The sequence below is a fragment of the Eschscholzia californica genome, unplaced genomic scaffold, assembly GCF_041429995.1.
Source record: "Eschscholzia californica isolate CP2 unplaced genomic scaffold, dmEscCali1.0.p SCAF_1, whole genome shotgun sequence".
Lineage (NCBI taxonomy): Eukaryota > Viridiplantae > Streptophyta > Magnoliopsida > Ranunculales > Papaveraceae > Eschscholzia > Eschscholzia californica.
The window spans coordinates 45,238,150-45,310,238 of NW_028238198.1; the positions used below are offsets into that span (position 1 = coordinate 45,238,150).

Below are 72,089 nucleotides of genomic sequence, written 5' to 3' on the forward strand. Positions count from 1 at the left end.
GATGAAAGGGGATAAAGATGATAGAAGAATATGGAAGAAAGAAGGAGAATACTATTAATGGAAGAAAGAATAGTGGTATAGAAAAAGTAGTAGTAGAGAAAGTTGGAAAAATAATGGAGAAGATAGATTTAGTAGTAGAAAAGAGAGAAAGAAATAGGTGAGAAGAGGGATAGGTTGAGTAGAGAAGAGGAATATTGAGAGGGTTTGCAAGTCTAGGTTTTAATGGAGGAGAAAGGGACTTATTTATAGGTGGGTTAGGGTTTTTGGTGGGTTAAATTGGTAAAAAGTGGAAAGTTGAGGGTCAAAATTGGAATTCTAGGGGTTAAAAGCACAATCTGGTCGGCGGCTAGGGTTTCCAATGAGTTTCGGTCGCTAAGATACTCCCGGATCTATAGAGTTAAGCTGCGGCGCGCACAGGAGCCGTCGGATCTTCAAGGCACGGATCTGGAGGGTTGGTAGAAAGACACGCGTCCGGGAGCACGGCAGCTATGCTGCTACGGGTGCACGGAATAAGCAATAAAAGACGGGATGCGCAGGAACCGTCCGATCTAAAAAAACGCGGAAGGCTACGGTCCAGATTATAAGGTGGGAGCGGGACTACTGGATCAAGATGCGACGCGCTACACTGAATCAGGCTTATAAGGGACATTTCGATGTCCAGCGGAAACACGGGATTTCGATGCTCCGACCTCCGAACTACGACACGTGTGTGCTGGTATACCGCGTGCCAGAATACATCCCGAAGATTGACCGAATGTTGACAAACTGTTGACCTGACTTTGACTTCACATAATTCTCTCGTCCGGACTCCGATTTGACTTCCGTTTTCTCCTACGGACTCGTCTCGACCTCTACTTTTCACCCATGTACTCGTATTGGCCAAATTACCAGAATGTTCTTGACTCCAAATGACCAAAATACCCTTCATGCATCTTTTTCCTCGTTTTTAATCGTTTTTCACACCTAACTCTCCAAAAGACACCTAATCAAGAAAACCAACCATTTTATTATAATAAAGACTCGAAACGAACTAACTCGACTAAATTAAACGACTCAGATGGGACATTTTCATGACCCATCACAAGCCTCTGCAAGGTGTTTGCAAGGCAGTGCAAGGTGTTTGCAAGGCAGTGCAAAGTGTTTGCAAGCTCATTAAAGCATTTTGTCGAGCAACTCTTGTGCATACTACCTAATTTCACCAAAACCTAATTTCATGCTGGTTAGACAAATGAATCTAACAAAAAAGTTGTAACAAAAACACCATATCACTGTATACTACCATCTTGGAAATCGAAACCCTAGCTTTAATCAAATACTCTTGAGATTGAAGAAGTCAAATACTATTGAGATTGAAGAAGTATACCTTGTAATTAGGTTGAAGAAGTTGTGGTAAACCCTAGCTTTAATCAAATTGTGAAACTGAAACGGTCATGAGGTTTGCGAGAGAGAGAAACTGTCGTGGGGTTAGAGAGAGAAGGAGGGAGAAAAAGTGTTGTGGGATTAGAGAGGAGGAAAGTGTGATTATTTAAACTAGGGTTAGGTTGGTCTTTTCACTATCATAGAAAATTACCTAATTGCCACCAGGGGGTGAAGCCTAAAAAAGTTTGATGAATCTTTTTTAACCAAAGTCCTAATTTCTTAGTGAGTTATGGCCAAATTCCCAAAAAACTTATTATATTTTCAGAATATTCTACTTTTCAGAAAAATGTAATCATTATGTGGTTGCTTTATAGACGAGTGGGCAAGAGTGACGGTTTTGCATCAAATGCTCGTTTTGTAGTAAAATCCAATCTTGTTAACAACGTGGATTATATTATACTTGCCAGAAAAAAAGTAGATTATATTAAGGTGAAGTAAAAGCTCAACCTATCTTGATAATGTTCCTGGTGAAACAAAACTTGTGCAAAAGGGGTGAGAGTGATTCAAACATGATATTATGTTGGAAAAAATGAACAATTTACTATGTAAAATTGATTTAATTTGATTGTTTTATTTTTTTAAAATAATATTTGAATTTTAAAATTAAGTCTACTAACTTTTGAATTTGAATTAGAAGTTTTATTTCAAATTAAAAAGAAATGTATCTACAAACTTTTAACTACTTTTATGAAAGGTTGCAAACTTTCATAAAAGTTGTTTCTTTACTTATAAATAAGAGAATTGGCAAGGCAAACAAAATCACTTACAAAATCAGAAAACTAGTTATCCATTCTATAATTATCTCTTAGCTAGAATAAACTTCCTTCCTACGCAACTTAGGCTTGCTTGTTCTGGGTAGAGAGGAGAGAAACCGTGAAACTCAAGTGGTTTTCGACTGGCTAACAATTCCGGCAAGGCCGGGGATCACGTCCAAGGTTTGATAACCATGGTTATTTTGATGGAAAACGGGGTTTACGACAAGGTTGTCCGATATCTCCATATCTGTTTGTTTTAATGATAGAGGTATTTGCGGTTCTTATTGATCGAGAGGAAAGGGCAGGTCGGTTTTTGCTACACCCTCAGTGTCTAGTCCCGAAGGTCACTCACCTTTGTTTTGCAGACGACCTCATGGTCTTCATTCGAGGAGACACGGGTTCGGCTCAATCTCTAAAAGGTATGTTAACTGCTTTTCATCGGGCGACGGGGTTGCAGGCCAACGTGCTTAAGAGTACTATTTTCTTTGCCGGTCTTCGGCTCAAGGTCAGAGTGATATCACCACCATCCTGGAATTTGGTACAGGTTCTCTGCCTCTTCGATACCTGGGATTGCCTCTCATATCTTCTCGTCTCACCTATAGTCACTGTATTCCGCTGATTGATAAAATCAAGGGACGAATCCAATCTTGGAAGAGTCGTTTTTTATCGTTTGCGGGGCGTGTTCTGCTTATAAAGGTGGGTTTGAACAGTATGTTATTATACTGGGCAACGGTGTTTGTTATCCCCAAAAGAGTTTTGAACGACATCAACTCCATCTTTAGTAAGTTCCTTTGGTCTGGTGCTGATATGGGGTGTAAGAAAGCTTCCATTAGCTGGGAAAACTTATGTTACCCAATTGACGAAGGAGGGCTTGGATTTCGCAATATCGAGGCGTTAAATCTTCGTCATATATGGGATTTGGTTAGTGTCAAGCCAACCCTATGGTTGGGTGAGAAGTAATCTCATCAAAGATCAGCACTTCTGGACCCTTTCAGCTCCGAGTACTAGTTCATGGTGTTGGTGCCAGATTCTAAGCAGCAGGCCAACGACTCGGCGGCTTATTGGTACTTCTCTGGGGGACGGTCGTGATACCAAATTCTGGACTGATTTGTGGCGTCCCCGCGGGCTTCTCTATGATGCATTTAAAGAGGGGTACAGATATAATTCTCATCTACATTTAGATGCACGGGTCTCTCAGTTTATTGGGCAGTCAGGTTGGGTTTTCCCAACTCGTACTGCAGCTACGTTAGGGAATATCGCGGTCGAGGCAAGAGATGTGGTGGTAGATAGTACCCTCAGAGATGAGGAGGTATGGACGCCCAACCAGAATGGAGAGTTTACTCTCAAAGAGACGTATGAAGCAATTCGACCTAGAGGAACTCGATTGATCTGGTCTTCCTTAGTATGGTCACCGGGAGGTATACCCAAACATTGCTTCATCACGTGGCTTGCTTTTCGAAGATGCCTCAAAACTAGATCGCTCTTGGCTAGTTGGGGTATGGTTATAGATACTACATGTGTATTATGTGGGGGAGATGAAGAAACGGATTTCCACTTACTCTTTGGATGTTCGGTCACAAAGATTATATGGGAATCACTATTACTTAAGATGGGATTTCAGAGAGTATGTGCTGCTGATTGGGAAGGGGAGCTACAGTGGTGTATTAATCACTTTGGTGGGATTTCTATTGCTGCCAGAGTGGGTCGTTTGCTTCTAAATGCCTATGTCTATCATATTTAGAAGGAGCAGAATAACAGGGTATTTAGAAGTTATATATTTCATGTCACCGGGGATAATTATACACACTATTTGTTATGAAGTGAGGATCAAGTTGAATACCGTTACCAAACGGTTTGAAGATACGGAGGAGAATCGGAGAACCATCGATTGCTAGAATCTTACTATCTCTCTCCAAAAGCCGGTTTAGTGTTTACACTCCATGTAGATGGAATCGGACGACGGCAGGGAGATATATGATTAACACGGATGGTGCACTAAACGAGGTGGACGCGGGGTATGGAGCCATTATTCGAGATTCGGAGGGGACGGTTGCGAGAGCAGCTACAGGCCAGGTTGATGAACAGACTATCTTCTTACATGAGCTACAGGGGTTGAGTTGGGATTAGAGCTAGCACTTAGCGCCGGATTGCAGGAAGTTGAACTTGGTCTTGACTCGATGAATATCAAGTTACTTCTTGCAAAACCACATCAGAAACTACCATGGAGGGCGAGACGTTTGTGGAAGAGAGTTCAGAGGCTTCAGAGCCAATTTCAGAGTTTTCGCGCTTTTCATGTCTATAGAGAAGCCAATCAGGCTGTTGATTTCTTGTCGAAGATGAAGCTCGGACCGGGGGTAACTCACTTGAATATTAGAAAACTTCCGGTGGAATTAGTCAATATTTTTAATGCGGTAACCATAGGAACAGTGGGAATGGGGAAAGGGTGGGGCTAATGATATGATATAATTTGATTGCTTTGCTGTTTTTTTTTCTTTGTATGCAGTTCGGGCTTCTCCCGCTTATCATAATAAAAAAAATTATCTCTTAGCCAAATCTTGATTGTTCTTGTGTTCCTTAAGTAAATCTTCACATACAACTTTGTGCAAATTTACATAAGGCTTGTCATATCTTGGGAGGCAATTTGCTCATAACCTATAAGTAATCTCAAGTTGGAGAGGGAGCAAATATTGTTTTAAAGAAAGTGTACTTAAATACATGTTTCAAGACTCTACAATCCCTATTTTAATTTGTTGTATTACTAATTTTTCTAAAAATCTTAAAGCAATGTTTTGATGGAGACCGAAACTACTATGACAACTATTAAATTGATGAATCAAGATTTGGTCAAATTAGATTTTTTGATGGTACAAATTTTACTCGTTGGCAAGACAAATTGAAATTTCTTTTAACTGCTCTGAAAGTGTTCTATATTCTTGATCCTACACTGAAATCCATTCCTAAACCAAGTGAGAAGATACTAATGAATTGAAGGATGAAAGAAAGAAGAGAGAAGAAGATGAACTTATTTGTAAAGGTCGTATTTTAAATGCTCTATCTGATCGACTGTATGATCTCTATACGGATACTCGTTCTGCAAAAGATATTTGGAATGCTCTTGAATTTATATATAAGGCTGAAGAAGAAGGTACGAAAAAATTTCTTATTTCTAAATATTTTGATTTTAAGATGTTTGATGATAAACCTATTTTCATGAATTACAAATTATTGTGACTAAAATGAGAGTTGACAAAATTGACATTTCTGAGTCTTTTCAAATTGGTGCAATTATAGCAAAATTACCACCAAGTTGGAAAAATTATAGGAATAGGATTCTTCACAAATCCGAAGATTTTACATTAGAGGAAATCCAAAAGCATCTTCGGATAGAAGAAGAATCAAGGTCAAGAGACAACAAGGTGGAGAATGATATTGGCATATCTAAAGCCAACATGGTGAAGCAATCAAATCATCCCAAGAAGAATAAAGAAAAAATTTCGGGTCCGAAGAGGGCTCAAGGAAAATTTAAAAAGACTTTCCAAGCCATGAAGAAAACTAAAGGTTGATTTGTGTGTGGAAAAGTGGGACATTATGCTCGAGATTGTAAATTTCGTAAGGAACAAACGCAAGAGGCAAATGCAATAAATGAAGAGATTGTTGCAGTTTTAAGCAAAATCAATGCAATTCATGGAAAAGTTCCAGGATGGTGGTATGATACATGTGCCACGGTTCATGTATCACATGATAGATAAAAATCAATAAATGATGGTCAAGAAATTCAAATGGGAAATGAAGTGTGTTCTAAAGTACTTGGTAAAGGTAATTTTGAACTTGTATTCACATTGGGAAAGAAAATTACTTTATCAAATGCACTTCATGTTCCTGATATGAATAGAAACCTAGTAAGTGGTGACTTATTGGGAAATCTGGAATAAAGTCGGTGTATGAATCGGGCAAATGAATTTTGTCTAAAAATGGTGTATTTGTTGGGAAAGGCTATTCTTGTGATAGAATGGTGAAACTATGTACTATGGAAAATAAAATTAATAATAATAATATTATATCTTCTACTTATATGCATGAATCTTTTAATTTATGACATAATAGATTACACATATTGGTGTGAGTACTATTAAAAGAATGGTTAAATGTGGTTTGTTATCAAGTAAATAAAAACTCTCCAACTATATCTCATCTTCTGTTTGCAGGCGATCTAATTCTTTTTGGTGCATCCACGTACGAGAACTTGAACTCCATAAAGGAATTGATGACACATTACTCCAACTTCTCAGGTCAATTGGTGAACTTTAACAAGTCTTCTCTTTACTTTAGCTCAGGAGTTCCTCATAACATTCAGGATCAATATATTAGATCATTAAATGCTCCTAGGATGACAAATCAAGCTAAGTACTTAGGAGCATTAATCTTAAAAGTAGGAAACAGAATTCATAGTCATCAATGGTTACTAGAGAAGTACCAAAAAACTCTATCAGGATGGAAACAAAAGCTTATCTCTCAAGCAGGAAGGACAATGCTACTTAAATCAGTTTTGAATGCATATTGTACTTATCCTTTTCGTTATCAGTTACTTCCCAAACACATTCATCAACAACTGGAGAAAATGGAACATAACTTTTAGTGGGGGCATGATGATGAGAAGAAAAAGATGCATTTCATTAAATGGGAAATTATCTGTAGTCCTAAACAGTATGGCGGACTTGGTATACGATCTCTATCAGAAGTCAATGAGGCCTTAATAGCCAAAATGACTTGGAGATTGATTACTAACAGTAGTTCAGTGTGGTGTAAACTCCTCAAAGCTAAATATGTTAAGGATGATGACTTCTGGAATTCACCTAAACCAAGTGCAGCTTCACCTTTCTGGCAATCAATTTTGAAAACAAAAACAACCATGCAAGCTAATGTCCTTTGGATAGTCGGAGATGGATCATCTATTAGGATCACTTCTGACCCCTGGATACCACTTATAGATGATCACAAACCTAGATTAAACTCAATTCTACCTAAAAATATTAAGTGGGTGGAGGACTTAATTCTACAACAGCCAAAGAGATGAAACATAACCCTTATTACTACCTTGTTCAACCCAGAGACATTAGCTTCAATTTTACAAATCCAACTCCAAGATGGAATGAATATGGACAGATTAATTTGGAAACCAGTCGAGAATGGGAAATTCAGCACAAAATCCTACTATAAACAAGTAAAGGAGCTCCCAATCTTATCTAACATAGCAGAAAATTTTCCATGGAAAAAGTTTTGGACAATTACACATATGAATCCAAAAACCCAAACTTTTATCTGGAAACTTATTCATGATGGATTACCAGTACTGTGCAACATAGCCAAAAGAGTAGAAGGTATACCTCTATATTGTAATCTCTGCAATCAAACAGAATTGGAAACCCCAATACACCTATTTGGAGAATGTCTGAAGCTTAAAGAGTTGTTCCAAATAGCCAATCAACAAGATATTCTACTCCTATCAGATAATCCAATCGATAATCTTAAACATCTACTCCAGAACAACAATAATGATAATAATACTTGGATGAAATATACTTACATGTTGTAGGAGTGGTGGAAACAAAGGAATGAGGTGGTTATCAACAACAATCGTCTGGACTTACAACGATGCTGGTCGAGACTCAAATCGAAGCTCAGGTATAATCATAACCCTACTATAAATTCTATTCATACTTCTAACTTGCAAGTAGACGACTGGATTCCACCTCCATAAGGTATTACAAAGATAAACGTGGATGGAGCCTTCAGACAAACTTAGGCAGGAGCAGCGGCCGTAGCAAGAAATTCTAGAGGAGAAATCTTTCTCACTAAAACAGAGGTTTTTCAACCAAGGTCGCCTCTCCATAGCGAGCTTATTGCCTTCAAAGTAGGGTTTCAAATGGGAGATGAAATGGGATTAACAGATTACATCATCGAGGGCGACTCTAGGGTTATCACCCAATTCTTATCCGACGATGGACAGCTACCCCCGTGGAGGTTACTGAGAGAATTCGAAGATCTACGTGCACGCATGAGAAGAGGCCACGTAACTATCCAATTCTGTAGGAGAAATTTTAACTTGGTTGCCCACACGCTGGCGGAAAACGCTTTAACCCCTTGATCTTTCTCAAGTGGGATGTCACCCCTTTGCCGTTAACTTATTACATTTATGATCTAATGTTGTAACTGTTGTATTTTCTTGGATCATTTTGTAAACTTTTAGCCGTTTTATAGAATGGTTTCAGCTCAAAAAAAAAAATACTACCTAAATATATTTGGCTAAGTAGGTTTTTAATAAAATTGTTCAAATAGGGGATTGTTATCTTAACAAAAAAAAAGTAGGGGATTGTTGAAAAAAATGAACAATTTATTATGTAAAGTTGATTTAACTTGAATGCTTTATTTTTTGAAAATAATATTTGAATTTTAAATTTAAGTCTACTAACTTTTGAATTTGAATTAGAAGTTTTAATCAAATTAAAAAAAAATGTCTCTACAAACTTTTAACTACTTTTATGAAAGGTTGCGAACTTTCATAAAAGTTGTTTCTTTGCTTATAAATAAGAGAATTGGCAAGACAAACAAAATCACTGAGAAAATTAGAAAACTAGCTAGTTATCTATTCTATAATTATCTCTTAGCAAAATCTTGATTGTTCTTGTGCTCCTTAAGTAAATCTTCACATATTACTTTGTGCAGATTTACATAAGGCTTGTCATATCTTGGGAGGCAATTTGCTCATAACCTATAAGTAATACCAAATTAGGGAGGGAGCAAATATTGTTTTAAGGAAAGTATATTTAAATACACGTTTCAACTCTCTACAATCCCTATTTTAATTTGTTGTATTACTAATTTTTCTAACTTATTAAAAGGTCCCAAACAAACAAGTTTACTAGTTGAGCAAACTACTTTTATGGAATGATACCAAGCACAAACAAAAGGCAGCGACTTTGGGGAATAAAGAAATTCTCCGGGGAATAAAGATTGTAGTCAATAAATATTGACTCAAGGGCATATTTTTTTAGTCCAAAAATTTGACTTGATTAAACATTGCCCTCTAATCTTCATCTTCTTACTCTCTATCTCTTTATCCCTCTCTCTCTTTTTCTCTCCCTCTCTACCATTCTCTCTCTCTCCCACTGTCTCGCACCATCTATCTATTTTTCTCTTATTTTTTTCCCTCTTCTTCTCTTGGTCTCTCTCTCTCGATTCCTCATTGTCTATCTCATATTATCTCTCTTTATTGCTCTGACTGTCTATGTATTTCGATGTTTCTCTCTCAATCTCTCATTGTTTCTCAATCGATCTTTCATTGTTTCTCAATCGATCTCTTATTATTTCTCTCCCTTTCTCACACAGACGCCGCTTCGACAAAGAGAAGTGTTCCCTTCGTCGGAACCTGACATCGAGGAGGGTTTCTGGTGAAACCCTCCTCGAGGATTTCGTGGCAAAACGTTTCGTGGCCACGAGCTATGTGATTTTCTGAGAGAGATCTATACAGACCAAGAAAGAAAGGAGAGAGACTACAAGAAAGATAGATAAAGACTGCGAGAGAGAGATATGTCTACAATGAGAGAAATAATGAGACTGATCTCCAATGAGTGACAAAGAGAGATAGGGTAACAGTGAGTTAGATAGGAGATCAGAGGAAAGATAAGAGGTGGGAATGGCGGTCGGCATGGTGGTGGCCGAAATGGTGGTGGTGGGAAGTTGTTGTGGTGAAGGTTGAAGGAGTTGAAGGAGATGTCCTTCGACCAAGGTGACAATGCGAACAATTTTTCGGATAGGACAATTGATGTGGAAGATCATCAAGTCCGATTGATTTAGGGATCGTAGAGTTGTAGCTAGAGACCAACTACGATCGTCGAATTGCGAAGTAATTCGCGGCTAACTTCGATCGGATCCTACAACGGGTTACACATAAGAGTGTCAAATTGATCTAGGATATGACTAGTGGGAGTGAGATATAATCATGGGAGTGTCCCATAAACATATCTCATAGGCCTAAAAAGGAATTAGGCAAAGATAGTACAAAAAGGCCAAAAAAGGGTTTTTGGGCCTTAGCCGATTCGGGCACTTCTAGGGCTCGGATTGGGATGATTTTTGGAGGGATGTTTCCTTATGTTATGAACATTAAATCTGCCAATTTTGGCTGGGTTTGGACGTCATCTCCTTAGGGAATTGAGAAAATACCAATAGTTGCTATTTTCGACTATTTCCCTAAATCTTATTCTAAAGGGTGTTTTGGGAAACCTAAAAGGAGGTGGATTCTTATTAGGGTTCTATATAAACACTCTTAGGGCAGAGAATAAGGTGTGAAATTTCTCTCTAAGCTTTCTTACTCTACCACATCAAGTAGAGAGGAGAAAGTGAGCTAATTCCCAAGCTATCTTCTAGTCAAGCAAGAAGAAGGTCTTCTTATTATCCAACCACCATTGGTGTGCTAGCTATACAACAAGGTGGGAGATCAAGTTGATTGCTCGTGTCCCAAGTAGAGGAGCTACGTTTGAAGCTCTTGGTCTTCTTTAATCAATTCAATTAGTTCGAGGGAAAAGCGATTAAGGTAATCTACTATCTCCATTAGTTTAATTACTAGTTTTGCATGATGATCTTGGGGATACTAGTGTTAGACATTAGATGTCGTTATCCGCTATAAACACTAGTATAAGGGTTTAAATCCCTACAAAGGTGATAATGAGCATGAAGATTAGGGGCAATGTTTGATCAAGTGAGTTTTTGGACTAAAATAAAATATTCCTCTGAGAATATACAGAAAAACACAGATTCCCTAGAGAATTTATGACCCGGAGATTATTTTTTATTCCCCAAAACCACGGCCAAACAAAATTAACCTATACATGGCAGCTCATAGTAATAGCTTTCTATGGAGGGAATCCCACTTTATGTCCTCCACAGGCCCCAATGTGGGTCCGCCCCTGATCACGTTTCTCGGTGTTTTTAAACTAGATCTGGCCCTCCAGATCACAACCACCCAAGATTAAGTGAAAAGTTGCACTTAGCTAACAAATGTGTCCCTAATAAAACTAACAGATGTGTGCTTGAATAATATATCTACTCAACCACTATAATTGGATCTAAATGAACTCTGAATTCATTCTGTTTTCTCTAGTGAATCCAAAATTAAGAGTTCTACATTCTAGTGTGTAGAATATCAACTCTACAGAGAAAGTAAGGAGCATTCTAGTATGTCAAGAACAACAAAAATATATTTTTTGTCGACAGAACTTTCGAAGAAATGTTCTGCATAAACCGCCTAGAGAACTCCCACCCGAGATCAAGTTTTCTCTGGCGAAGGGTCTTCCTTCGTCGGATCCCTCTCATGTTCAAAGCAGAAGTTTCCGATTTACTTTTATTTTACTTAGTTTGTCTATCTACATCTATCGTCTATTATTTAATTATGTTGGTGTTTGTTGGTTCATTTAGAACTTCCAATTCAGATTTGGCTAGAACAATGATGAAGAAAAAAGAAAGAGCACCAAAAAGAAGATTGGACAACATCTATTAGATCAGGAAGACAACAACTTATTAAAATCAAGAGGACAACATCTCAATCAAGCCCTCTATTTGGTTCATAATTCCTACATATATTTAAGTATACTAAAATTTAAGACCTTTAGGGTCTTCTAATCTGTGATCTTTAGGATCTTTTCATTTTGTTATAGTAATGTCGTACTTATTTAGCTTCATGTTGTACTTTATTTTATAAGTCTCATGTTGTAATTTACTTTTGTAAATCTCATGTCGTACTCAAATGAGTCCAAAGGCCATGTAACATATCGAATTGAAGTCCTACATGTGAATGAAAATTCTGGTTTAACTAAAAAAAAGAATAATACTTTTATTGGGAATGTCAGGAGGATTCTAGTTCTTCTAGAATATCAAGTCAGAAGCATTCTAGTTTACCTAGGACCCAAATCAAAGTAGGGAGCATTTTATTGTGTCCAGAAAACAAGTCAGAACCAAGAGCGTTTTAGTTTATCAAGAAACAAAGTTAGAGGTCAGGAGCATTCAAGTCAGAAGAAGTCAAAGAGTTCATGTTTCTTACAAATTAGGTTTGTCCACTTTCCAGACGGCAAAGTACCATCACAACCTAAAAGGAATTCTTTGAACCTTGGAAATATACACTCAACTGTTGATACTCTTAAAGTGTAAAACATCTTAAGGAAAGAGAATTTTTTCCGTCTTGACTAAACTATCTTTCTAATTATCTTGGTTAATTGTAAATGACGGGCTTACTGTTAGTCAATATTAACCTATCGTTTATCTATCTGTAAAGTATAGAAGGAGTGTCCTATTTTATTAAGATACGGAAGATATATTAGTTGTGGTAACTACTAATATAAAAGATATGGAAGATATCGGAAGATAAAAGATATGAGACGGATCGCGATGAAGAGATCCGACGACCAAGAAGAGTCCAAAATATATGAAGATCTAGAAATATTTAGTTTCATGTAATTAGGATCTCTTGTAATTATCTTTAGTTAAAGATTATATCCTTTCCTAGTTTAGTGAGGAGGAACTAGGAAACTGTAATCTCTAATTCCTCTATAAATAAGAGATGAATTCTAGGATTTAGATTATCGAGTTATGTAACCGATCAACCCACATACAATTGTATGTGGTGATTATTAATAATGAAGTTGTAATTATTTTATATTTATCTATCCGATTATATATATTAATCGTGACTTTGTCATATCTCCGATTGTTATATAATCGTGAATTTAACATGGTGTCAGAGCAAGTTAATGTTCTTGATTTAAGCTTCCTCAAAATTAATTTTCAACGTTTTTTTATTCGTTGTGACATAATTAATCGATCAATTACTTTGACGATTTGTTTTCTTCCCAAGTTATTCTTGTGAATACCATAATCCAATGATTTTTTTATATCATTGTGAATATCATAATCCAATGATATTTTTTATATCATTGTGATTAAATAATCGATAAGTTACTCGTCGATTTTTCTTTCCAAGATAATCTTGTGATTATTTCTCATCTTCGTCACTCTTCTAACACGGGGTTACAAAGAAAAATAGTTGAAGCATTCATGGTTGGTTGGTTATGCGAAAAAGGTACGTTATACATTAATTTTCAATTTTTTAAGACCTAAATTAGGTCTGAATTTGAAAACAAAAGAGTTCCGCAACCTGAATTAGGTCTGAATTTTTTTTGCCACAGTTTGTTGTTGTTGGAAAGTCTTTTTGCGATAGAATATTACTGTCACTTGTATCCAACTGTTTCCAGTTGTGACGCAATATTTATGTCACCTTTTATGTTTGATTTGTGATACTAAATAGATTAATTTCATCTATTTTGACTTTTCATTACGGATACCCGTAACATTTTACATAGCATACTTTGTTTATGATAACTTTTATTTCTTTCCAAGTTATATCTTTGGAAATTCCTTTCAACTAATAGAATATTTTTATTTAGACTTTAATTCCGAAAACATACCCGCGACTTTGATATTTTCACGACAAAAATCTTTTGTCAACAATTTTCACAACACCATCTTTTTTTGGTTGTTACTTTTTCAATATTTTTTGGCAATCCGACAATAATTTTCTTGTCGATTTTCAGCGCAACAATATTATTTTGTTGACACTTATTAGGCAATGTTTAACTTGTCAATTTTATGCACAACAATTTATTTTGTTGTCACTCATTCCGTCCATAACGTTTTTATACGACAAGATATTGATCATCACAATTTTTTTTGACACATTATTCATAAATTGACATCTTTCATACATGACAACAGTATCATTACTTCGTTGTCATTATTTCTAGTTCAAGCTTCCACAGTTTCCAACGTTTTCGTTGACTTAATCGTCTTTCACTCATCTTCACAAAGAATCCAAAATCCCAGAGTTGCAAGAAGAAGAATAAGAAGAGTCAACAGTTTTTTTTCTCTCCAAGTCGGACACTTCAAAATTTACGTGCTCCAACTTGCGGGGGTGTATTGAGATGCGGAAGATATATTAGTTGTGGTAACTACTAATATAAAAGGTATGGAAGATATCGGAAGATAAAAGATATGAGACGGATCGAGATGAAGAGATCCGACGACCAAGAAGAGTCCAAAATATATATATGAATTTAGAAATATTTAGTTTCATGTAATTAGGATCTCTTGTAATTATCTTTAGTTAAAGATTATATCCTTTCCTAGTTTAGTGAGGAGGAACTAGGAAACTGTAATCTCTAATTCCTCTATGAATAAGAGATGAATTCTAGGATTTAGATTATCGAGTTATGTAACCGATCAACCCACATACAATTGTATGTGGTGATTATTAATAATGAAGTAATTTCTCCGTGGATGTAGATCTTGAGTATCCGACCGAACCACGTTAAATATCGTGTCATTATTTTATGTTTATCTATCTAATTATATATTAATCGTGACTTTATCATATCTCCGATTATTATATAATCGTGAATTTAACATATTTGGGAAACAAATAGAGACTTTGTTATAAGAGAATAAAATAGAAAGTGTAAACTTGAATCGAACAACGGGAACCCAACAAATCTACACTCCCATTCTTAGGTTTCCTAAACAGCTTGGGGATTTTGGAGACATTATTAGACTTCTTTGAACTCCTGTTAATGTCTTCTAATTCCACAAATTACTTTTCAACATTAAAACGGCTTCTATCTTACTGTTTGATCCTAAACATCTCAAAGCAACAAATATGTAATTTCAAGGTTTTGGAATTATATGCACACCCTAGATTTTACTAAGCCCAAAACCAGCTAATGGCACCATAACCATAACAGATGGTTGACGGCAATCTCATACTTCTGCAACCCCAAATTTATTGAACAGTTTTTTTCTTCATGACTTCCGTCAGTTAATCATATTGGTAAAGTTTAGAGAGAAAAAAGATTCACCCATAAACCGTTTTCTTCTTCCTGTCTGGTCATTTCGGAATATTAGAATATTTCGTCAAATCCAAGAAACTTTGTAGTCATATGCATTTTGTCACGGACTCGATGTCGTAAAATATCTACCAATGTCTTGAAATTAATATCTGCAAATCTGTCTATAAAAGTCCATTCTAAGCATTTCCGATATGATGCCTATATTATCAGAAAACAATGTTCTCAAATTCTACGAAAAATTGGATGTGGACATTCAGTTATTTTTAATGACATTTTGATTTCGGATGCCTGCCGTGGCTAATAATGGAACTCATGAGTTAACCATGTTTAGCTCAAATATCCTCCTTTATAATTGTTGTTATGCTATGTATCCATCATTTGATAGGAACCATATTTCTTGACAACAATTTTTCTATCTTTGATACGATCTATGAGTCACCTTTTACTTTTATGTTTATATCTTTCTCTGATTATAAAGATTGTGCTCAAATTTTATTTCATATTAATAAATAAGTCATTACATTTATTCCAGAAAAATCTTTAATACCAAATTAGATGTAACCATTAAAGAGAAGGCGATTTAATGAGCCCGAGCTTATACGGTGACGCATGAGTTCGAGTTTGTGGCAGTTGATTTTGAGAGATCAACCCTCATCCAAAAATATACAATTACCTTTTTCGTTACATTAAGGGACGATTAAAATCAACAGAAAATGTGCCTTTTATTTACATTTAATTACAGTTGATGGGTAAAAGTCACACGGTTAGAGGGATCGTCAGGTGGGCACTGGCAACTAGGCTTCTGCCCTTTAAGTAGACGAGTAAACGGACAGAACATTGCTCCTGGTAGTCTGGTAGCTAGGTAGGCGAACATCTATGTAGAAAACGGGTATGGATAGACGAACGTCTAAGTAGGAAACAAGTACTGGTAGACAGACCTGCACAAGAGAAACAGACCCGTGAAGTCCAAGAACACCGGTAGAAAACAGATTACAAATGATATCAGCGTGGTTGTAGCGTCGGGGGTGTAACGTGGCTTGTAGAGTGTCAGAAACTCGGTTATACGTAGTAATGAGTCAGGGTAGATTCTGGCCTACTGATACTAAAAAAAAATATTTCTTTTAGGGACACACACTATTTACATGTGTCCTTAAAAAATCTACAACATGGACACTTTTTTCATATTTGTCCCCAATGGGTCTATATTAGGAACAAATACATTTGTATCGCGGGCGAAAAATCGTCCAAAAAAATTTGTGAATGGTTATTATTATTATTATTATTATTATTATAGAAAATTTATAGTCAATTAGGGACAAAAGAGTAGACTTTGACTTGCAGAAGAGTAGACTTTTGGTTGCGGAAGAGCATACTAGTAAGAGATAAGAGGAACAAAGAGACTCTAGCAAGAACCGATGTGATAAAGTAGACACTTCTAGCCAGAAGCTCCTCCTAGGCTAGCTAGATAAGATATAGTCGAAGTAAGTTACTTCCAACCAGAGCTTTCTGGTGAAGGTGGCTAGATAAGAGATGATCTGATTAAGTGACTTCTGGAGTGCTAAGTAGAACGTGAGGATAAGTGATCTCGAGTAAGAGATTTTGAATCTTTTGCATGAGAGAGGCTTTCTCTATTTACCAAAAGACGAGAGGAACAACTTATGAAGTGCGTGGCTTGTCAGATCTAAAATAGTAGGATCCTACTTGGACTTTTAGTAGATGTTGATCTCTCGGGGAGGGCAGCTCCACCCTACGATGCACGCCATCCCTGGTTTGCCTGTTCCCGGTAGAAATGGTCTACTCTCTTTTAAAGCAGCACAATACTTGATCTTCTACCATGACTTCAACGTGTAGCGAAATGCAAGGATTGGACTGGCTCAATCTCTAATGATCTATCCACGTGGGCGTGCAACTAGCTAGAGTGTGCAGTGGGCTGACTGTTGGGTTTTAGTCCATACTAATGTTTACAGCGGAATCTCATACATCTCATGTCTAATATTAGTCTCCCAGGATCACATGCATAAATTAATGATTAACTAAGTAATTAAGTAAAACTAGTTTGATGATTACCTTAATCGCTAGTTTTTCCTCGAACCTTTCCAATCGCTTTAGAAGACCAAGAGCTCCAATTGTTGCTCCTCTACTTGGGACACTGAATGGACTCCTTAATCTCCCACCTTGAAGGTCAGCTAGAACCCCAATGTTAGTTTGATACGATGAACACTTCTTCTTGACTAGTTGATAGCTTTTGGGAATTAACTCACTTTCTCCTCACTACTTGATGTGGTAGAGTAAGAAAGCTATATGAGAAATTCCACACCTTATTCTCTGCCCTAAGAGTCTTTATATAGAACCCTAATAAGAATCCACCTCTAATTTGGTTTCCTAAAAGACCATTTAGAATAAGATTAAGGAAATTGCCGAAAATAGCAACTAGTTGATATTTTCTCAATTCCTTGAGGAGGTGACGTCCAAACCCAGCCAAAATTGGCAGATTTGATGTTCCTTATTAGAGGAACCGACCCTAAAAAAATCAGCCCAATCCGAGCCCAAAAAGTCCCTTTTTGGCTCTAGACCCAAAACCCCTTTTTCGGGCCTTTTTGCTATCTTTTCCTAAACTTGTTTTAGGCCTATGAGATATATTTATTGGACACTCCCATTGTTATATATCTCACTCCCACTAGTCATATCATCCGATTAAATAGTCATTCTTATGTGTAACCCGTTGTAGGATCCGATCGAAGTTAGCCGCGAATTACATCGTAATTCGACAATCGTAGTTGGTTTGTAGCTAAACACTACGACCCCTAAATCAATCGGACTTGATGATCTTCTTCATCAATTGTCCTATCCGACAAATTGCTCGCATTGCAATCTTGGTTGAAGGACATCTCCTTTACTGACATGGCAGACTGGGGCTAGCATGCAAGAAGCGTGAGTTTGAGCAAGCACGCCAAGCTTTCTGGACTTAAAAGGCGCGCTGCACTTGCTAGCTTAAGGGCTTCCGATGGGTTTCCTTGTTAGGCGCTAGCTGGGCTTGTGGGCATGGAAGGAAAGTCCAGTACGATTTCCACTTGCGTTAAGCCCACATACTATGTTTAGCCAATACAATTACAAAATTGCCATTGCTTCACTCCTTAACACTACAAACAAAATGTTCACTTATTCTTTATACGTTTTCAACCAACCAAGTTTAACGAGGAACTCGTGTTTTTCGTGAATGAGTTCTCTCTCTATCTTCAAAATAAATTCTTCATTTTATTTTTGTAGGCAAATTTTTTCGTGTAATTTGGTTGGGGTTAGAATGAGTTTGTTTTTTTTATGATGAAATTTGTTTTGGGCGATTTTGATTTTGGATCTTTCTGGTTTTCTTATTTTGCTTTTTGATTCTTGCAGGGAGGTTCCTAATGGATTTGATCGAGTCGGATTTCTAAGGTTTTGTAAGTGCGAGCTGATTGTTTAGGGTATTGTACCTTTATTGGACTAGTAAGGAGGTAGATTTTGTATATGTGATGTGGTTCATTCAATTGATGGATAATTTAAGAGAGCGTATATAATTTGGCTTGATAAATCTCATCGCCTTCTAGATATTTGGTGCTTAGTTTTAATAGCCAAATTTGTTTCATGTCATGTTCGTTTAGTACTTCTACTACTGGTATTAGTAATTGTTTTCACGAAGAAATGTACCTTCTAATCAGATTTTCCTTTCCGAGATTTATCTTTGATCTACTGGAATTTTGGACGTTAGATTGTGTGGGATTAAGGAGCCAAATTGAAAAGGTATGTATTAATGATATCTGTTTGGAGAAGTTGAGTGGTCAAATTAGTGTCGTTTTTCGGCGATTCTTTTGCCGAAAACGGTTACAAAATGAATAGGAAGAAAGAGCGAGAGGGAAGAGAGGAGGAGAAGAGAGAGAATGAGAGAAAGAGAGAAAAGTAATGACGTTGATGGTGGTGGAAGAAAGAATCTAAAAAGCATTTAAGGTTGTCGGCAATGGTCTTTTTCCAGTGACCGTTGCCGGAGTGGATAAAAAATGGTGGTGGAGTTGTGTAGAATAAAAAAGAAAGCGAAGATATTTCACTCAAATGGTTTCCCTCTAACAATTAGAAAAAAAAAATCATAATGTTGTCCAACTTTTAACGAAGTCTTTGCACCTCGAATTTTTTTTTATTTTTGCAAAGCGCCAGCCTTTGGTATATATCTGTGAGAATCCTTTTTATGTAGATATAGAAATGAAAACCGATGATTTTGGATTTGACAATTAAAGACGGCGAAATGAAGTGAAGCATTGGCAATTTTATAATTAAATGTAATTTAATTGTCCCTTAATTTAAAGAGGAGCTAGTCTATACCTTTTTGTATGAGGGTTGATCTCTTGTAATCAACTGCCACAAGCTCGAACTCATACCTCTCTGTATGAGCTCGAGCTCATTAAATCACATCTCACAATCTTCTTACCCATAAAGCAAAAGAAGAACTCATCAAATGAGAAGAATTTTTTGATGAAAAGGCAAAAAACGAGCCCAAATAGGGAATTAGAGTGACAATAATTTTTTTTTTAACAAAAATCACTTTTTAAATATTACCTCAAATCAAATCCAAACGCGGTTTAATGTGTTGTTTTCCCATCTCAAGGCAGTCCTATTTTTTCCTAATCCTTTTTCTACCTTTTATTTCGCCCTGACTTGTTATATAAGTTGTTAACAAGATATATAATTATGTTGTTAACAAGACCGAGATCTTAACTGTTTTTACTGAAAATTTTTTATTCATGTAATTATAAATTGTTGAAATCACATATATTTGTTTTTGATGATTGTCAAAGCGAAAGAAAAAATGTAGAACCCATTTCTTTCTTCACAAGACAAATTACAAAACCAAAACATTGTTTGTCCGATAATGAGTTTGTTAAATACAAAAAGTAATATGCATAAGATTTTTTTTTTGTGCAGAAAACAAATAAAAATTTCATTAATCTAAATGTTTCTGCCGAATGCAAATAAAAAAAATGCGGAAATCATTTTTTTCTTCACAAGACTAATCGAAAAATACTCTAGCCAAAATGTTACTGTCAGACAACGTGTTTGTCAAATGTGAGTGTTAAGCAAAAACAGATTTCTTCAAAAAATTTTACAAAATTATTAAGAGCAAACTAAGATTTGTTCAGAAGTTTTCAAAAATATTTTTCACATTATTTAGGCGGGATACGTAGTATGGACAAATTCGACACTAAGTTTCATTTTGAGGGTAAAATTATACTTTTATAAAATAGATTTTTTTTTTCAAATATTACTCAGGATTAGGTCTTGTTTTCTATAACCCGCAAATTTTGAGTTTTTATATTACGGATCCAATGGTTTCCTATTACCCCCAAATTTTGAATTTTTAAGTTAGGGGCCCAAGAGAGTATGGAGATTAATTAATACCCAAAATATGTGTCTCTTTTGATTCTTAGGAAAATAATTAGAGCCCCCCACCCCCACCCCTTTATCCTACTTTATAAAGATTTAGTCAAATCTTGTGAAATTTAATACTCTGATTCTTTTTCATATCAAAAAGATTTTCTTCTGGCTGGTCGATCTAAATATAAATAACCTAAAACAAGGGAGCTTTCTCTCACAAACAATTTGAGACTTGAGCTAATACACTATCTGTATTCCTGTCTACTGATAAGCCACCTTCGAGGTACATCTTCTCCCCATTTTACAATTTAATCAAATTTAGTGGCACGAAATTTTAGTTTACCGATACTTTCGTTTAATGTCAATGGATTGATTGTTGTTAATTCAAATTCATCAAGTGATTAGGGTATTAAGTCAATAGATTTCCCTTTAATTTGCTAGAAGATTAGATTCGATCTCATGCGAATTTTCACATCAGTTGGGTGGTAATATATGTGTCAATCCTTCCCATATTAGAGTCTTATTGTTGTAAAAAGAATCTCTTCTTCTTAAAGAACCTCTCACAACAAGCAAATGCCGGTTTTTAAGTGATTTTGGTTCCAAACCTATACTTTCGATAAAATTATACCAACTCAAATTCCATTCTAGGCTTTCGGAGATTCAGTAATTACTAGACCGAGTAATTCACGTGAAGCTTATATATACATATAAAGTTATATATTTATCACAAATATATGATTAAAAAGGATAAATATCTATAGGCAAATATTTAATCCTCCTCTTGTCCACAAATATCCAACTCCACAAATTTAACCCATTTTCTCTCGGAGAATTTACATTCACGAACCCATGTCTTGGCAATTTTTCATCCCCTAACGATTTCTTGGGCCATTCTTGTACAATTTTTCACCCAAAGCACATGATGCGCCCCGTAGTAATGAAGGAAAAAAAAATGTTGAAGATGAGTAAAAAGTTTTCTTTTGAGCTGAGTATGAGAAAAAAGTTGATTGAGAAGTAAAAGTTGGGCCAAAATCTAAACAAAGAAATGATACAACTCTAAATACAAATATGTGTGGCCTAGCCACCTAGGAACCGAAAGTCTCTGTTAAGATTGCATATGAGAGGTCAATGGTTTGAAACTTCTTTCCGGCATCTTTAAATTGAACTTGTTTTACTTTTGCAAGGGAGCTTGCAAATTTAAAAAGAGAAAAGCTAAGACTCAAAACACAACCATAAGTGTTGTTGAGTTGGTCATACCCTAATTGAGCACCCAAGAGCTTTGGTAGTTTAAGTGACATCCTCAACATCCTATACCTTTGAATTCTCTATTTATTTTCTTTTTGTTCCAAACAAGACTCTCAATACACCCAAGAAAACCATAAACCTTACTACCCTAGTTGTTGATCTAGTCGGTCTTCTCAATTTAGCCAAAAGATTTACTATTAATTATGTTCCAAACAAGACTCTCAATATATCCAAGATAACTATAAACCCTAAAATTCTATTTTTTTTATTAACGGTACTTCAGACTATATTGCTTAGTCGGTACATCTTTTGAGTATCTTATTTACGGTTGACTGTTTTATTAAATGTTGCGATTTGAAATTAAAAATTTTAGTTTTTTAAAATGGGAAATGATAAAGTTACAAAAGAGTTTGACAAAAGAAAGTTTCCAGCGGGTGTGGTTTGAAACTTTGACCAAATCTAAACCGTTGAAAGATGAATATCACAACCGCCACATCAGCTGAGAACTTTCTTTTGTAAAAGTCTTTTGTAACTCTAGCATCTCTTTTAAAATTAATCATTAGCTTTTGAAGAAAGAAACAAAAATACATGTAGGACAATTAAATTAGTTAAGATAAGGTCTCTTTCAAACACTAGGTAGCTCCATGAATCGAGTTTTCTCTCGTAAAGTTTTAACTTTTTAGGTCAACATGTCTGATGAAAAATCCGTGTTCTGTCTATGATCATTAATAATATACTAATTATTATGGTCTCTTTCAAACCCTAACATACTATTATTATCGTATAAAATCGTAGTAATTTTTTATTAACACTATTACATATATGTAATATATTTAGGCCTTAGGTACGTGATTGGATATTTGTTACGGTACATCAGTCCTGTCTTTCTCAAATTGGATCTTCTTCTCGGAAAATTTGGAAGTTTGTTGCCATAAATAAAAGTATTCATGTCGCAAGTATGCTTTGATAAATTTACGCTATTAAGTTGAAGTATTTCAACTCTTATATGTCTTCTTTTATCAACTCAAATAGGCCAGCGTCGCCTTCTTCTATACGTGCGTCGTCTTCTTCTTTACATGTTTCTCTTATAAATTATAGTTACAATTCAGTGAAAATAAACTACCTTGATTTGTAGCCTTTGTACACTTTTTGTTTTCTCTCTAACATTTACCTTTTTTTTTCTCTCTAACGTTCTCTATATTCCTCTATAATTTCTATGGACTTCAACTAGTAGAGTCCGGGATAAAGCAGTAAATGCAAAACAACAACCCACCCAAAAACGAGATGCATTTGGAATATTTCTTTTGTTTTTTTTCAAAACTAACTTTATCCATTTTGATTAGAATCTTTGGGAAAATTAAATATTCCTATATATATATATATATGTATATAAGTAAAACTTATATATTAAATTTGTATATAGAAGGCATTACTCCGTGCAAAATATAAAGACGTTTTTTTTGTTCAATTACAATTGCTTCATATTTTTAATCAGAGACGGAACTCTGATTCTAAGTGAGCGAGGATTTGACCAAAATTACTAGAAATTTAACTTCCACCTAAATTACATGTAATATTTGCAAATTACAGTTTTGAGACAAAATTTGTTAACATAGTATCTTTTGCATAATGCATATATGTGTATCTTAATTTCGGGGGTTTGAATTCAAGATACGCATAAAATTGTAATTAAAAGCATAAAATTAAAGACGAGGTGATTTGAACCCTAATGTCCAGAGCTTAAACAACTCTAATAGAACCAAGAACCAATAAGCCACAACCATATTCTTGCCAAAGTCGTGGACTAAATCGGAACCATACCTAGGATGTCTTTCGTACAGATTAAACCTTACGCCTAGGAGGCCAAAAATCTAACTTCGGCAGCAACCAAGTTTAGCCTACTAGTAGGTTTGCCCATGCTTTTAATCATTTTATGGTAAAAGTTGTTCTATTTCTCCTGCTAGATATGCAAAAGATTTGAGCAGTGAAGAAATTTTTTTATTTTATTTCAAAATAAAATACAAATAAATAAGTTATTTTGTCTTACCAAGTAAATGAAACAAAATATGATACACCTACTAAGTTAGCCATCCACGAAGAGGAAAAGTCCGGCGAACAATCCCCTCCCGTTCGCCACACAACTAAGAGAATAAAGAGAAGTGAAGAAATATGAAGAGTATGATCTTGAACTCTTAAATATGTGAGAGAAAGATAAAGTGAAAGAGATAAAAAAGAAATAAAAATGTACACAACAAAAAAAATTAAAGTATACCACAACAACACACAAAATTGAAAAAAGAATAGGAGTCAAAAAGAAAATCCGGACACAATTGAATGTTGAAACAACAATTAGTTCAAAATTAATCAGGATTCATCAAAAATGGAGGTCCAAAAAACAAATTAATCCTTTTCAAGCGGAAAAACGTGGAAAATTGCACCTTCAGGGGGAACTAAGTAGGATAAAGTAAGAAGAAAACCAAATTACGACTCTAATAACTACAAAAAGTTGATTTAATTAAACCCTTAAGATTTTCTTGCAGATGTTTTTTAACCTAGGCTCACCAGGAATGAACAAAAGAGACGACCCATATTAAAGATGAATTCCATTCTTTACATTTGAGGTTTGGATGGTCGGTAGCCAAAACAATTTTGGTCATTTCTCCAACAATGAAAAGCGTAAAAATAATGTAGTTATAATCTAAGCTAGATAAACTTTATTTTATATTAGATAAAACCTAAATGACCATTATTGTTGGGAAATATACTTCTAATCTAATATGAGATCTCAAGGTCAATATTTTATGAAGTTATTGCGGGAAGTTAACAAATACATTACAAAAAATTGTAGCCACGTGACTTCCAAATATGTTGTATAACAATAGGTCCCGCTAGCATGTAAACAAGGTAGTTTTGGGATCCGGAATTACCTCTTTGCTTCCAAGTCATTAAATAGAGTCCTAAAATTTCGATGCTTCAACCAAGGGGTCTGGAAAACAAACAAAATCGACCAAATATCCCCCAATCCAATTCAACATTACATTAAGTGAACCCATGTCTGGCAGACAAACTATTGTGATGAATCGAGTTAGATTGAATTGATGGAAAATATATTATTTCTACTTTTACGAGTAAAGTTTGGCTGATAGAAAGTATTTAGTTTTTAAACATATTTCCATAGGCGGGCTTATCGTCGACCTTAAGTTCAAGATTGAATTTGTGTATGCCATAAAGGGCTCTGATTTTGTATTTCGCTTCGGTCATCAAAAAATCAAGGTTGGTCCTAACCATGAATCACCGGAAGTCGGAAAGGATTTCTGTCCAAAGTTTGTCCAGTTCATTTTTCTTATTTCTTAAAGAATCTCCAAAGCAACATTTAAATTGTAAAACTTAGACTGCCACCTAGGATATTCTAGTTTTTTGAATAAAAATCATCTCCAATACAAACTTGTTCTCTGAAATGAGATGACAATAGTTATTGTAGAGATCCTGTAGAGGATACTCTAAATTGGAGTGTCCTATTCAGGGGTGGCCCTGGGCCAAAGCGAACAAAGCGTCGCTTCGGGCCACCGGTTTTTAGGGGCCACCAAAACATTAATTTCTTTAAGAAATATAAAAGAAGTCCAACGCTCTAAGAAAATTATAAGGGCCCCATTTAACATTTGTTAAGTGAAAAGGGCCACCAAATTTGATGATCTTTAAATGAATGGTGGGCCCAACAGTTTGTTTGACTTATGAAACAAAAATGCTTTTTAAATATCCAAATCATGAAATTCCAATATCATTTCCTTTCTTCAAGCCAAAGTGCCAAACCAGACTGTTTATTCAATTTCTAGAAACAAAGTTTATTGTTCTTTGTTGCAAGTTGTTCAATTCCAGAAGTACAAAAAAATATTTTATTTTCTGTTTGAGTTAAAAAAAAAAAAGTTGAACTCCCAAGATGATGGTGATTTGAGAGATTCATGTGGTCACCTTGAAATCTTTTTCAAGCATAATGGGTCATATGACATAGACAGACTAGACTTATTTTCTGAACTGAAAGTGTTGAAGCGTCTTTTACCAAATGAGATCAAAAGACCAATTGAAGTGCCAGATTTTTTGACAAAATTGAAAGGTTGTTACCCGAACACATGGGTTTCTTATTGAATTATGTTAACGATACCAGTTACTGTTGCCTCTGCAGAAAGAAGTTTTTCTAAGTTGAAGTTGATTAAGTCTCATACTCGTTCTACAATGTCGCAAGAAAGGTTAAACGGGTTAGCTATATTATCTATTGAGAAGGATATGGCTGGCAGTCTTGATTATTCGACGATTATTAGTTACTTTGCATCGAAAAATTTAAGAAGAACAAAATTTCAGTGATTATAATTATCAAAAAAAACTATTTTGTTATATAAATATGATGAAAATATTTTGCGGTACTTACGATTTTCACGTAATACATTTATACGTTTTACAATTTGACAGAAGGGGCCACATTTTCAGACTTTGCTTCGGGCCATCGAAAAGTCAGGGCCGGCCCTGGTCCTATTGAGGATCTCTAAGTGTCAGATAAGAAAATCAAGTAGTTTTACAGTCAACATATAAGTATCCTAGTTTCTCTTTAGTGTTGAATTAGATAATGTTTTTTTAATAAAGTATTTCTAAATGACCAAATAAAAAACAGACGTGTAAGCTATTGTCCACTTAGAACTTCTAGAGATTTCCTTGGAGATTCCATCTGAAAAAAAAAATCCCCAAAAAAAATAAGTGGATAGAGAAAAGAACTCATCAGATGTTTGAACCCTTAGTTTTGCCTCGGATATGTCAGATAGCTAGATTACGATGAATCCAACGGTTTAGTAGAAGAATCTTGCAGACTTAAAGTGGTTGTAAGTATAGGGCGCGAAAAAGTCGTTTCGAGGGGTAGAGTGAGAAAATTATTTTCTTTCTTAGAGAGAGAGAAAAAAAAAGTGTACGTACAAATCAGACACCATTACCGTCTCGGATTTCAATTCCTTTACTAATAGTAGTCTCTTTCTTTCTCAGTTTATATTTCCTTTCTCGTTTTCTCTCTCTAAAAAAAATCAACTAACACTGATGCTAGGGTTTTACTTCAGTTCGTAGCTGAAGAAAAGAAGAAGAAGAAGAAGAAGAATCAATGATGAGGCGAGTCGTCGTTCCAGCTGCCATTAGGGATGAACAAAATCGAAATTTGGGTTTTCGCGGTGAAGATTGTACTGGGGGATTTCGTCCAGTAAGACGAACTATGCAAGGAAGAAATGATTTCCCCGCGAGATTTGGTCAATTAGGGCAAAATCAAAGTTCGAAACATCAGTACGGACGTCCGAATTTTATCCTCCAGTTAAGATCAAGTCGCAAGGGTTTATACAGTAAGAAAGAAATTGAGGGTTTACTTAAAGAATGTACGGCTTGTTATGAACGATCTTTTGTTCTTCCACAACCTGAAATTGTTCTTAGATTATTTTTCTTGCAGTGGAATGAAGCCCTAAATGCTTTATTGTTTTTCTGGAAGAAACGACTTGATGGTTTCCATAATCTTAATCCTTTTCTGATTTCAAACGTTGTAGTTCCTTCTGATAAAGATGAAATGAAGGAGAAACTTAAAGATCTGTTTGTTGATGGTGTTGAAAAGTTACTTACTGGTGAAATTGTTCAGAAATGGATGAAGAAAATGGATGGAGTTTCTGATGAGATTGCTAAAACTGAAGGTTTACTTCGAAGGAGAAATACCCGTCTTGTGACTTTTAATGAGCTTCAAGCTAAAAGAACAGGTTTAGTAGCAGAACGTAATTTAATCATGAAGAGATTGGAGGAGTTTAGGGACTCAATGAACTGTATTCTCACTTACCTTCAAGGGCTAAGCTTTCAGAGTAATGATGGTGACTATTCGAAAGTTAATGTTCTAAGCTTCAAAGGTACATTTGATTGGATTCAAATTCATAATTTTATGACTAGGGAGTGCAGGAGGCTTGAAGATTGTTTACCCATCTATAGTTTCCGGCGAAAAATTCTCGAGGATTTATATCACCAACAGGTAATGCTATTAATTGATTATTTGTTTCTATAGTTGTTAAATGAAGTTGGGTTGCTTGGTTTTGATTAGAGTTTGTGATTTTTGTACTTTGTTTTATCACTTATGTTGTTTGATGAAATTTCAATGATACTTGTGTTCTTGATAGGACCTAAAAACTAACACCAGAGATCGAAAATACATTTAATGAGAAGATTAGTGAATAACTTAAAACAATAACAGCTTATATAAGTGCATTTTATTTGACTCTTACGTAAGGAACTACAGTTGGGAAAATATGCTTTAATCCGTTTCTTGCTAGTTGATCTTAAATCATGATGAACCATAAGTCTAATTTTTTTCAAATTGAATTATAGCTCTAACTATTTTTTTAGTTGGACTAAGATTTAGAAGCTGTTCGACTTGACCTTGTGTCTTAGCTTATGTATCGAAGTAACATATCCCATTTGCGCTTCACTTGTTGATATAAATGTACGATTGGTTGCAACTAAAGGAAATCCATGTGGTTAAGCTTTGATGTTGGTTAGTGAAACTTCTATATGCTATATGGGGCATGTTTATCCTTCTCCTTATTAATACGAAGTCAATTTGTTCAAAGAAAACTCCTATACATCCTAGACAGTTAGGAGCTTAAGATTTTGATTTAACTGAACCTGAGAAGACCCCATAACATTATGTGTATATGTAACTTCGATATTCTTCTGCTTTGGTTCGTTTCTGTTAGCTGACCTTATCATTTGTTCACATGTGGAATCTACCACCCTCTTGCATTAGCTTGAGGCCACTACCAACTAAAACTTCTTAGGATACTATTCTTTTGAGTTGCAACTATTTTCAAGTTAAGAAAGTAGTAAGTGGGGTAAAAGTTATGCCCAGACTCCATTCTTCATTCTTCCTTTAACTATCGTGCATTTATTTTTCCTTAATCTTTTTTCTTTCCAATTTAAACTTTTAACTCTTAAATAATTTTTTTTTAATATTTAAGTTGTGAATTTCTGCAGCTTTGCTGTTTCAATCTAGTTTCTTCCTTACCCACTTCAATATTGTACAGGTGCTGGTCTTGGTTGGAGAGACTGGGTCTGGAAAGAGTACACAGTTGGTACAATTTCTTGCTGATTCTGGAATAACTAGTGATGGCGCGATAGTATGCACTCAGCCCAGGAAAATTGCTTCCCTTACCTTGGCAGAAAGGGTTGGTGAAGAATGTAATGGGTGTTACGAAGATCACTCCATCGCCTGCTATACTTCATACTCATCTAAGCAGTCATTCAATTCTAAGGTAGAGGAATGTGTTTGAGATAGTTTTATTTTAAGGCCGAAATGCCTGTTCTCAGAAAGGATCCACAAGTAAATTTTTATGCTTCAGCTCCCTATATAAGGTTTGTGTAGGATAAGGTTTTCACATAGTATGCAACTCCATGTGTATGTAGCTGGCACAGGCTTGCGCAGTTTACCTGGGTTTTGAATAGGAGACAAAACCTAATGTAATATTGACATATCCTTTTAACTAATACCAACATGAATTTAGTCTGTATGTTCAATTGTGAGACTTGGAACTTTTCGTTAACTTGTAGAGGAAAGGGAGAGTGAAGGAGACTACAATAGATCGGAAGTCTAATCCGTCTCCACTTTCATCCCATGTCGGTCTTAAAAATCATAGCCTGAGGCTTTTCAGCGCTATCCTGAACGGAATAAGCCCACCCCATAACCTCAAGCTTTAATAGTACGCTAAATACTGTAGCTATCTAGCTAATGCTAGACATCCAGCCTTGCTGTTCCTGTTAGGATATGTGTGTAATAGAACAAGGGACTGAAATCCCAAGAGCGCCAGGTATTTAGACAGTTTTAGCTCATGTGAAATGCATGTAGGAAAAGAATTAGTAAAACTTGAATTTCATTTTGCCTTTTGTTGGTTGTATTTGTTTGTTCATAAAGGCTTTTGTTCTCTGCTGTTATTACTTTATTTATTCTATTTCAATTGATACGCTATGGGCCTAATTTGTTCACAACAGGTGATATTTATGACAGACCACAACCTACTACAACACTACATGAATGACGAGAAATTGTCGAGGATTTCATGCATCATTATAGATGAGGCTCACGAAAGAAGCTTGAACACTGATCTACTCTTGGCATTGATTAAAGGATTATTGCTGAAGAGGCTTGATTTAAAGCTTATCGTAATGTCTGCAACAGCTGATGCGGACAAGCTCGCAGATTACTTCTTTGGCTGTGAAATAATTCATGTGGTTGGGCGAAGCTTCCCTATTGACATAAAATATGTTCCGTGTACATCTTTGGAGGCTTCCTCCGTTTTGAGACCCAATTTTGGTCACTCTGCTCCATATGTTTATGATGTTGTTAAAGTTGCAGCCGACATCCACAAAACAGAGAAGGAGGGTGATATTCTTGCTTTTTTAACTTCTGCTGTTGAAGTAGAATGGGCGTGTGAACATTTCCAAGCACCATTTGCTGTTCCTTTGCCTTTGCATGGAAAGCTATCTTGGGAAGAACAGAATCGAGTCTTCCAAAGTTACTCAGGTGAAAGAAAAATTATCTTTGCTACAAATCTAGCAGAGACATCTTTAACTATTCCTGGTGTTAAGTATGTGATCGACTCCGGAATGGTTAAAGAGAGTAGGTTTGAACAAAGCAGTGGGATGAATGTACTAAAAGTTTGCTGGACCAGCAAAAGTTCTGCCAATCAAAGAGCTGGTCGTGCTGGTCGAACTGAACCAGGGAAGTGTTACAGACTCTATTCAGAGGTTGACTATAACTCTATGCCATCACATCAAGAACCAGAGATTCGCAGAGTTCACCTTGGCATTGCAGTTTTAAACATTCTTGCCTTGGGTGTGAAAAATGTAGAAGAGTTTGATTTTGTTGATGCTCCTAGTTCCAAGGCAATTGATAGGGCCATCAGCAATCTGATCCAATTAGGTGCTATCTCAAAGACAAATGGAGTTTTTGAATTTACTGATGCTGGGAAGTATTTGGTAAAATTGGGTATCGAGCCACAGCTGGGAAAACTAATTCTTGATAGCTTTTATTATGGTGTTCGTAGAGAAGGTCTTGTTCTTGCTGCTGTTATGGCAAATGCCAGCAGTATATTTTGCAGAGTTGGCAATGAAGAAAACAAGTTAAAATCAGATTGTAAGAAGGTAAAATTCTGCCATCAAAATGGCGATCTCTTCACTTTGCTAACTGTGTACAAGGAGTGGGAGGATGTGCCTCAAGAGAAAAAAAATGATTGGTGTTGGAAGAACAGCATCAACGCGAAATCGATGCGAAGATGCAAAGATGTAGTATTAGAGTTGGAAAATTGTATTCAAAATGAACTCAAGGTAATCGTTCCGAGTTTCTGGTTGTGGAAACCAAGTGAACAAACTGAGCATGACAAGAATTTGAAGAAGGTTATACTTTCATCTCTCGCAGAAAATGTAGCCATGTATTCTGGTAATGACCGACTTGGTTATCAAGTGGCTCAAACTGGCGAACATATTCAACTTCATCCTTCATGTTCATTGCTGGTATTTGGGCAGAAGCCTAGCTGGGTAGTTTTTGGTGAAATACTTTCGGTATCAAATCAGTATTTGGTTTGTGTGACTGCTATCGATTATGACTGCTTGTCTGTCCTTAGTCCTCCTCTTCCATTTGATATCTCACGTATGGAGCAGCAGAAGCTTCAGGTGATGGTGATGAGTGGATTTGGTAATAACGTCTTGAGAAGGTTTTGTGGAAAGTTAAACAATTATCTTCTTCGTCTTGTTTCACATCTTCGAACAACTTTTGAGGATGAAAGGATCAATATTGAAGTTAATGCAGAAGAGGTTCAAATATTTGCATCTTCTGTATGTATCAACGAAGTTTATGATGCTGTAAATGACGCATTGGAGTATGAAAAGAAATGGTTAAGAAATGAATGCATGGAAAAATGCCTATATGTTGGAGGCCCTGGTGTTCTTTCGTCTGTGGCACTGTTTGGAGCTGGTGCTGAAATTAAGCATCTTGAATTGGAAAAGCGATACTTAAGCGTTGAAGTTCTGCACTCAAATGCATGTTCTCTTGATGACAAACAACTTGTAGTGATGTTTGAGAAACGTGCCTCAAGTATTTCTGGTTTCCACAAGTATGCCTACTTGGCACAAGAAGGTGAGAATTTAAAGAAGTGGGGCAAGATAACATATCTTACTCCAGAAGGTGCAGAGAAAGCTGTGAAGGAGCTGAATGAAGTTGAATTTAATGGCTCTATGTTAAATGTAATCCCTTCGCACACATCTGTTGGGTCTGAACATAGAATATTCTCATATCCAGCTATAAAAGCCAGGATTTCTTGGCCACGGAGGCGGAGCAAGTGTTTTGCCATTGTCAAATGTTATAGGCAAGATGTTGATGTTATACTCCAAAACTGCTTAGATCTGTTTGTTGGTACCAGACATGTTAGATGTGAACGCTGCAAGAAAAATGATGATTGCATCTTTATATGTGGACTTGATCAACTAACTACGGAAACGGATATCTATGCTGCTTTTTGGCGGGCCACAAACCGCAGGATTCTGGATGTTCACCTAGTGAGAGGGGAAGCTGCCACTAATATCACGCCTGCTGCTTGTGAAGAAGCACTGCGTAGAGAAATTGCTCCATTCATGCCTAGTAAGACCCCACTTATCAAATCTTATCAGGTGCAAGTGTTTAACCCTGAACCAAAAGATTATATGATGAGAGCTCTTCTAACATTTGATGGGAGGTTGCATTTGGAAGCTGCAATTGCTTTGGATAATCTTGAAGGCAAAGTACTTACTGGTTGTCTCCCATGGCAAATAATAAAGTGCCAGGGTTCGTTTCACAGCTCAGTATCCTGTCCTGCTCCTGTTTATTTTGTTATCAAGAGGCAACTGGATATGTTATTTGCCAGCGTCAAGAATCAAAATGGTACTTCCCATAATTCCACGTCTTTTTATATTTGGTTCATTTATTTTCAGAATATTTTCCATGCAAGGTTTGGCGAACAAAAAAACTATTCTTTATATCGTGATATCTTCTTACTCAAACGTGCAAAGCATAATCTTAGCATCACTGAAGCTATCCCCTATTTTTAGTTTTTATGTTCTGTCTTTTCATCCTAAATACTGCCACTCTTAGGTAGTGTATTTTACGAGCCACATCTGAAATCTGGCTCGGGGTCTGAATTGTCTCGAGTCAGATTCCAGTGTGTGTTTTGGTCTGGCTCATAATGTCTGACTCCTTTCAATGGCTGATTTGGGTTGATTTGAGTCAGGCGAGTCAATTTCAGACAATGAGCAAAAGTTCAAGGCTTCAAGCACTACCTTCAGATTTATGCAACAAAATGGAAAGTACTGCTAGGCGCCAAACATGAGGTCTTTAGGGTCCACTTTGAAGTGAATTGCACATAACTATCGCAACTAGCAATCTATAGTGGTCAAATTTTCTGATAATTGTACTAAATTTTGTCAAAACTGTTCCCTTTGTTGAACTCCAAAATTAGGTTGACTTCTGGAACCTCTACTGACATTATTTGTTTAGTTCAGCCTTTTTAAAATATGCTGATATACAGGGCTCTGAAAGCATGTACCACAGAGTGCACATTAATGGACTGAAAGTTATTATTATTATTCAGAATTTATTACTAAATCGTGTATAAGATTCTAATTCTAATTTGAATTTCCTTTTTCCATGTTCTGGCAACTTATGCTACTGGTATAGTGGGGTATATAAATTCCATCAGATTCCTAGTGTTATTATTATGGTCTTAATAGTAATGTCGTATTTGACTTCCTATCAATACTGTACTTGGACGTAACAATTTTCATTTGTGATTTATCCTTTTGCACAGGTGAATACAACTTAGAAAGAAACGAAAATGGCTCTTATCGAGTAAAGATATCTGCCAATGCGACAAGAACTGTTGTGGAGTTGAGAAAGCCGTTAGAAGAATTAATGAAAGGGAAAACAATAACGAATGCTAGCCTAACTCCGCGCATTCTACAGCTTCTTTCCTCTGTAGAAGGCATAGGACTCATGAAGTCATTACAGCAAGAAACAGGTACTTACATTTTACATGACAAGCCACGGATGGTTGTTAAAATCTTTGGCCATCAAGAAAAGGTTGCTCAAGCTGAGCGAAGATTAGTCGAGTCACTTTTGACCCTTCATGAAAATAAGCCACTCCAGATCAGACTCCGAGGTGGAGATCTTCCACACAATCTGATGAAAGTTGTAGTTGAGAGGTTTGGCCCAGATCTTCAAGGACTCGGGGATAGTGTAACTAATGCTCATTTTACACTAAACACACGTCGCCACATCCTCTTAGTCCAAGGAAATGATGAGTCAAAGAAGAAAGTAGAGGAGATTATTTCTGAACTTGCCCATTCTCTCAGTGGTAGTTTGTCTGAGAACCTTGAAGGTGATGCTAGTTGTCCAATTTGCTTGTGTGAAATAGAAGACTGTTATCAGCTTGAAGCCTGTGCTCATAAATTCTGCCGTTCCTGCTTACTCGAGCAGTGTGAATCAGCAATTAGAAACCAGCAGGACTCATTCCCTATATGCTGTACTCGGAAAAACTGCGGAAATCCAATACTTCTAGCAGATTTGAAATCTCTTTTTCCGATCAAGAAGTTGGAAGAACTCTTCAGAGCTTCTTTAGGATCATTCGTTGCAACTAGTGGAGGAACTTATAGATTTTGTCCATCTCCCGATTGCCCAGCAGTTTATAAGGTAGCAGATCCTTGTGAAAAAGACGCAGATCCATTTATTTGTGGGGCGTGCTATGTAGAAACATGTCGAAAATGTCATTTAGAGTATCATCCTTATATGACATGTGAGAATTATAAGGAATTCAAGATCGACCCTGATTTGTCCCTGAGAGAGTGGGTGAAAGGGAAGGAATATGTGAAAAGTTGCCCTAGCTGCCATTATACAATTGAGAAGACTGAAGGATGCAACCACGTCGAGTGCAGGTGTGGAACTCATATCTGTTGGGAATGTTTGGATTGCTTTAAGAGCAGCGAAGACTGTTATGGGCATTTGAGGTCTGTTCATCAATCTCTTATCTGACTGAATCTGTTTGAGGTGTATGTGGTTAAGTATGTGCATATGTATATATAGTCATCATATGAGTAGCATATATATTAGGGTATATACATGAAATGTAAGAGTTAAATATGTTTCGGATTAATGCAAAACAAAAAAAAAAAAAAATATGTTTCGGATTATGTTTTGATGATTTATATAGTGTTTCGGATGTTCTCATCCGATTTTACATATTTCTTCTCTGATATACTGAACTTTGTTGTTTGTAACGTTATGACCATCTTTATCGAATTTTGTTGTTTGTTGTTTGGCTACCTCACATGAAAACGCTAACCAAACAGGACTGTCTGCGATCGAAGGGGTTAGAGATGGTTTATCTGACTCTTAATCTGTTATATGTAACAACTGTCTGCGATCGAAGGGGTTAGAGATGGTTTAACCGACTCTTAATCTGTTTATAGCTTCTAGCTATAACATCGTCACTAAATAATTGTGCAGATATATACCTAATCTACTTAATCAGTTAAGGGAGGAATCAAAGATCGTCTCCTGCCTACAATGTCATTTATATGTGCATTTGCAGACAGTCAAGCTGTAATAACAGTCTTTCATCAAAAAAAAAAAGCTGTAATAACAGTTAGTAGGTTGTTACATTTAAATTATATCCTTCGAAGATTTATTTTTCAAGTTCTTTTTCTACTAACCTATATTCTTCTTCTCCTCTTCTTTTTGCAAAATAAAATAGTGGGCGAGTTGGAGAGATTAGAATTTAGATCCTTTTCCTATATATTTGAGGGTGATAGAGGTTGTAATTAGGTGTTCAAATAGTGAAACAAGTAGAAGAAGAAAATATAATGTGCGACTCATGAATCTATGTGATTTATGTTTCTGATGGACTACTTGAGTCTTACCATTCATGAATCCATTTTATTTGGTAACAAGCAAAATTGAAGGATCGTGATAATTGGAAAAAATATCGAATTACTTTTTTTTCTTAAAAGAAGGTTTAAAAGAATGTTTCTGAAAAGAAAGAAACGAAAAACTGGAGTTGACAAACAAAACAGGTTTTTTGACAAAAAAAATTGTTTTTTTATAATGTGCAATAGATGTTGAAATACCAAATTTATCAGGACGTCACCAAGTAACTTGGAATCAATGTAATATGGTTATGGATTCCTAATGCAAACTAGATTGTTGTAGCTTAATATATGTAGTTTTTAGCAAATGAGTTTGTGATCTAGTTATTTGCATCTCGTCTAACGTCTGTCTTTAAAATTTATCTCATAGTTTATAAATACAATGTACCATTGAAACTGATATAATTATGACTCTTATAGTTTTTTTTTTTTTTTTTGATGACAGACTCTTATAGTTGATTTAGTACTGATTATGACATACTCTTATCCATTGAGTATATTAATAATATTTGATGTAAATTGACTACCATATAAAACTTTTACGATGGAATCCCAAAATAAAAATGTTATCTCTAAATGTTTTCAATATTCTTTGGCTAAAGAAAACTCAAACAACTCATTAATAATGTATTTTCCAAAAAATTCATCCATCAATATTACAATGGTCCAGTCTCCTTAACAAAAATGAGAACATTCTCATTCAAAATGGATCCTTCTATTATATTTACTTAGATTATTAAAATTAAATAGGATGTCAAACTTTTGTATTTTGACTGGTAAAAGTCAATGATCATTATAATTACTTAAAACTTAAATCAAATTAATTTTCTCTCTCGGATTAAATTGAATTAAAGTTTATTGTAACTATTCACTTTCACTTTGACTTTATGATATGACACTACTTTAAATTATTTTATTTTTATTTATGAATGTGAAGTAGAATTCTTCGAAATTGTGAGTAGATTTAGATATTTTTTAAAAGCATTTATATAGTTTATTGCTATTGTTAATGCTGAATTCTTTTTGGTTAAAGATGCTCTTTTATCTTCTCTCTCAATCCACAATGTTTACTTCTACATTGAGTTATATCATGTACATTTTCTTACGTTTTATGACGAAATACAAACTAAAAAAATTCAGATAATTGTAAATTTAATTAAGATTCTGTTTGTTAAACAAATAAAGAAAAACATTTAGACTTATGAGTCCGTAGAACCATGAATCTGAATGAATGTAATTCTGTAGATTTATGATTCTTTTATCCAAACACACCGTAAATTTAAAGATTTAAATCTCGAGGGATTTCTACTTTACCTAATTTTAAACCTGAAATTTAAAGATTTATGATTCTTTGAACAACCCCAAAACTTATGATCTCTACCCCAAAGAACCTAGCAAATCTTCTTTGTTAAATGACAGTCAAGATAAAAGAAAAGCAAAAAAAAGAAAAGATAACAAGAATCAGATTCAAGAGTGACCATTAAAAAAGTCAATTTTTTACTCAAAGTTGGTCAGCTACATTTCTTTGACTCCCTTTCTAGACATATCTCCTATATTTTTCCTCCAATAAACACCAGTTAACCACCCTCTTGCTTGATTCCATGTGTCAAGCCATCCCTTGACTAAAATGTCTTTTTCATGATAATAAATGGCTAAATGCTTGGTTAGAAAAATCTTTTATGATAAGTATCTAGATCAATAACCTTATCTATTATTTTGATCACCAATTTGGTTCAAAAACGGTTGCCAATTGTTATTTTGATTCATCAATTAATGTTAGAGAGATGCTAGAATTACAAAAAAATTTGTGATTTTGACGAAAGAAGTTACCCAACTGATGTGGCGGTTGTGGTTTGAAAGTTTGACTAAATCTGGACCATTGAGAGATAAATATTACAACCGCCACATTAGCTGGGTAACCTCTTTTATCAAAAATCTTTGTGATTCTAGGACTTCCCCGAAGGTTATTCTTTTTACTTCTCCTAGTTTTTGTTCTTCTTTATCTCGGTTTTCAATTGGTAATATTGTGAACACTTCTTTCCTTAATTAATATTTTTCTTCCATTAATTATCTTTCTCTTCTGTATCTTTTTCTTATATGGATATTAATGCTTAGAGAGATGCTAGAATCACAAAAGATTTTGACAAAGATAACTCATCAAAAAATGGTAATGAGGTTGGTTACTCCCGAAACTTCAAATATAGTTGGGTTGGTGACCGTATGTATTTGAAAGTAATAGAATATTACTACATTGAAACAAAAATAGTTACAACAAAAAATAATAGTGATCATAAAGGCAAATACTTTGAGTTATTAAGATGTAATTATTCCATTTAAATATCCACATGTGCATTATAATCTAAAATTAGAATAAAAGTTATGGGAGAATGTCTAAATTTGAAAACAGTCCTCATACCATCTCATTATTTCTCAATTGTTCACGCTTGCCTCCAATGTTGCAGTCACGGATTCACTTGAAATGCTAGAAGTTCATTTTGCTTTTGAAAAACAAGTGATATTAGTTTTATTTCTTACCTGCATACATTACTTTTAAATATATATCCCGTCACTAGATATACTTTCAATTGGCTCTTGTTACGATTTTTGTAGTTTGAGATGGCAGTGTACTATTACAAATGTAACAAAACTTTTGTTATGGTCATGGTGGCATTATTTGTCCAATCTATTTAACTATCTAGACTTGGCTACATAAGACTAATGTTAAACTTTCCATAAAAAAAAGACTAAAGTTAAATCGTACTAGGCAACTCGCCTTCAAAATCTTCTAAAAATATCTCTCATGCTATAAATATATGATTGACATTCAATGGTTTTGTTAAATACTATATACTGTAGTTGGCTAATTATTTGGAAAGACGACACTACTTATTAGGAAGTTAGGAACTAAGAAATTCGAATTTTCTAAAATACAACTAAAAGAACTTCAAAATTAACAAAGATCCCGACCACACTTCTAAGGGTGCCTCTATAGGCGCCTGCATTAATTGCTGTAGGGGCCTCCCTCTGTTGGCGCCTCCATACAGAGGGTTTTAGCATCAATTTAGTGTGTGTAGCAATGAACAAAGACAAATCCAAGAAGCACTTTTAAGAATTATCATAGCATCAATTATTTCGATACCTGGTTCTAGGGTTTTAGCATTTGAAATATCACTAATTAATATTTGATCTCTTCAAATGATAGATCAATCACTTATTCTGATCTATTCAAACCACTAATCTAAAATTTGTTTGATCTTTCTTTCAAGAACAATAAGCATTTTAGATGGATCGCCCATTTCTGGAAGTAGAAAGAGAAAGAAAAGTATGAAAAAAGAAAATAAGAAGAGATGCGGGAGGAGCCTTTTGGCGCCAACAGAGGAAGGCGCCAACAGAGGGAGGCCCCTACAGCAATTAGGGGAGGCGCCTATAGAGGCACCCCACTTCTAAAATAATTCTGCAAGTCAATTAGTTAAAATTGCCTTTCTTGCAATAACACCATGAAATTAATAGCTTCTTGTTCATTGAGCAACTGCCAAGTAGTAGTAGTATATTGTACAGACTTCAGAGTATGACTTTAGTAGAGTTATAACATATTAATTGTTTCTCAATTGAAGAGACCAAGATCAGAGTTTTCTGCTAAAATATCTAGAATGATGAGAGTGAGAGAGTCTGTTGGATTCACATAAAATATGCACCAAAAGCCTAAAAAATGGAAGAATGTGGGGCAGGATGGCCCTACTAGGAATAAGTTGTTATATTTATTTATGATTGTGTCTACCGGCGTCTTATTTTCCCTCTCTTGGTACTTCTTGTATGTCTCGGACTGAATAGTCTGAGGTCCACAGATCTGACAGTCTGAGTACTCTCAGGCGGGCACTAGTCTGTGCAGTTCAAATTTAGTACAAATTAAGCTTAGTACAAGAGTTTTCAGACTTGCCTTTGCCGTGGTGATGAAGCAAGGAAAGATAAAACGAACGTGAATAAAAATAGAGAGGCGCGAGAGATTTGTTTGGTTAATTTTGTTGAGGAACGAGACCTCAGTCTGCTAAATAGTTATGGAAAAAGCATTGTCAGATGCTAAGGTAAATGGCCTAATAATGGGATTTGTGGCCAAACTAAAACAATAGTCACGTGTGACGTTGGCTATCACCTCATCAGTTGTAGTGAAAGTCAATATGGTCCAGCACTCCAGCCTACACCAAACCAAACCATAGGAAACGCAATTGAAAGTCTTCTTCCTTGACATTCACGATTCACCTCTTCCTTCCTTACTTCCTTAAATCTCTTATCTCTTCTTCTCTATCATCTCTTATTCTCTCTCTCTCTCTCTCTCTCTCTCTCTCTCTCTCTCTCTATAGTTTCTTACTGATTGATGAAGTTCATCATCATGGACCTTCGGCAAAAGAAAAACAACCGTCAGATCATCCACGTGGACGGCTATTCTCTTCTCCTCCTCATCCAACTCATCTTTTTATTCCCCTACTCCACCGCACAATCAGATAGAGTACCCCCACCACCACCACTAGACCAACAGAATTTCCGACCGTCGATGCTGGTGGTGATTCTAGTCCTAATCACAGCCTTCTTCTTCATGGGATTCTTCTCTATTTACATCCGTCAGTGCGTTGGAAGAGGTGGCGCCGACACAATTCGACCAGTCAACGGTGGTGGTGTTGGTGGAGGGGTTGGACGATCAAGAAGAACTAAAAAAGGACTTGATCCATCAGTAATTGAAACATTTCCAACTTTCTTGTATTCAGCTGTGAAAGCACTTAAATTAGGTAAAGGAACCCTAGAATGTGCTGTTTGTCTGAATGAATTTGAAGATGATGAAACTCTTCGATTACTTCCTAAATGTGATCATGTCTTTCATCCTGAATGTATTGATGCTTGGTTAGTTTCTCACACTACTTGTCCTGTTTGTCGATGTAATCTCAATGAAATCACTTCCCCACCTAATCAAGAACAAGATCAAAATACTCTCAATCAAGATCCAGAAGATTCTTCTGAATCTGATTCTGATTCTGATCTAAATCAAACAAGATTGAATCAAATCAACAACAACAATGAATCACAAGAACAAGTTCTAATTCATATAACTGATGATCAAATTAGAGACTCTTCATCATCATCAACTATGAAACCAGAAGTAATCAATCCATCTCAAATTCAAAATCAAAATCGTCGTCCAGTAAGATCAAGGTCATCAATAATACCTAAAATTGCAGGTAAATTTCCTAGATCTCATTCAACAGGTCATTCATTGATTCAACCAGGTGAAAATGTTGATAGATTTACTTTGAGATTACCAGAAGATGTTAGAAAACAGATTATAATTGAGAATGAGAAATTGAATCGGACGATGAGACAGTCGTCAGTTTCCGGTGGTGGTGGTGGTGGTGATAGTAATCGGCCGGGATTTCGTAGTGGTAGTGTTGGTAGGTTTTACCAGTTTGGCCGGTTGTCTAAATCTGATCATTGGGGTTTCAAATTGTCAATGCCTTTTTTCACGCGGAGTACTTCATCTAGGGCTCCTATTACTACTACTGACGGTACCGTTAAATTACCGTTTGATCGGCTTGGCTCTAAAGCTGATCGAGCCAGAGGTGAAGCCGATCAGTCTTCATCATCATCATCGGCTCGCCCACCTGTTTAATAATTTCTCTTTTTTGTTTTGTACTAATAGTTTTGTTAATTTATTTGATTTATTTTATGGCCATCAAGGGTTGTTTGTTTTTTTAGAAGGCAATTTATTTGCCTTCTTTGTTATAGGAGCAGGGTGGACATTCACTACTCCAAACTCTCCCACTTCGTTTTTTATTTATTTTTTGTAAAATATTGAAAGAATGAAATTTTTTGAAAGTTCTGAATATTGTCAAAATGTCAATCTATGAAAAGAAGGGAAAATAAGAACTATTTAACGAAATATTTATTTAAAAAGATCTATTTTGGCTGACCACTATCTTTGTTGAATCCTGACTACAGTATGTGGTCGGTTATGATTTAAGGAGAGAAAGGGATTTAATTATCTCTTTAAATTTTAGGCAGTCACTTCTCTAATTGGAATTAGCTGAACAGTGGCCGGACAAAAAATTATTTTTTATTTTTTGAAGAGGGTGTTTCGGGTTAATGTTGAAATTAAAGTTGTACGTGATTTTTGTTAGACTAATTTATAAAATTTATCAAGTTTTTTTTTTTGTTGAATCCTGACTACAGTATGTGGTGAGTTGATGACCGTCGATAGTCAACAGATAAAATTAGTTAAGTTGCTTAAATACAAATGAGTTTGAGCAGCTAGCTCACTGGGTGAGAAAATAGAAGTGATCTAAACAAAAAATTTATACACGTGTAAATTCGATGAGGTATTCTAGATTCATGGAACATCAAGTTTGTCTGAGTTTGAGATTCTAATCGCTATAAAATGGGGTTTACTCGTTTAAAATGTATTTGTCCACAAAGGGAGAGAGGTAGGTAAAGATATTTTACCTACGGGAACATTTGAGAAAATGAAATTTATATTTCTAGATAAATTGCATTTGGTAGGCGAATGCGTTTTCGGGTCAGATAAACGAAATGGTTTTTTCTATTTTGGAACTAGAAATATTTTTTATTAAGAAAGTACATTTTTGGGCCAAAATAAGTTGGTTTAATAGCAGAAAAATCATCAAAACGTAGATACAATATAGAATGTAGAACTCAAGATACCCTGTTCTCTAGGGTATTTCTATATTTATAGAGAAATGAAGAAGATTACAATTACAAGATTATCCTTTAGCTTAAAGTAAATTACATTTATATCCATCACTACTAATACCTCCCCTCAAGCCGAATGCCCAGGAACTAATGAGAGCTTGAAGTTGAGTTCTTGAAACCGAGAGGAGGGCAGACCCTTTGTGAAAACATTAGCAAGTTGAGAGTCACTTGGTATAAACTGAACTTTAAGAGTGCCAGCCTTGACCTGTTCGCGGACAAAGTGAAAGTCGATTGCCACGTGCTTGGTCCTTGAATGCAAGATTGGATTGACCGTTAGATAAGTAGTGCTTAGGTTATCACAATGGATAATAGGAGGAGTGCCTTGAGAGAGGCCCAGTTCTTTTAGAAGATTACGTAACCAAATCAACTCAGTTGATGCTAAAGCCACCGCTCTATATTCCGCTTCAGTAGAAGACCGAGCCACTGTGGGCTGGGTTTTGGAGGCCCACGCAATTAAATTTGGCCCAAGAAATATACAATAGCCAGACGTCGAACGTCTATCATCTGGGGACCCTGCCCAGTCAGCATCCGAATAGCCAATGAGAGGCAACGACGTGGCTCGTCGGAAACTTAACCCATGAGAAAGGGTTCCTTTTAGATACCTTAGAATTCTCTTGGCAGCCATTAAATGAACAGACGAAGGTTTTGACATAAACTTTGATATTTGATTAACAGAGTAGGCTATATCCGGTCTTGTTAATGTCAAATACTGTAAAGCACCCACTAAACTTCGAAAAATTTGAGGATTAGGCAATGGTGTTCCATCCAATTTGGATAACTTATTCCCAGTTAGAACAGGAGTTGAAACTGGTTTAGAATCTAATAAACCAAATCGAGCCAATAAATCAATTGAATACTTTCTTTGAGTAAGAATTAATGACTCAGAAGTTCTAGTTGCCTCCATTCCTAAGAAATAGCTTAGAGGACCAAGATCAGTCATATCAAATTGAGATTTTAGCCAAGAGATAAAGGTAGACAACAGTGAAGACGACGAACCAGTGACTATGATGTCATCAACGTAAAGTAATAAGATGATAATGTCCTTTGAAGAATGAAAATAGAACATGGAGGGATCCGAAATGGATTGCCGAAAACCAAACTTGATAATACTACTGCTGAAACGAGAGTGCCAGGCTCTTGGAGCCTGTTTTAGGCCATAGATGGCCTTGTTCAATTTACAGACATGATTGGGAAGAGAATGATTTTCAAAACCCTTGGGTTGGGACATGTAGACAGTTTCGACCAAATCACCATTTAAAATGCATTCTTAACGTCTAATTGTTGAATTTTCCAGTTACCTGAGATTGCAATTGAGAGTATTGATCTGATCGTCGCCGGTCGAACTACAGGACTGTAGGTTACGTCATAATCAACCCCATGTTCTTGAGTGTAACCCCTAGCTACCAGACGAGCTTTGTATCTTTGAATCGAACCATCCGCCTTTTGTTTCACCTTATAAATCCATTTACAGTCGACTACATTTCCATTAACCGGTGGTGGAACTAATGTCCATGTATTATTCTTCTTAGGAGCCTGTATTTCATCAACCATAGCTTGATTCCAGTGAGTAAATTTCGAAGCCTGTAGATAGGTTGAAGGTTCAACAAAGTTAACTAATTCATTAGTGGGAGTTGTTAATAAAACCCTAGGTTTTCTCGTGCCATCACGACTGAGAGTGATCATAGGATGAGTTGACGAAGAAGGTTGAGTTGTGGATGGTAATGGCTGAGGACGAATAGAGTCGTCTGAAGGGGATGGAGGTAGTAATTTGGGTATTAGGGTTTTGGTTAGAGGAAGAGGGGTTTTGAGACACCTGTTGGTTGTCAAAGATATTAGGGTTAGTGGGAGACATGTGGTCAGGTAATGTTTCGCTGGTGGAAGGAGAAGGAGGGGTCAGAGAAGGACGATGTGGCAGGGAGGTGGGACCAGCTGGACGAGAGGGAGGTGGTGATCGAGTATCACGTTGTACCAGCCCGAGAGAAGCAGCTGGCAGAGAGGGAAGTTGTGCTGGCAGAGAGGGAAGTTGTGCTGGAGGACCACTTTGTCCCAAAATTGATGTTCGATCAGGATTAAAAGAAGGAGTACGGAGGGGATCAACGGTCCAGATTAAAGAGACGTTGGAATTAGGGTTAGCTTCATCCCTCTTTGAAGAACAGGCAAAGGGAAAGTGATTTTCGTCAAATAGAACATGACGTGAGAGGTAAATCCGAGAAGACGATTCATCCAAACACTTATAACCTTTATAATTTGGACTGTAACCAATGAATATGCAGGGTTTTGATTTGATATCGAGCTTCAAAGAACGATAAGGTGATAACAAGGGATAACATCTACACCCAAAAATTCGAAGATCTTGATAGTTGGGTTTGATGTGAAGAAGTTTTTCGAAGGGAGAGATACCATTGGTAGTAGAACTAGGTAATCGATTTATAGTATATATTGCAGTTTGAAAAGCCTCAGGCCAAAAGGAGTGAGGAACAGAAGCTTGATGAAGAAGAGTAATGGAGGTTTCAACCAAATGGCGAATTTTTCTCTCAGCCACCCCATTTTGTTGGGGTGTGTGAGGACACGACCGACGATGGTGAATACCATTTGTAATAAGAAAATTCGAAAACTCAGTATTGACATATTCACCTCCACCATCGGATTGAAGGATTTTGATAGGAGAACCAAATTGTTTTTCAACAAAAACTTTAAATGTTTTGAAATGTGTGATTACCTCTGATTTGGTTTTTAAAAAATACAGCCATGTGAATCTGGTAAAGCCATCTATGAGCAGAAGCACATAGCGATAGCCAGAAGGGGAGGTGATTGGGGAAGGACCCCAGAGATCAGAATGTATGAGCTCATTAGGGGAAGTCGAAGTATGAACAACAGAAGTAAATGGGAGACGATGGTGTTTGCCCAAAATGCAACTATTACATTTAATTGAGTTCATTAAAACTTTCTTTAAAGGTAAAGCATTGTTCTTAACAACTAAATTGAAAATTTGCAAGTGGGGATGAGCTAAACTGCCAGACTTCAGAGGTAGCTGTGGAAGATGAAGACAGAGGTGAAGCAAAGAGAGATGTTGGAACTGAAGAAGGATCGGCTTTGTTGGGTGAGAGTTGATAGAGACCATTGTTAATTGTTCCTACTAGGAGTTTCCTCCTTGTTGGAATGTCCTGAACATAAAAGCCATTTCGATGAAAAACCACAAGACAATCAAAATCACGAACTAGATGAGAGACAGAGATAAGATTCTTCTTGAATGAGGGAACTAACAAAACATTTTTGAGAGAGAAATTATTGAAAGGAAGGATAATGTTTTTAATACCTGATACAGGGGTAACATTGCCTGTACCCACCATAACATGAGCAGGATGATTAATCTCAGACCTAGAGGAGGTAGAAGCAGCATCAGATGAAATGTGCATTGAAGCACCCGAATCAATGTACCAGTTGGGGTCTGAAGGAACAGACTCTAAACCCATAGCAGAGAAGGATTGAGCCATATCATTGAAACTTGGAAGACTATAACATTGACGAGTTGAATGGCCTACCTTACCACAATATTGACAAATCAGTGGTTGAGGAGGAGGACCAAGAACTGAAGAGTTGTATTTCTGATAACCACCTCTGTGAGAGTTATATCCTCTTGAGGAGCCTCTGTAACCTCCTCTGTTAGAACGACCTCTATTACCTCTGTTAGTTGAGAAGGATTGAGGTCGAGGGGGTGCAGTAGGCTGAGAGAGAAGAGCTGCTGGTTGAACATTCTGAGTGCGAAGGAGCTCAATCCTGAATTCATGGGTAAGCAACAAAGAGTGAAGCTCAGAGGAAGAAGGTGGAGTGAGACGAGTGGTAATGGAGGTAACAAACCCTTCATAGTCTGTACTAAGACCAGATAAGATGACTAACACCAGTTCTGAATCAGCAACTGGGTGTCCAACAGCAGCAAGAGAATCAGAGATGGATTTGAGTCTAAGAAGATACTCATTGACAGAGAGAGAACCGTTTTTGGTTGTTTGAAGTTGTAACTTCAAATTCATGAGACGAGCAGAGTTGATGGAGGAGAAATTTCGTTCAAGAGAATCCCATACAGCCTTAGAGGAGGAAAGAACAAGCACTTGACTCAGCACTGGTTCGGTTAGAGTGGCATTAAGCCATGAAAGAAGCATCTGGTCGATGCGATACCAGTAGAGATACTCAGGGTTAATGGAGGAAGCAGAGGAACCTTTAGATGAAGTGGAGGGTAGAAACTCAGGTGGAGGGGGAAAGGAGCCATTGTCAAACTTGAAAAGGTCTTGAGAATGGAGGATAGGTAGTAGCTGACTCTTCCATAAGAGATAGTTGGTATTATCAAGTCTAATAGAGACTAGGTGAGCAATGTTAGAGAGATTGGGAAAGGAAGAAACAGAGTGGGTAATGGAGGAGGAGGAAGGAGGAGGTGGATTAAGAGAAGAAGGGACTGTAGTGTTGATTGCAGAGTCAGCCATTGAAGAGTAAACAAAGGTGACGGCACTGAAAACCAAGGAGATGAAAAAGGTTTTTGGAAATGTGCTCTTGATACCATATAGAATGTAGAACTCAAGATACCCTGTTCTCTAGGGTATTTTATAGAGAAACGAAGAAGATTACAATTACAAGATTATCCTTTAGCTTAAAGTAAATTACATTTATATCCATCACTACTAATATACAACAGCCGAAATAATTTCACCAAATGGCAGTTCCCTCTCGAATTTTTTCACCCACGTGGGTGACAAAACTACCCTTCCGTATGATGGATTTCTTCTCCGCCTCTTTCTCTCTCAATTTTTCTGTTCTTCTCTCGCCAACTAAGAAAAACTTGATTAACTACAAAAGGAGTTTGAAAATAATTTTTCTCCGTATCTTTAGACGACATACAATATTAGAATAAAACAAGGGCATTTACTGCACGGATCCATTCTTTATGGAGAAAAGCTACACAGTTCATGAATGTATTAGAAACAACTTTAAGTAATGATTTGTGGGATTTAGGTTTCTCTGGTGTTACCAAACCTCTGAAATTGCATCTAATCTTTTGGAGGCATGTTGTTTGTGAAAATCACTAGGTCAAACAGTGGATCATTTTTTTCTTGTTGTGCCCTTATATATTAGAGGTTTGGAAACGCCTACTGCCCCAGTTCATTTGGACAATACGTTCCAAACAATGGCATGCTAACGTAGTCCATTTCAAATTTTTTTTTAGCAAATGTCATTAGAGAAGCAGCGGAAAAGAAGAAAATGGACATGAAAGGCTTCTTTCGACTTTGAACTCCAACTGCTATAATTTGGGTAGCATCGCTCGAACAATACTCCAAGATGCTTTTGTTTTTGTTGAAATATGGGAAGCAAACATTAAGAACAGTGAAGAAGGGAGATGACGAAGAACGGGAAGCAAACATTAAGAACAATGAATTTGATCTACCATTGGCATTTGGGCTGACCATGGTATGCTTCTACTTCACACAATGATGAAGTTAAGAATTAGGAGGCTTTAATTAGGTTATAAGCCTCATGTAATTTTTTCATCTTTGTGTTCTGTTGTAATAGGGTAGCTTCCTCAGCTGCTCTACTCAGTTTTGATTATTAATCATACTACTCAATCTTTTCAAAAAAAAAAGTGGTTATAGTGAAAAGGAATTGGTCTGCTGGAGGGTGCTTATAACAAAATCAGAAAACATTGATTGTGGAATAGTTGATGTGGCTAAACGGATATGGGTCTGGTTGGTAAAAAGAATTAGTGGTGCCTACAGACAGAAGCAGTGAGAGGCGCTAAGGTCTTGGTTTTTAGAGGGAATTAGTTAGGCGCGGCTTTGGGGCATTCGAAATAGTATCAGGGGGGAATAAAGACTTTGTCAATCAAGAATGACTTAGGGGAGTTCTTATTTTTAGTCCAAACATAAACTTTTCATCCTCGCCTCCACCACCACCACCACCACAACTTCCAACCACCACCATCATTTCCGACGACATGAGCACCACCACCACCACCACCACTATATTAACCGTTTTTTTCTCTTTATCCTCTCAACTCTCTTCTTCTCCCTGTCCCTCTTCCTTTCTTCCTCTCCATCTCTTTCGCTTTCTCTCCCTCTCTTCCTTAAAAACATCTTGGAGCTGAGGTGCAGAACAGACTCAGGTCGACCTCTTCATTTGTCTCTAGGCCAACGCATGGTTGAAGGCGTCTAGGAGACTCATGCATACCTCCCAACAATCTCTCTAGTTAGAGTTGGGCTCAGGTGATAGAGTTCTATCAGATTCACTCCATCGATGGATTTATCGAGGGTTTGTTTCTTAAGAACGTGAGATTTGAAACGCGTGGCTTAGGTCAATCTATTGACTTCTTGACTGGTCAAAGTTGTCCTAATTTGACTCATCACATCCAATCTCTTCTTGGTTGTTTATCTTCTTTACGTCTCAGTTATACCATAACTTCTAACTCTCTATCTCTAGCTATGAAGGATGTAGTAGAAGTAGCAGGTGTGGCAACTAGATTCCTTGCAGGGGATAAAGTAGCAAGTCTATGCATCATGGACAACGTATTTGCATCTCAAAACTTTTCTTCTCTCAAACGAGCAATCTCCTCTACTGGACCATTTTCTTTTGACATTTTGATGATGCAAGGATTCATGTGTTATTTCACAAATGTTGGTGACTTGAAGTGTTCCCTCTTTTGCTAGTGACAAACTGATGTCGTGAAAAATTTGTTTCCTGCATATCATAGGAAAAATGTTACATTTTAACTCTGGAATGATTCCTTTCTCTGTCAATAATGAAGACTGAGATGGGAAGGTACCTGCAAAGACAATTCGACACTCAAGTCATTTCATTGCGCAATCATGAAATTAATGGAATTGTCAGGATTAAATTTGGATCTCATTTCAGTGTTGTTTGTAAGGAGGCGTCAGTCTACCGCCAATGGATAGCCACGTAGCTTGGTCTTACAAGGCAAAAAACACTGGACGCGATTGTATTTTTGTCAGTAACAGTTCCAATTTGGAAAAGTGGATCTGTGGCGTTATTTGACCTTGCACAACCACTATTCTCTCGAGTACGGAAAACCTCTGTGCTTTGTCTCTCTTGTTAGAGTAGGGTTCTGAGGAAGAGTTTAATCGGATTTACCTCCCCGCTTGCCTTTATGCTACAATAGAGTTTAAGGTATCTAGGAGTATTGTACTGATTTCTCTATAATCTCTCTTGTTAGAGTATGACTCAGGTGGTAGAACTCATTTAGATCCACCTCTCCATTGTTTCTAACAAAAACTCATCCCTTGTACGGGGCTGGCCCTGACACAAAGCGAACAAAGCGTCGCTTCGGGCCACCGGCGTTTAGGGGCCACCAAAGCATTGTTTTCTTAAGGAATTCATAAGAGGCCCAACGGTAAAAGAAAACTATAAAGGGCACCACGTATCAAATCTTGAAGTAAAAAAGGGCCACAAAAATATATCAATTAATAATTATAGAAGTCGGCCCACAGTACTTCACTTTGAATAGAAGACCTTTTTAATATAAATCTTATAAACCCCAAAAACCTTCTCTTTAAACCGAAGAGTGAAGTAAACCCCCTACATTTTCTTCTCATCTTTGCCATCTCCTTTCATTATTTCATTCTTATTGGGTAAGAAATGAAGTTTCTTTTTATTTACTCTCTCTCATATTAACAAAACTAGCATTATGTAGATGGTCTACGGTTTATTAAGTTAACCTCATCGAAATTTAAATCTAATTTTTGTTTATTTAATTTCTCTCTCTCTCTCTCTCTCTCTCTCTCTCCTATCATGGAGATATAAATTTTTTTTTTTAACATTACTTAGATGGTGTAGGGTTGATTCGTAAGTGGCATGATTGAAACTAAAGAAGTTGCCATTAAGATGGGCGTCAAAGCAACATTTTGGAATTATACGTATTATTTGTAGAAAGAAACAATTTGACGAGAATGCATGTGAAGATGCATCTATCAGTGTCAGTTGCAGAAACATTTAGAGTTAATTACTCATTTACATATTAGATCATGTTCTTTCTTCATTTAAGAGCAATTTCGAGCAACTTCAAAAGTACAACGAAATATTTGGTTTTCTGTTCGAATTTAACATGTTAAACTCCAAAGATGATGGTGATTTGAGACATTCATGTGTTTGCCTTAAACTTATATAATATAGACGGACTAGACATATTTTCTAAACTGAAAGTGTTGAAACGTCTTTTATCGATCATAAGACCAAGTGATGTATTAAATTTTTTGAAAGATATGAGAGGTTCTTACCAGAATACATGGATTTTCCTACAAAATTTTGTTAACTACACGAGTTACTGTTGCCTCTGTAGAAAGAAGCTTTTCTAAGTTAAAGTTAAGTAAGTCTTATATTCGGTCTATTATGTCACAAAAAGTGTTAAATGAGTTAGCTATATTATCTATCGAGAAGGATATGGCTGACAGTCTCGATTATTTGACAATTATTAGCGACTTTTCATCTAAAAGTGTAAGAAGAACAAAATTATGTGATTTTAATTATTAAAAAATCGTCTTTGTTATATAAATACGATGAAATAATTTTGTGGTACTTCTAGTTATTCTGTAATACATATATACATTTTATGATTTAGTAGAATATATAAGGACCACATTTTCGGACCTTGCTTCTGTGACGCCCCGTGTCCCAAAATAGACACGACCACGCCCCGGCAATTCACAGACGAGACTAAAATCCGGCAGAGTCTCCTTTGTAAATCGAATCGGTCGCACCTGCAAAACCTGTCATGCAAACCATACATTCGCATACACAAAGAATTAAACTATTGAGCGGAAGCTAAACAAACTCAACTCAGTTCGGGTCGAAACCCGAACCACAAACGTACAAACGCCTCATACAACACCGATACAACTTATAAACAACTCTAAGTTTTACGTATATACATATTAGAGTTTGGTTTCTGCGATAAATACATAACTTTAAAATAACGGAAAACCAATAAACAAAACCAAAGACAACGACATAACCCTGCTAGCCTCGTGATGCACTCGAAAAGGTTGCACACCCAAGCGGAGGTATCAAGTAGTAACCGGTAAAACCGGAGTCGATCCAAGGATAGGAAGGTGATTTGGATAACGAAGGAGTCTCGTTCGCCGGCCTAGGTATCACTAGCTAACTTAGACTAAAAAGGAAGGGAAACAAAGATAAATAGGGGGTTTTGATTGTGAGAGTAACAAAAAGAATAAAGCAAGCAAGTAAACTAACTAAATAATAAAAATAAACGGGCGAGAGAGATTCGAGAGAAGAGTCGGAGGAACAAGAGCCGGGAGACGGTAAGACTCGATTCGGGCAACAAATAAGTGAGAGAGGTGTCGAAGTCCGGGAATCCATAATGATAAACCTACGACTATGTGTAGTCCGATTTAATGTGTCAAGGTAAAATCGATATTCGACTCCTAAAGTAGATGTCTCTAAGTACTACGTATATCCGGAGATCATACTTAGTCAAACAAACGTCTAAATCGGTTAATCCCGAGTCATCGAAAGTGTCGTCTAGTCGCCTAACTATGTGAAGTGCATGACAAGACACATGAAATTATGACTTAGACAACGATCGATATCGAATACTTCGTTTCGTCTATTAACTATGCAAAGTGCTTGACAAGACACATGAAAATACGATCAAAACGATAATCGAAATAAATGAACATCAATTTATAATCAAAACATCAAATCATATTAAACATAATCATGAATTCATCACATTTTATCTCATATAATCGACACACTAAAGTTAGCTAAACATGGTGATTAAATAAGAAATGGAAAGAAGATGATGAGAGAATCCCCCTTTTTCGATGTGGTTCGAGGCTAAGATCGTCGAAAAATATGAGTCTTTAAGGTGCAGCCGATCCCCCCTTAGCAAATTCTGGGTTCCCCATAGCGACCACCATCATCTTCTCCATTTAGAACACAACCTCCATTAAAGCTAACCCTAGCTTTCTCTCTCTAGAAATTTCTTGTCCAAAATCAAATCAAACTACATGGGAAGCAAGACCATGACATGGGAAGTAAAAGCCCCAAGGTTTTGGACCAAGAAAGTGGCCGGAACACCACGAAAAATCCGGTCAAAGAAACAGGAAATCCGGCCAAAACCAAGATTCCGGCCAACTAAACTTAGATCCGGCCAAAGGGGGTGTTGTCCCATGCGACTGAGCTGTTGTCGCTGCTGTTGTGCTGCTGTCGCTGTTGTTGTGCTGGCCGTCGCTGCTGGCCGTCGCTGCTGCTGTCGCTGAACTACTGCTGCTGCCGTTGCTAGCTACTGTCGTCCCATATCCGAGCTCTAGTGGTGCCGGCCAACTTGGCCGGCACCCTCCTTGTCTCTTTCCCTCTTGCTCTCTCAAACTCTTAACCCTAAACTTTGATGAAGAAGATGATGGACCCTCACTTTCTCTCTCTCCCTCCTTAGAAAACCCTAAACTTTCTTGCCTCTTTCTCTCTCTCCTTTCTTCTTTCCTCCTTTCCAAGCTAGGAGATGATGAATAGTGTCTTTGACCCCTTTTCTCTAACTTGAGTCAAACCCTAGACTTAGTCAAACTTGACTAAGTCTTTAGACCACAAATGGGTGCCCATAAAATCTCTACACAATTCTTCTTCTCTTAATATTTCTTGGGTTTGGACTTGGTTTTGGGCTTTGATTTATTAACCAAGAGAGTGCCTCCATCCTTGTCTCTACATCTTCAAATTCTCACAAAGGACTAGAATACCCTCGGACTTCTTTCTTCCATATCTTCCCCGTCCGAACTCCGAATTGAATACCATTTTCACCGTCGGACTCGTCATTGATATACTTGTCATTTGATTTGCTTGAAGTCTTTTTCTCTCATTTTCGGCACATGAAATGATAGTGATAATTCGCTCCTTTTATTCCGAATCACACGCTTAACTCCAAAATAAGTACCTAACATGAAAAATACATAAAATATTATTGATAACACTCGAAAAGGACTAATTAGTCTAAGTTAGGCCCTCCAAATGTGACATTTTTGTGTCACATCACCTCGTCAGACAAGATCACCGGCTGGAATACACACTCCGCCTCGAGGCTACAACAAAGCACCTGCACACCAACAACTGGTAGGGGGTCAGAATACTCACCGACACGAGTTATTCTGGTAGAAGACCAATCCAAAAGCCATCACGTTTTCAAAAGTTCATTTAATAAGTTGTAAACATCATGACAAAACGAGTTATCAAACCAGTTACCGTATATACTATATACAAACCATTTTCCTTAATCTAGCAAGCAATAGCAGTGATTAGCTGCCCACCCATGGTGCGCTCCCAATAAGAGGAGAGTTCCTCAGGAGAACCTAGAGTGCGTTAGATAGTACCAACCCATTTATGGTACTAGCTAATGCACTAACGTCTCCTCGAGAAAGAGACTTACCCCTAGCCGGTAAGCCCCTCTCCCACTAAGGGACTCCGCAATCATTGAAGAATTTACCTCATGATACATATATACCTTAAGTATCTAAATACGTTTTTGATCACCGAGTTCGAATAAGAGAGCCGTCCCCCAATTACCATGGAAGGATCTGAACCTCATTCTCTTCGGTACCCTGTCATGCATCTAATGCGATCTTTCAAAATCAGTTTCGTTCATTTATCAAAACCAATATTCATATTCAATTCATTATCTTATCAAACACGGAAGTGGAACAACCAAGAGTCATATCGCCACAAAGCAGAGGGATTCCCAATCAATGTCACCTCCCAGACGAGCGGTCAGGATTACGTCCCTGAGCCTCGAACTGGAGGCACGAGCACCAATGGCCAGCAAGTGAAGCACTCTACTCCCACAGGTCTCATGACTAGTGTCGCCCACCTCACCGGTCTCACACGGGTCACAACCGTGTCCACATGTCACCTACCCTCAATGGCTACGTGCTCGTAGGTTGACATAATAAGCAGTCGGGTACGTACAACAAAATCCCAAGTAGTTCGCAATCATCGCAAAACAGTTCGAAAACATTTCTTATATCGCAGTAAAACCATTCAATCATATTTCAGTTCATCACATAAATCGAGTTTCATGCTACCTAAACTCTAGTTATAATGGCGCATATATAACTATAGAATCTAGTATATTCATTATCTATAAAACCATGCTGGATAAAGGATTCAGAACCCCTACCTCAGTCCTTGCATCACCAAAGATTCCCGCCTACCAGACGACCTTATTCCTCCTCATTCGCATAATCTGGGATAAGGAAGAATAACCAAAACCGAATAGAAACATTAGGTTCTTATACTAAGAACCTTCGTAAATAAAAAGAATCATCAAAACAAAACCATGAAAACTTAAAAGAAAATTCGCTAACTTCAGAAGACTTCAAGTATCTATCGAATCGATCTCTAACTTCGTACATATGTCTCTTGAATATTGAAAATGCCTACGAACCAATCAACCAGCTTCCCATAAACTCTATTTTAATTTCAGAGTCTTCATAGGCTGACAAATCATATAATGAACTCGATACTATAAATCTATAACTGCAACTGTCCATTCACGTGAAATATGAGAAAATTCGGGTAACTATCTCTATTCCAATTTATTTCCAAACTATTCCAGATATGAAATTCGAGCACTACAATAATTCGGCAGCACCCCGTCTATATTTGGACACCCCAAAATAGTCCATAACATTCTAAACATGATCCTGAACATAAATCCTTAGAAGAAATTGAATAATAATCGTCTACATAGCTCTAAAGTTCGATCCCAAATAAAATTAGTATAATTATACAGTATTCGAAATAGCTATCCTAAAACCATCAAATTTGGACGAAATTGAAATTTCTAAACGGATAGATATGTAAAACAAGTCGAATGGGATTACCTGGAACAAGTTTCACTGAATTCCGACTACTGTACGCGAAGAAATCAACAGACGAAATTTCGAAACATTTCACGGCCAAAAATCGGATTTCTCACAGTTCTGTTGAATTGAAAGTTACTTCTGCAACAATGGATTTGGATACATATGAGGGTAGGTGACGTGTGAGCAGGGGAAAAGTGGGGTGTGTTTGTAAACCAAATTAATTGCCACATGTCAGGCTATAAAGTGGCCAGCTTATTTAATTCTTTTTAAACCCTCCATTTACATTGACCTCAAACACAAGTCCTTCTATATTATTATCTAATTAAATCCACTTCCTTTGGTTACCATTTAACCCCCAATTTGATTTATTTCTAAATACCAAATAGTCCTTTTTCTAACCGTTGCCTTTTATTTGTTTAACCGAAAATATGAGATGTTACAGCTTCGGACCACCTAAATGTGCTCTGTTGTAGGTATCTTAACTTGCAAAATTAATCAATTATGGGCTCATCAATACTTCAGGTTTTTTCTGTTGAAACTTCTCAGCAGTTCTCAAGTAATGATGGCATATCACACCCAAAAATAAAGTTAAAATAGGGTGCTTTCTCTTCTACAGGGAAAAGGAAAAATTCCATAACAAACAATTTTTAATTAGTATTGCAAGATAACATAATTATTTCCACAGCACCATCATTAGATGACCACTTATTGTTAAATTCCTCTTGGTGGTAATGGATTTTTGGCTCGATGAGGAAGGGGGATTGAAAAAGGTATACCTTTTTGGTCACATGACTCGCACCTTTCTATATTTTGCTTTCAAATCAACACACCTTCTCTCTTTATACTCTTCCAACTAGAGTGGGGAACAAATAATCACACTTATTTTTTCATTTTATATTGTAATACTTAATTACTAACAAATGTTCAGCCAAAAAGTTAGTATTATTAATTATAATATATGAAAGAAGGGGGTTAATTATTTGTTTTCCCAATTTACAATGTTCTTGTAAATGTTAAAAGTAATTGTTTACAATAGAAACGGGGAATTTAGCATTTCCTCATCTCTCAACTTATATCTAATTAGGTGATATCTATTTTTTCCACTTAAAATTAGTCACATTTTCTTTTCATTTCATTAAATTTTCTTTATATCTCTTCACAAGTATGTTACTGTCGTTGTTGTTCAGCCGATGTCTTTATTTCTAATATCTATTTTATTCTCCTCTTATATTTATTTTCTTTATTTTATCAACAACATTTGTTTATCATTTAATATTAATCAACCACAACAATTTGATCAAAAGATCGTAAAATCTTAATCAAATTTTTTTAAACTCTCAATCGTTTCCTGTAATTTAGGTTAATATATATGTTTTCCAATATTACAAATCTCGAAGAAGACCTCATGACGTAGTTATTATTTTTATAGATTATAACTCGTGCACATTCAAAATGCAAAGTCAAATGACAAACCAAATGAAAAATTTAAAAAATTAGAAATTAAAATTATTAATTGAAGATACAAATTAGAGAGGAAATCATGAGGGAATCGAAGTTGGAGTGTTATGTCGGCGGGAGAGATATGAGAGGAAAATAAAGAAAATATAATAAGAGCAACGTTACTTTCGTACTTTTGCGTGCAAAAAAGGAGATTTCAATTAAAAGAGGGATATCTCCAATTGGACGAACTGGGGACGGAATCATATTAACTGGAAATTGGGGGAAGGACTAATTTAAGGTTTTTTGAATTAAAAAGACAAATTATATTTTGTTTGGTTAAAAACTCTAACATTTGTATTTTGTACGGTTAAATCTCAACATTTGCATTTTATTTAGTTAAAAACCTAAATATTCGTATTTTGTTTGGTTAAAGACCCATATTGTTTGCCACTCTTTTGTAGTTTTTTACCACCCTTTTGCAAAGAGCTGCAATCTTCTTCCAACACTCTAGCAAACTGTGTAATCCTCTTTCAATCCTTTGCAAATGCATTGTAATCGGTTGCAAATTATAAAAATACCTAGGGAGTTGAAACCTAGAAAAAATTGGGTGACTTTTTATTGCCAAACAAACAATTATTAAGGAGTTTTGACCACATTTATCTAATTCTAAATTTTCTGCTTTAAAACTTTCAACAAATAAAAATTCTACAAATATTTGTATCCAAAAAAATTCTATTTTTCTGTAAAAGGTGTTAACAGGCTAGTTAATTTGTGGTGTTTTTGCCTCTATTGAATACTCCACACACGTTTTAATGTAATCAAGAATAAAAAAAATTTGTTCACTTCAATTAAGTTTGATGGTTATGGATTTAAAATTAGTTTCACACTCAAAAATGGTATGTGTTGTAAAATTCATATCCAATGAAATAGAATACTGTAGTATTATTTTTAATATTTAGTTTTATTAGTACTATTTCCGGATGTAATTTTGATCTCTATTCAGTACTATAGGGTCTAAAAATAACCACTGACGAATACCAAAAGCTCTATCACCAATAAACTATGATCATTGTGTACACGAGAAAGATCATTTCCTTCTTGCACATTTAAACATGTTTTCCTCAAAGGTTTTACCAACATTTTACGGGAAGAAAAGAAAAAATTTACAAAGTAATGCAGAATGTTATCATGCCAAAAAGAAACATAAAGGATGTGCGCAAAATGATTCTTTTTCCTATTTTGTGGTTGTTATTTCTAAATTGTATATAAATTAGTTTTGCTTACAACATAATTTAAAATGTTGTCAAAATTTTATATGATGCAATAAAAATTTTATTTTATGTTACTCTGAAAGGCCAATTGAAGATAATATTTTCTTTCTCCTTTTAATTATTATTTTTCAGTCATGGCCTGGTAAATCGATTTTGTCACTATGTAATATAGAATGTTGACAAATGCAACCAGAGACAGAATCAGGATCAAAGATCAAGGGGGGCCAATGTAATACGAAGTCGGTTATTTTTTAAACTCAAATTCCGTATTACCAATATTCAACAAGACTAATCGATAACCTTGATCAAAATGTAAGAGAAAATAGAGGTCACTTGAGGTACAACTTCAAAGTCCTACCAAGAAGTTGTTAACAATTGATGTTATATATCTATTAAGTATTATATGTATTAATAAGTAATTCTTGTGAATCATGGTTACAATGGATTATAGTGAAGGTCACTACAGTTAGGTCGAGGGGGGCCACGGCCCCTTTCGGCCTTGCTGTAGTTTCGTCCTAAGCTTACTGCAAGGCAAGTTGCTATCAACAGTTTTAACAAAAGAAATAGTTGTTATCAACATTGTCCGAAGTGTTTTTGATGGAAAAATGAGAGATGCACCACCTTCTTGACCGTATAAGACAAACAATACGAAATTATCATTTTACCTCTTGTCTTATTTGATACGGTCAAGAAGATGGTAAATGGAGATGATGCACCTGTCGGCATTGTTTTTTATGGACGAAAAGTGGGTGAACTACCAAAAGTTGGTACTTGTACAAAAAGGGTATACTGGTAATTTTACACCTTTAAACTACAAACTCATTTTCTTAGGTAGTGACTAGTGTTAAATTTACGATTATATGATAATCGGAGATATAATAAAGTCACGATTATATAAGAATCAGATATATAAACATAAATGAAAGACATAATGTTTAACGTGGTTCGGTCGAATACTCAAGACCTACATCCACGGAGAAATGATTTCTTTATTAATAATCACCACATACAATTGTATGTGGGGTTGATCGGTTACATAACTCAATAACTCGATAATTTAAACTCTGTAACCCAACTCATATTTATAGAGTGATTCGGGTTATCTAGTTCCCTAAGTTTCCTAACTAAACTTAGGAAAGAATACAATATAAGATATATGTTGAATATATGAACCTATCTTCTCTATCTTCATATAGCTTGGATTATTCTTTATCGTCGGATCTCTTCATCTCGATCCGTCTCATATATTTTATATCTTCCATATATTGTATATTAGTAGTCACCATATCTAATATATCTTCCATATCTCAATACCCCCCCCCCCCCCCCCCCCCCCCCCGCGCAAGTTGGAACACGTAAATTTGAAGTATCCGACTTGGAGAGAAGAAAAACTTGTTGACTCTTCTTATTTTTCTTCTTGCAATTCTTCGATTTTGGATGATTGGTGAATGATCGAATGATGATAAAGTCACAACGAAAACGTTGGTAAATACGGTCATAGATTGAACGAAAAGCAATGACAACGAAAGTAAATTTATTGTTGTCATGTATGAGAACATGACATTGTATAAACAAGGTGAAGAAAATGTCGACAACAAAGTTGTGTTTGAAATTGACAAGGAAATCATTGTCAATTTGTCAAAAATGTGTAGAAATAACCATAATGATGGTTTCGTAAAAATTGTCGACAAAAGATTTCTTGTCTTAAAAATGTCGAAGTCGCGAGTATAATTCCGGAAGAAAACCAAAATAGATGAAACAAGTCTAATTTGGAGAAAAATATAAGTCATCAGAAAGTATGATCTTGAAAATGTCATGGTTGAATCCGGAATTAAAATCACAATAGAGATTCTATTCGTTGAAAGAAAAATTCTATTCGGTGAAGAAATATTCCAAAATGTAATTTGGTAGGAAAGACAAGTCATCATAGACAAAGTACGAGTTGGAAAATGTCACGGGAGAATCCGGAAGTGAAGGTCAAAATAGATATATTCTATTCGTGGTAGGAAAAGTCCAAAATATAAATGGAAGAAAGAAAAGAATCATAAGAAAAATATGATTATGAAAATGTCGCGGGTTGAATTTCGGAATTAAAAACAAAAGTAGGAATTCTTTCTCCGTTGAAGGGAAAGTCCAAAATTTTGGTAGAGAAAGAAAATTGACATAAACAAATTATGAATTTGGAAATGTCACGGGTATATCCGGAAAGAAAATTAGATTAATCTATTTTAGTGTCACAAATAGAAGAGAAAGGGACAGAAAAATTGTGTCACAATAAGAAAAAATTGGATACAAGTGACAGTAACATTCTGTCGCAAAAAGATTTTCCAACAGCAAGTAGCTGTGGCAAAAGACTGTCACACAACAGTGGTAATATAAGATGTCTCAATAAAAACTAGAGAAGGTAAGATAAGCTGTCCCAAATAAAAATTGGGGAAATTGAAATTTCTAACAAAAAACTAGGGTTTCCCGAAGTCAGAAATCGATTGGAATCTCAAACCTAATCGATACTAGGTTGTTATAATGGGCAAAATCCGGCTGATTTAAGCCAATGTAAGGCATCGACGGTGGTGTATTTCTAGAGAGAGAGAGTCATCGGTTTAAGAACCGAGAAAAAGAAGCAAAAGAGATCGATCCTTCGTTAGATTCGTTGCAGCAAGACTTATAGGATGACGGTCTCTGGCAAAACTAAAGCACCTATTAGCAATATCAAAAGGGAGGAGTTGGTTGGTTGCTGTTTCATCAACCATAAACCCTAAAAGAGGGTTAATTTCGGGGAAGAAGAGAAATAGCTCGGGTCAACAGCATTTGACTTAAGTCAACGAAGTAAAAAAAAACAAACGTGGGTTAACGGGTTTTAAGAGAACCGGGCCGGAACGGGATAAAGGGAACCAAATTTGATGGTTTTGTGTGCTTTCAAATTCAGACCTAATATAGGTCTTAAAAAATACAAAGTACAAAGAAATTAATGTAGAAGTTACTTTGTTGAAGAGGAAGCAATTGATATTGATGAACTTTCATAAATCCTAGCAAACCAATTAAATAATCTCGAGTCTCTTATTTTTGGTTAAAATATCTCTTATACTTTTACCTGATTTTCTCGTCTTGAAGATGAAACTTAATCACAAGAATTATCTTAGTAAATTTAAACAAATCGTATACACGATTGAAAAATAATATAATCACAACGAAGAAAAACGTTGGAAATTTTGCAGAAGCATAAATCAGGATCAATTAACTTGGTCATGATACCATGTTAAATTCACGATTATATATTAATCGGAGATATAAATATAAAGTAAAGACACAATGTTTAACGTGGTTCGGTCGAATACTCAAGACCTACATCCATGGAGAAATGATTTCTTTATTAATAATCACCACATACAATTGTATGTGGGGTTGATCGATTATATAACTCAATAACTCGATAATTTAAACTCTGTAACCCAACTCATATTTATAGAGTGATTCAGTTTATCTAGTTTTCTAAGTTTCCTAACTAAACTTAGGAAAGAATACAATATAAGATATATGTTGAATATATGAACCTATCTTCTCTATCTTCATATAGCTTGGATTATTCTTTATGGTCGAATTTCTTCATCTCGATCCGTCTCATATATTTTATATCTTCCATATATTGTATATTAGTAGTCACCATATCTAGTATATCTTCCATATCTCAATAACTAGTTTCTTGTAATAAAAAAAAAATCGTTGCTCAACAAGAAAATAAAAATAAAATAAAGTCTGTGACCAGTTCCCTATTGCTTTCAACAACAACAAAAAATAAAAAACCTTTTGTTCTCTCTTTTTTGGCAAAAGAATTCATGGACCCTTTTATTTTTCTCCAATAGATAACTAATGTTAAAAAAATTATTTGAATAAAATTTCACACAAAATAAGCTACCATGATTCTCCATGTTATAATGGTAATACACTATCCTTAACAAAAAAAAATAATGATAATACACAACAGTCCTTGCTATTTAAATGTTGTTTTTTCTTTTACTCTAATACTCTTTAGAAATCCATAACGATCTACGTTAGTCATTACAAGGCATTGATACATCATTAAAATGTGATAAGCGCGATAACCGCCAATAATTAAAGGAGCTAAAAGTCCAACAACATAGAACTTAAAGTCCGACAAACTTATTACTATTATTATATTTTTTGAGAAATCGACTACGATATACGTTAGTCATTACAAGACATTGATACATCATGAAGATGTGATAAGCATGATAACTGCCTAAGATAAACCGAAAATGAAAGAGGCTTAAAACCCAACTAAACATAGCCTAAAGCCCGACAAATTTATTACATTATTTATACCTTAATAACCCAAGTTCAATAAACTATGGAATCCACATCATATGGGAATCGAAACTGGGACCTCCGGGTTTTGGAGTTTATGTCAACATTATCGACCACTTGGACTACCAAATGTTGACCAAACTTATTATTATTTATGCTTTTAATAACCCAAATTCAATATATATGGATTCTATTTTCTCTGAGAATCGAACCTGAGACCTTCAGGGTTTTGAAGTTTCAGCGAAAAGAAGAGTCCTCTTTGTCAGAATTCTCTCCCTTCCTCCCTCTCTTTCGCCAGAATTTTCTTTATCTCAATCGAAGGAGGATCATTAAGTTCATGGGTTTCACCTGAAACCCTTAATACCCTCAGAGGATCATAAATAACATTAAAGATTATGAGATCTCCTAAAAGTATCTACATTACTAAATTACAATTTAATAACTACTGAGCCATCAATGGTATTCAAATACCAATTAAATAATCAAACAGGTTTAAAAAAATTAAATAATCAAACATTCAAATTAAATCAATTTATAGTTTGTGTTCATTGTTCAAACATTTGGACAAATTAAAAATCCCTATGTCTAACTAATTTACTAATTATACAGAAATCCAAATCTAAATCTCTCTTGTAATTTATACCAAGTAATTTCTTTTTAACTCCTATTCAGTATGTAAAACGTTAAAGATGGTCAGCCAACTTTGGAAAATAGCTCATGATGTCAGTCCCCTTAATCTATTTTTGGCTATGTTTTTGACCCATCATCCTACTCTTTGCCCATTATGTTTTTTCTTCGAATTGGTAAGCGTGTGCCTCGAACCCTTGACCTTTGCTCATTATGCTCCAAGGAGGAAGAAACCACCATTCATTTCATTCAAAATTGCACTTTGGTTAAGACAGTTCTGGGAGAGTTTCATCCTCCGTGCGTCACCCAACAATCAAGTTCAAACTTCTCTGAATGATTTGAGTGCATTAGGTTGGTTGATCATAGAGAAGACCATTTAACATTACTAGAAACATTGACCACAGCTCTCTGGCTCTTATGGAAAAGTAGATGCGACTTTATTTTCAAATGGAAAGCAATCCACATTCCTTCTTTGATAACCAACATTAAAAGCTTTCTCCACACAGATCACCAGATCGCCACCCTTCCATCTTACCAATTTAGTCTATTTCCTGGACCTCAAACATGGAATGCTCCTCCCACAGGATTTATTAAGCTTAATTATGATGTTTCTTTCGACAAAGTCTCTCTTAGTGCAGCTTTGACAATTGTTGTATCTGATTTTACAGGAAATCGAAGCACCATTGAATCCTCCCTCACCAGCTCCAGATCAGTAGATGAAGGTGAAGATCTTGCAGCCCTATATGGAGTTCGATGGGCCATTAAGCATGGAATCAGGCAACTAATTTAGAGGGAGATTCCATCAACGTAAACAACTTTTTGAATGGTCGACAAAACTTCATCCATTGGACTGCCAAACATATTATGAAGGAGATCAAGGCTTCAATCACCTCTTTTGATTTCATCTCTTTTGCTTATGTAAATAGGAAGCTTAATTATATGGCGAATTCGGTGGCATGTAGCACTAAGACAGAGAGACTTGTTTACCCTACTTGTATTCCTAATTGCTCACTAACTTACCATAACATCCATGTGACTAATCTTGATTCTAATCAATAGATGTTAGGAAGTTAAAAAAAAAGATGGCCAGCCATGAGTATGAAAAGTTGTGTCTCCCAATCATGATGATGAACATGAGAAAAACATGAAGTAAATAAATAAAGATAGTGGGAATCCGAATTGGAGATGTTCAAAGCTAAATTCATGATGGTGGCAATGACACCACTAGCTAGTTGACCTTAATTTCAAACTTCTACTTCTTTATTCACTCCCCCACCCTTCAAATCAAAAAGTAGCCATGCTTAAAACTATGCGGATGCTGACTTAGTGTTGATCTAATTGGGATTGAAATTTTTGGCACATACTCATTTGCTTTAGAAACCATTTATCTAGAGGGTTGGCTAATCTCTAAAAATCATAGGGGTTAATAGAGGGTAAGTCCAAAGTCGAAAATTAATCAAATGAAAATTTAAAGCAATGTTTAAAGTAGTCAAAAGTATCATTCCAAGGACTACAATTGCTCAAATCGTAGTCAGGATAATTGGGTCCAGGACTAGCTCGCAGATGAAACTTTCTGCTAGACGTGGAGGTTTATTGAGATTAAGACTAGCTTTAGGGGACGATTTACTAAATAAAGGAAGAATACCTCGATTGCTGGACACTAACAAACGAGAAAATAAGGTTTCAAGGATAAGAAATGACTACAAAAATTAAGAGATTTGGTAGCGAATACAAAAGAATGAAGTTTGCTTCAGGTTTTAAGAGAAGCTTGAAGAACGAGAATAAAACGTACATGTAGAAAATTAACGATACGTCGAAAAGATGACAAAAGATCACCTCTATCACATGAAACGTTTGGATTATGGTCGCGTGGTGAGAATGCAAATTGTAACAGTAACATCCGAGGATCGTTTGGGCTCCCGAGTAGATTTTTGGAAGAATCTGACCACGAATTCAATGCGCCCCAAAAAGATTCGAGGTGGTTTGAGTGAAGACAAGAAGTGTGCCAACCAAACAAGGGGTTTGCTCTGACAAACTCGTAGAGTAACGTCGCTTGCTTTACCCAAGGTACGACTTACCTCGTTAAATTAAAATGTTGATAATACCAGTTTTGTCCAATGACTAATCATGACAGGTGGAGAAGTTTTGGGCTCTTTTACTCCTTACCATCTTTGCATATTTTGCTTAGGAATGTGGCAGACTCGTGCTGAGTCAAATATTCGTCAACCTTGACTAGTCATAGAAGTCAATAATTGACTTGGGTGACAATATCAGATCCTTGGATACGCGTGACTGAGGCCTTGACTAAAACAACAAAGTGGTGGACCCAAAAGAACTCTGCCACCTGAGCCCTGACATGGGAGGTTGGCACGAGTCTCTGAGGTACCTTGAGTTCTGTCTTGACTTAGAGGCCAACAAAAGGGTGGATCTGAGTCAGCGATGCAACTTAAGCCATATAACAAGAAGTCTATTGAAACATGCTCCGCCTCATGAGCTATGCTCTACCTGAGAGAAATGTTGATTACACGGAAGGCCAGATACAACAAAACATACGCTTGACTTGTCCCGAGTTACCCACAGTCATATCCATTATGATCAGAAAGATTCTATTAGTGGCCCTGTCATGTGGCCTACTTTAAGTCGGTGATTCACCATAGTCATGAAAGCCTATATAAACAACACATGTTTGTTCTCAAAAGGAATCCGATCTTTATCCTTTGATTATTTGATTATCAACCTTCATCACCGAACTAACTTGATTGTTTTTCCAAAATACCCCCCCCCCCCCTCCCTCGATATCTGCTCACCTGTGGCACGGAGGAACAATAAATCAAAGGATTTAAAGACGATTTCCGCAAGCCACTTTTCAACATCATCGGGTTCGATACAGACCGAAGGCAAAAATCCATGATTTGTTGAACTTGAGTTATTAAGGGTATAAATAATAGCATATAGGTACTTTGTACGAACTTTAGGATATCAATGACAGTTATGAGCATATTCCATCATTTCATTATCAAAAGCAAATGAATACAATAATGTTATTTTAAAAAAAATCATTGGCAATTTTTATTTGTTATGGCTAATATTTTGATCCAAATATATCTCATTTCAAGTAGTCGTCTGTGTTGCATTGATAAACTTGGGTCTTTGGGGAGTATGTTATATGAATGTGGGTGGGTATTAAAAACAAAAGTTTTTTTACAATTAAATTATTAAGTGTTTAGAGAAAAAAACAGATGTGCATTTCACATGGATGAATAATTTCAACACTTTCATTTGTTCATGACTAAATGAATTGAAAATATATAATTAGATTAACAATGTATCTACTTGCCATTTACTTAAATGTTTAATTCAATGAGGGAGTATGAACAATGTTAGGTTTTTCTTTTATGAAAAGGGTTTAGCCTTATTCTTTTCATTAAAATATAGCAAGAAACTCACATAAATATATAATTTGCTTCATAAAATTATTAATAGTTAATTTGATGACAACATAATTTTTAATTTCTAGAGCTTGTTTGATTCTTTGGGCTAGCATAAATTGATTAACTAAATAAAGCCTCCATCAACTTGGAGTTATCTTTCATCAAAAAAAAAAAAACTTGTAGTTGTCTGAATTGGCAAATTCGATGAGGTTCATCTAAATCATATGTTGATTAGGTTCCCATTGCATCCTACAGACACGATAGATCCTTTTTGACTAACGCTTCGTACGTATAGAGATAAAGAGAAATCTACAATTTGAAAAATAAAACTAAACTAGATTTGTTTTTTCTTGTGGGTGTAGAAGAATAAAAACCCATTGAAAAACCAAGAAAATGTATTAATTTTGGATATTTCGTATTTGTGAAGAGATCGAAACTGTAAGGAGATAAACATGGGGTGGATATGAGAAATCTTAAGAGAAAAAAGTAGAAAGAGGAAATTACGAGTGTAGCAGTTCGATAGTATAAATTGAATTTGAAAGTTGGATGTGATATTTATCGAACTTCCACTAAAAATGAACTGTAAAATTTATCCGCTGGATATAGCAAATAGATAATTTAAGGAATTGGTTAATTAAATCAAACCTTCATATGATGACAATATTGTCCACCCCGATTATTATTTTATTAAAATTAATAAATGAAATAAACTTTAACAAATATATCTTTGCCCCTTTCACGTGTGTAAATGCATCCTGCTAATTATTTGGAAATGCGTTGGCATTGGATGGTATCCAAAATTATAGACATAATTAAACATAATCATGGTTCTTAATAAGTTTTTAATTTGAAAAGCATAAACTAAAACGAGGTGAACCTAATCCTACCCGATCCGACCATATATTTAACCAAAGTTAATAGTTTAAGATTAGGCTCGTGGTTGACATTTAAAGAGTCTAATGCCAAGTTTTAGTGGGAATTTGTTGTAAAAAGAATCTTGCGCAGTACAAAAAATGGGGCATCGTTTTGTTGTAAAAAGCAAAAAAAAAAAAAAAAAAAAAATTTAATGTGCAAAATCCTAAGTTGAAAATTTATTATAGGGTTATTTCTCAAATAGCCCCCAACTTTGTGACCGGTTTCCTGCCTAGTCCCCTACGTTATCAAAAATACTCAGATGACCCCCTTTTTAGATTCCGTTATAACACCGTTATCTAGTCATCATTTCCCTCTCCTCCATCTCATCACCTCTCTCTCCCACCTCATCTTCTCGCCACCTCATCGTCTTCACCGGCAAATGTCGTCGGCCGGCGACCTTCAAACTTAAAAAAAAAAAATCTTTTTTTTCCTCTCTCTCTAATTTTTTTTTCTTCTCTCTCTCTAGAACAGATCTAGAGAGAGAGAAAGAGAGGAGGTATGTTCAAGGTCTCGGCTAGTCTCCGGCAAATGTCGCCGGCCGGCGACCTTCAAACTTAAAAAAAAAATTCTTTTTTTTCTCTCTCTCTAATTTTTTTTTCTTCTCTCTCTCTAGAACAGATCTAGAGAGAGAGAAAGAGAGGAGGTATGTTCAAGGTCTCGGCTAGACCTTGAACAGATCTGTTCAAGGTCATGTTTTCCTTCGCCGGAGTACTTAGAGAGAGAGAGAGCAGAGAGAAATTTAAAAAAAAAAATTTAGAGAGAGAGAGAGGAGAGAGAAATTATTTATTTAAAAATTTTTGAAGGTCGCCGGTCGAAAATTTTTCCGGTCGGCGACTTTTGCCGGTGAAGATGATGAGGTGGCAGAGAAGAGGTGATGAGATGGAGGAGAGAAGGTGATGACTAGTTAACGGTGTTATAACGGTAACTGAAAAAGGTGGCTATCTTAGTATTTTTGATAAAATAGGGGGCTAGACAGGAAACCGGTCATAAAGTTGGGGGTTATTTGAGAAATAACTCATTATTTTATCCAAATATTCCCCATCATTTCTTCATGCCACTAAGGGTAACCAGTGCCCACCACCTTGCGGTGCACTGGTTGGACACTCCCTCTCAAGCACACGAGATTTTGAGATCGTATTTTGATGGAAGCAGTTTATCAGCAAAATTGATCTTATATCATTTAGACAATAAATAAAATAGATAGATTGACTCTCTGACCCCCCACATGACCTTAAAAGCCTAAATGTCTTTATATGATCTTTAGGTCCCATAATGTCTAAATCGACGGTTACAGTTGTATCAATATCACTAGAATGTAATGACTCTTGAATTCAACTAAAAAATAAAAGGGTAACCATCAAATTGTCATTGCCAAAGGGCCTTTAATTTATTTTTCTTTTCAGATCTTACTCTTTCTTCTCTTTGTCCTAAACAAAACAATTTCTCTCCTCTCTCGGCTCCCTTTCGTCTATCACTCTCTAGAAAATGTTAAATTAGCTCTACATTTTAGAAACAAAACCAACTGTGGCAATTAATGTATAATGTCAACTTAAAAGGAGTAAAATATAGAGTTTTCTTGTCTCCTTCTCAAATAAGTTTTTACCTTTATCAAGCTAGAACCACTATAAATAAGACCATAGACACTTAAAGATTCCAAACCAAGTTCCTAACCACTATTGTTAACTCATTTCAAACCTCTATCATCAAAACACTTATGTCTTCTTCCATGGATATTGAAGCCTCCAATATTGAAAGTGGAGAAGATCATCAAAAAGTAATACCCATCCCAAAACGTGTAGTAAATTGGAAGCTACTCATAGTATGTTGCATATCGTCAGCTATCGGTGTGGTCGGAGGCCCTATGTTACAAAGACTTTACTACACCCATGGTGGTAATAGGAAATGGATGTCAACTTGGCTCCAAACAGTTGGATTTCCATTGTTAGTTGCTCCTCTATCTTATATCTATATCAAGAAAACTTGTGGATCAAATTCAGATACTTCATGGGTTTTTGTTATGGAACCTAAACTTTTCATGTCAAGTTCTTTGATTGGAATCATATTAGGGTTTGATAATTATATGTATACAGCTGGTCTTTCGTTTCTTCCAGTGTCGACATCTTCGTTGTTATTCTCAACACAACTAGCATTTACAGCTCTGTTTGCATTTATAATGGTGAAACAAAAGTTCACATTTTATTCATTTAATTCAGTGGTTTTGATGACACTAGGAGCTGTGGTTTTGGCTTTGAATACTAGTAATGATAGACCACCTGGTGTTACTCAAGGGAAATATCTTTTAGGGTTCTTTCTAACTTTGGGTGGAGCTGCTCTATTAGGGTTTACTATGCCTTTAGTTGAATTTGCTTATGGGAAGAGCACCAAGCCTATTACTTATACTGTGGTTTTGCAGTTTCAGTTTGTTTTGAGTGTTTTTTCTACTCTTGTTTGCACTGTTGGGATGCTCATCAACAAGGATTTTCAGGTCTCTCTCTCTCTCTAGCTAGAATTGAACTTAAATTGGAGTGCCAAAAGTGGTTTTACATCTACTACTACACTAAAATTGGAGTATCTCTTATTTTTTTTTTGAAATAAGATAACAACTTAGATTGGTGTACTATTGAGAAAGTGAGAAAACCTCACATATACTTATCCCCAAATTTTTGGAATTAAAACTTCATAAATGTACATGTACAAAAGTAGTTGGGGTAGTTATTGAAAAAGTTAACTACTTGGTTTATTTTACAAAATAAAAGATCAACTTACCCTCACCCTTATAGTTATCCAGACAACAAAATAAAATTATAGTGCAATCCCTTTAGATTTATTTTACAATAATTTAAGTTGTTACTCTATCAGGATTATAAGTTTTAAAATAACGTGACGATAGAAATTTTTGATTATATATCAACTCTATATAATAATAATAATAATTCTGTCTTCGTCAATTGTTAGCTAACTCAACATTTTAAAAATAACAATTATTTATAGTTATTCATTAAATTAATCACAGAACTAGCTTAGCTAAACCACCTTTATTCATTTGTCTGTTTTATACCAACACTGAGTAAATATTAAAGAAAGAAATTGTATAATGATTATAGGACTGAAGTTAGGTTTTTTTTTGTTTTTGTAACATAGTCTAGTAAGGATCTGAATATGTTCTTATTCTTTAATGCCATCACAATGGAGTAGGGGTGGGAATCGGGCGGGTATGGGCACCCGCCCGATTCCCACATTTAGAGTTTATCTAAGGAGAGTTCATGAAACCAAGAAGCACATGGCCATATAAGTGCTAAGCGAGAAATGTGTGGAGCAAAAGAACAAATTGTATTGTGTGTGTGGTGTAACCGGTTTTATCACAAGGAATAACTGGTTCAAAGCTACAAGCTACCTGGGATTTCGATAAAACTCTGTGCACTTACACTAAGGTATGGTTCAAATCGAAAGATACCATACTTTATGCATAAATACTACTATAATCATATTTGGCAAAAGTGTTTTATTATAATTGTCCAAGTGGGGGATTGTTGGAATTTTTGGACAATATTAATAAAATTAATACTATACTAATTAAAAGTTAAAAGTAAATAATTGTGACTATTAACAATAATAGTTTGAATTCAAAGTTGAAAGAGATTTGTAAATTATTGTGACTATTTACATTAATAGTTGAATTCAAGTTTAATTACTAATAGTTATCTTTTGGAGAAGATACAACTTTTCATTATAGATGTCTTTTGATTTCTATAAATAAGTGTTTCTCAAATCTGATTTTGTAATCAACACATATCAAAGTGTAGAGAATTTGAGAGAGAAGAAACTATTATATTAGTTTTTGTGCCAACAAATATATTTGCCATAATCTTAATGTTCTTATGCTCCTATCGTGAAATCTTCATTAATTACTTGATGCAGTTTCACAAAGGCTTGTCATATCTTGGGAAGCAATTTGCCTTGAACCTTCAAGTAATCTCGATCGAGAAGGGGCAAATAATGCTTTAAGGAAAGTGTACCTAGTACACGTTTCAAGCCTCTAATCTCCATCCCTCTTCTTTTCATCTTCTTTGTGTATTCGAAGACAATATTTCTAACAATCTTAAAGCATTATTTTCATGGAGATTGAGACTACTATGACAAGATAAATTTAAACTCGAGAGAGAAGTTGGAACTAGAAACAATAGAGGACACTATTCGATGAAGGTTGTGCATGGGCTGCTAGGAATTCCTATATATAGTCAGAGTCGTGGGATGAAGTTATGGCCTTCGACCATGTTCTAGATCACATGGATCACCGAACGTTCCACCATTGCACTTGAGGGAAATGAAAATATGTCCCTGTCCATGAATGACATACTTTCAATATAAAGTCTTTAATATTTTGGTGGTTGACTCCATTGTTGAAGAGAGTGGAAAGGACGGAGTCACAAACATCATGGAAAATTGAGAATTTAGACCTAGAGAGAAGGCAGGATGAATTCGTATTTGGTGGACCATGGAAGTAGTTGTAAACCTTTCTCATTGAATAATGAAATGAAGATTACACAGTTATATAGGAAGAAAGAAAACAGAAAAACAACAACTAACAACTTCCTAACTATTCCTAACTAACTTATAACCGAAACTTAACAACTAACAACTTTCCTAACAACCACATGGGTTATATTCCCCTACTTCTCTTCTTGATCCAGTACAACTC

General features: G+C 35.8%; 2 protein-coding genes and 1 long non-coding RNA gene across 3 annotated transcripts; 2 read left to right on the forward strand and 1 right to left on the reverse strand.

Moving 5' to 3' along the window:
* The first annotated feature begins 26,514 nt into the window (after positions 1 to 26,514).
* Positions 26,515 to 35,081, forward strand: LOC147567120 (ATP-dependent RNA helicase DEAH11, chloroplastic-like). Its single transcript, XM_086653746.1, has 4 exons — positions 26,515 to 27,800; positions 28,849 to 29,076; positions 29,810 to 32,732; positions 33,655 to 35,081. The coding sequence occupies exons 1-4, from the start codon at positions 26,904 to 26,906 to the stop codon at positions 34,872 to 34,874; spliced, it is 5,268 nt and encodes a 1,755-aa protein (XP_086509872.1). The 5' UTR covers positions 26,515 to 26,903; the 3' UTR covers positions 34,875 to 35,081.
* Positions 35,082 to 39,869: 4,788 nt separating this feature from the next.
* On the forward strand, positions 39,870 to 41,639 carry LOC147567121 (E3 ubiquitin-protein ligase ATL9-like). The gene has a single exon (XM_086653747.1). It carries the CDS (start codon positions 40,140 to 40,142, stop codon positions 41,421 to 41,423), a length of 1,284 nt encoding a protein of 427 aa, XP_086509873.1. The 5' UTR covers positions 39,870 to 40,139; the 3' UTR covers positions 41,424 to 41,639.
* Positions 41,640 to 52,177: 10,538 nt separating this feature from the next.
* On the reverse strand, positions 52,178 to 55,519 carry LOC147567122 (uncharacterized). The gene is made up of 4 exons (XR_015230699.1): positions 55,402 to 55,519; positions 54,696 to 54,761; positions 53,559 to 53,632; positions 52,178 to 53,459 (listed from the first exon to the last, which is right to left on the reverse strand). It is a non-coding gene; the product is annotated as an uncharacterized LOC147567122 (long non-coding RNA).
* Positions 55,520 to 72,089: the final 16,570 nt, after the last annotated feature.

Excerpts from the sequence above, each read along its gene's own strand:
- LOC147567120 (XM_086653746.1), top strand. The coding sequence starts at position 26,904 with ATGATGAGGCGAGTCGTCGTTCCAGCTGCCATTAGGGATGAACAAAAT. Across the intron at positions 27,801-28,848 it reads AGGATTTATATCACCAACAG|GTGCTGGTCTTGGTTGGAGA; the intron begins GTAATGCTATTA and ends AATATTGTACAG. Across the intron at positions 29,077-29,809 it reads AGCAGTCATTCAATTCTAAG|GTGATATTTATGACAGACCA; the intron begins GTAGAGGAATGT and ends TGTTCACAACAG.
- LOC147567121 (XM_086653747.1), top strand. The coding sequence starts at position 40,140 with ATGAAGTTCATCATCATGGACCTTCGGCAAAAGAAAAACAACCGTCAG.